The 72,089-nt window shown below is 40.5% G+C and overlaps 1 protein-coding gene across 1 annotated transcript; it reads left to right on the top strand.

Annotated features, from left to right (window-relative positions):
* Positions 1-15,682: 15,682 nt before the first annotated feature.
* Positions 15,683-61,547, top strand: LOC140206085 (regulator of G-protein signaling 5-like). The gene is made up of 5 exons (XM_072274215.1): positions 15,683-15,800; positions 43,322-43,432; positions 54,340-54,401; positions 57,130-57,296; positions 57,800-61,547. The coding sequence occupies exons 1-5, from the start codon at positions 15,757-15,759 to the stop codon at positions 57,959-57,961; spliced, it is 546 nt and encodes a 181-aa protein (XP_072130316.1). The 5' UTR covers positions 15,683-15,756; the 3' UTR covers positions 57,962-61,547.
* Positions 61,548-72,089: the final 10,542 nt, after the last annotated feature.

Below are 72,089 nucleotides of genomic sequence, written 5' to 3'. Positions count from 1 at the left end.
ACAGTTTCTCTGCAGACTTTAGCTGTCTCACCTGCTTCTGTCCAGGTAATCCCAGACAGCCTCGATGATGTTAAGATCAGTGCTCTGTGAAGGCCATACCATCTAAAACCATATAATAGTCATAGTCATACTTTATTGATCCCGGGGGAAAGTGATTAATCATCTGGGGTGCCTAAGACTTTAGCACAGAACTGTAAAGAATAATTCATTCAAAAACAAACATATTTAACTTTTACATAGATTACTCAATATATCCTTGTTTTATTTCCATACTAAACTGGGGCAAGGTCATATCTTTTGATTAAAACATTGTAAAGGCATTTCCTTTTTACCAGACTAATTCATTTGCTTTAAAATAAAACAGCTGTTTCTTTTTCTTTTGGTTTAGGTTATTGCATTTTTCTTACATAAATTGAAAAAAGACAGTATCATATCCCAATAACTTCTCAGAAAAACACTTGGTATCAATTCCAGGAAAAAAAATGACACAAGTAGGCAGTACATACAAAAAATGCTGGTGAATGCAGCAGGCCAGGCAGCATCAACAGGAAGAGGTACAGTCGATGTTTTGGGCCAAGACCCTTTGTCAGGACCTTTCACCAGCATCTTGGCCTGAAATGTCGAATGTTTACTCGATGCTGCCTGGCCTGTTGAATTCCTCAAGCATTTTGTGTGCATGGGGTTGATTTCCAGCATTTGCAGATTTTCTCTGGTCTGGGTTTTGAAACAATAGTTATGGTACAATTTGCTCAAATTGTCCCAAATAGGAATAACCTTAATGTAATTGAAAATTCCAGCCTGTAAAACCTAAAATAAATTCATAAAAATTGTCAATTTATTTCTGCTCGAACGCCATTTTATCTTGATTTATTTTCATTTCTTCTTTTCTTAACCTGCTCCCTTTCCTGTTTTGTGCTGTTTTTAAGAGATGAGCCAGAATTAAAGTCAGGTTTAATATCACTGGCATATGTTGTGAACTATGCTGTTTTACAGCAGGATTACATTCTAAATTAAAAATTATAAATTGCATTAAGAAATATATAAAAATTTTAAATTAAATAGGTACTGCAAAAAGAGAACAAAAAAGAAAAAAAACAGTGAGGTAGTATACATGAATTCATTGTCCATTCTGAAATCTCATGGCGGTGGAGAAGAAACTGTTGCTAAAATGCTGAGTGTGTGTCTTCAGGCTCCTGTACTTCATCCTCGATGGTAGCAGTGAGAAGAGGGCATGTCCTGGGTGATGGGGGTCTTAATGATGTATGCCAACTTTTTGAGGTATCTCCTTTTGATGATTTCTTTGATGCTTGGGAGGCTAGTGTCTGGGATAGAGCTTGTGATGTTTAGATCTATTTCTTTTAGAGTGATGATATCCCCTGCCCCCAGCACTTGGTATAGGCTGTTGTCTACGCATGCACATTGATCTGTTGTCTGGTGCACGTGCATTGTTCTTTCTCTCACTTATTGCAATGTGAATACACCATTTAAAGCCATCTCCTACGTACGTGCCTTTATATAATTGATAAGTGGCTACAAAGTCACAAAGTGGGAATGAGTATGTCAGGGAACATCACCGACTGCGCCAACAGCTATGGGATGACTACAGGATGAAACAGTGACAGGAAAGAGTTAAACAATACAGAGAAAGCCGTCACAGAAACTAATAAAGGGACGCGTGGATAACCGCATAGTACACTGTACACTCAAAAGTGAAAATGGCTTTAGTTGGAGAAGTTGACGAATTCAATACTGCTAATGAAGGCTGGGAGTTGTATATTGAGAAGGTTGAAATGTGTGAGCAACGTGAATGAGGAAAAGAAAGCCACGACAGTTCTTGACTTAATGGGAACTAGAACATACAGTCTCTTGTGTAACTTCACAACCTCTGAAAAGCCAGCAAGCAAGACATCAAACAAAATTATTAATTTTCAAAATCACATGAACCCTAAACTGCTGGTAGTAGCTGAGAGATTTAGATCTGACAAAAGGAGCCAGTCAAAGCATGAAAGCATTTCTGAATACTTAGCAGATCTGCATAAATGTTCCCACTTCTGTGACTTTAGAGATGGACTTCCTGATGCATTAAGGGACAGGCTTGTATGTGGTATATGTGTTCAAAGCAATCAGAAAAGGCTCATGTCAGAAAGTGACCTACCTTAAAACGAGCATTGACGATTGCAATATTATTAGATACTGCAGCAAAGGATGCAACAGAACTAATGAAGAAGGTTTAAGAAAGTGAATTGCACAAAATGTCCCTGAATGGTGCAAAAAGCCAGAAATGTTATCGATGTGGCAAATCCTCCCATGATGCAAATGACTTCTGGTTCAAAGAAAAAGTCTGTAGAAAATCTTACAGACAAGGTCACATAAAGAGAGTGTGCAAGACAGACAAAAAGCACAACCAAGTGAAATGTTTCAAACACAAAACTAAGCAAATGCATAAAGTTACCAAATGTAAAACAGAATCAGACAACACAGTCTGACAAAGATGAGCCGTCATGTCTAGAACTACATAGAATTACTGAAGCAGATCACAAAATCATATGGATCACAATAGATGTATCTGGTGTAAAAATGAAAATGGAACTAGATACATGGTCAACTTTGTCTATAATTTCAGAAGCTGACTAGCTGACTACAACAGACTATTTTCTAAACTACCATTAGAGAAGACCTTAGTGATACTAATCAACTACACAAGTGAATAATTGTCTCCCAAAGGCAAACTGAAAGTGAATGTGATGGAAGCAAAAGAAATGGGGGAGATCTTAAATGGGTTTTTTGCATTTGTATTTACTAAGGAAATTGGCATGGAGTCAATGGAAATAAGGAAAACAAGTAGTGAGGTCATGGAACATATACAGATTGAGGAGGAGGAGATGCTTGCTATCTTGAGGCAAATCAGAGTAGATAAATCCCCAGGACCTGACAGAGTATTCCCTCAGACCTTGAAGGAGACCGGTGTTGAAATTGCAGGGGCCCTGGCAGATATACTTTAAATGTCTGTGTCTACGAGTGAGGTGCCAGAGGATTGGAGGATAACTCATGTTGTTCTGTTTTTTAAAAAAAGCTCTAAAAGTAATCTGGTAAATTATAGGCCAGTAAATTTGACATCAGTAGTAAGTAAATTATTGGAAGGAATACAAAGAGATAGGATCTACAAGTATTTGGATAGACAGGGACTTATTAGGGAGGGTCAACATGGCTTTGTGCGTGGTAGGTCATGTTTAACCAATCTATTAGAGTTTTTTGAGGAGGTTTCCAGGAAAGTGGATGAAGGGAAGGCAGTGGATGTTGTTTACATGGACTTCAGTAAGGCCTTTGACAAGGTCCTGAATGGGAGGTTAGTTAGGAAGAGTCAGTGGCTAGGTATACATACAGAGGTAGTAAATTGGATTAGACATTGGCTCAATGGAAGAAGCCAGAGAGTGGTAGTAGAGGATTGCTTCTCTGAGTGGAGGCCTGTGACTAGTGGTGTGCCACAGGGATCAGTGCTGGGTCCATTGTTATTTGTCATCTATATCAATGATCTGGATGATAATGTGGTAAGTTGGATCAGTGAATTTGCTGATGATACAAAGATTGGAGGTGTAGTGGCCAGTGAGGAAGGTTTTCAAAGCTTGCAGAGGGATTTGGACCAGCTGGAAAAATGGGCTGAAAAATGGCAGATGGAATTTAATACAGACAAGTGTGAGGTATTGCTCTTTGGAAGGACAAACCAAGGTAGAATATACAAGATAAATGGTAAGACACTGAGGAGTGCAGTAAACAGGGATCTGGGAATACAGATACAAAATTCCCTAAAAGTGGCGTCACCGGTAGATAGGGTCATAAAGAGAGCTTTTGGTACATTGGCCTTTATTAATCAAAATATTGAGTATAAGAGCTGGAATGTTATGATGAGGTTGTATAAGGCATTGGTGAGGCCGAATTTGGAGTATTATGTGCAGTTTTGGTCACCAAATTACAGGAAGGATATTAATAAGGTTGAAAGAGTGCAGAGAAGGTTTACGAGGATGTTGCCGGGACTTGAGAAACTCAGTTACAGAGACAGGTTGAATAGGTTAGGACTCTATTCCCTGGAGCGCAGAAGAATGAGGGGAGATTTGATAGAGGTATATAAAATTATGATGGGTATAGATAGAGTAAATGCAAGCAGGCTTTTTCCACTGAGGCTAGGGGAGAAAAAAACCAGAGGACATGGGTTAAGGGTGAAGAGGGAAAAATTTAAAGGGAACATTGAGGGGGGGGCACTCACCAGAGGCTGGCACAGCTGCTTCATGTTAATAAGCTGTTTGAGAAGGGGATTGGTAAACTCAGAGCCATGAATGCCAGAACTGAACTGGATGAAGCAGCAACACCAGGAGTCCATAAAGTGTATCCAGTGTCTTATGCGCTGTTCCAAAGTGGGTGCTGAATTGCAAAGCTTGGAGGTGCCTGGAACTCTCCCCAAGATTGAGTCAATGGTGCTAATTTGGATCTTCAGACGGCCTTCGACAAGGTGTTGCACATGAGACTGCTTAACAAGAGCCCATGACATTACAGTGAAGGTACTAGCATGGATAGAAGTCTGGCTGACTGGCAGTAGGGAAAAGGGGGCCTATTCTGGCTGACTGCCGGTCACTAGTGGTGTGCAGGAATAATGTTGAGACTGCTTCTTTTCACATTGTATGTCAATGATTTGGATGCAGAAATTGATGGCTTTGAGGCTAAGCTTGTGGACAATACGAAAATAGGTGGAAGGGCAGATAGCGTTGCGAAAGGAGCGTGTCTGCAGAAGGACTTCAGATTGGGGGATTAGGCAAGTGGCATATGGAATATAACATAGGGAAGTGCATGGTCATGCATCTTGGCAGGAGGAATAAAGGTGTGGACTATTTTGTAAATTCAAAAATCAGAGGTGCAGATTTCGTCCAGGATTCCCTAAAAGTTAACTTGTAGGTTGAATCAGTCATAAGGAAGGAAAACGTAATGTTTGCATTCATTTTGAGAGGACTTGAGTACAAAAACAAGGATATAATCCTGAGAATTTATAAGGCATTGGTCAGCCCACACTTGGAACATGTAAGCAATTTTGGGCCCCTTATCTAAGAAATGATGTGCTGACTTTGGACGGGGTCCAGAGGAGGTTCAGAAGAAGGATCCCAGGAATAAAAGGGTTAACATATGAGGAATATTTAATGGCTCTGGGCCTGGTGTTTAGAAGAATGAGGAGGAGCATCTCATTGCAACCTATCGATTTTTGAAAGGTCTGGATAACATAGATGTAGAGAGGTTGTTTCCTATAGTGGGGGAGTCTAGAACCAGAGGCAACAGCCTCAGAATTGAGGGACCTCCTTTCAGAGAAGAAATGAAGAAAATTTCTTTAGTCAGAGGGTGATGAATTTGTGGAATTCATTGCCAAAAACAGCAATGCAGTCCAAGTCATTAGGTATATAAAAGGTGGAGTTTGATAGGCTCTTGATAAATCAGGTTACGGGGGGAAGGCAGGAGAATGAGCTTGAGGGGGATAATAAATTAGCCATGATGGAATAGCAAAGATTCTCAAATAGGCAGAATGGCCTAATTCTGCTCCCATGTCTTATGATTTTATGGTCTTATTAGCTGGATCAGCAGGAAGGGACTTTTGTGGTGGAGATATCAGCCTTCATCGCTTATGTCAAAGAATCTCTGCTGTATAGTCCCGGTGGGTGTTAGTTTGGTCAGAGTAAATGATAGAGTTGTAAGAGATAGGTTAGGAGTCACATGGATTATGTCCACTAGCCTGTGAGATACAACCTCTTGTTGGAAGCGAGGTGAACCAAGGTGAAAAAGAACAGGGGGAGCACAGTAGAGAATTCTACCATAGGTGTCGGAGGTAAAGTCCTTCATTGAATGTAGATTTTTGTACCTAAGGATGGTGATAAATCAGTTGTAGTTTTATGGTTTCAGCAATATCAAAGATGATGTTACTGCTAACATGACCAATATATGGATGACAAATAAGAACATCAAATTTTAAAGAGTTGATTTCCTCATATACGAATTTCAGGGGAAATATGATAATTCAATTGTGAAGATAAATCCTTTCAGCAGCATTTATGGTTTGCAGAAATGCCTCATTAATTATAATGAAGAGAGTTTGCTATAACAATAAAATCATTACTCTGTGACATTTGCAAATCAATTGCCCAATATATCTGCCACACGGAGTTCCATTTAGAAATTAATTATGTATTCTTTAAATAATTTCTAATCACAGAGTGGGTTATTAGCAAAAGGGTTTCTCATTTCTGTAACACGTAACTTGACATTGAACTGACCTCTTCTACTTTAGATTGCCTCTGTCCTTCCTTCTATCTTCTCAAGTCTTTATTTCCATTGTTTAAGAGAATGCCTTGCTTGTCCCATGATGCATCAAGGTCACTGATTCTCTGTTATCCTAGTGGTTATTTTATCAGCTTGTACAACACAAGTCTTTGGAGAAAAAAAACTTTAAAGATCTGAGCATACATTCTCTAATTCAACAAATAAGGCTCATACTCCATTCTTACAAAACAAATCTTATACAAAGGCGTGAACCTGAAGTGGTATGAATCGATTTTTATGCAGTGCAGCTATCACTCAGATTTCATGGTGAAGTACAAAGCAATGGCATTAGTTGATGGCCTGAAAGAAAATTGCCCACAATGATTCAGGCCATCCAATTGATTTCCTTTCTTCTGGGAACACACATCAGTCCTCGTCGAGGGATCTGCAGTGGAAAGTGTGAGTAGTTGCAAGTTCATGAGTTTCAACATCTCTGAAGATCTATCCTGGGCCCAACATATCGATGCAGTTACAAAGATGGCATGTCAGTAGCTATCTTTCATTAGGAGTTTGAGGAAACTGGATATGCCACCAAATATTCTCGTAAATATTTACAGATGTACTATGGAGAGCATTCTAACTAGTCACAACACCATCTGGTATGGAGGGCCTACGAAACAAGATCGGAAAAAGCTCCAGAAAGTTACAAACACAACCAGCTCTGTTGTGTCTCTGCAGCTATATATCAATTCAGCAAAGGCATGCACGCGGGAGATGGCTTTAACTGGGGTGAGAGGGAGCAATGTGTGTGCGAAGACGACAGATCAGCACACGTGCATAGACAACAGTCCATATGTCGAGCGAAGAGGAGTCATTGCTCTAAAAGGAATTACACTTCCTCCCCCTTTAGATTCTGAATCAGGTTTATTATCACCAGCACGTGTCATGGAATTTGTTAACTTAGCAGCAGCAGCAGTTCAATGCAATTAAAGGAACATGAAACTGAATATGCATAAAACATTCAATTTCCTTTCACAAACCATATTCCAAATAAACATGCTTTCACAATAACAGTCCATAACTAACTTCACCACACTAAAGATTGAGTTTTTTTTGGGTGGTGCCGTTCCTTTCAGGATAGTGCCTCTGGACCTGTGGAGTGGCATCAGGACTGGTAGGTGTCTTGACTAAGACAATGTTCTCATAGTGCCTCTGGACCTCTATTATTTGGTACTCATGAACATAAAAGCGGACTCCTAGGAACAGTGCCCAACGTTGTAAATGGGTAGCAGATATCACTGGAATTCCCTTCCTGGGATTGAAAATGGACACAAGAGGCTGATGGTCTGTCACTAGAGTAAACTTTTGGCCATAGATGTAGTGGTGGAACTTCCTTATTCCCTATACAAGGTCGATATCTGCTTAGTTGCCTTCTGTGCTCATCAGTGATCTTGCAGCAAGCACAATTGGGTGTTCAGATCCATCTTTCATAGTGCATGACAAACAGCCCCAATGCCGTAAGGCAAATCTCTGAGACTCCAGTCTGATGGGCAGGGATGGGTCATAATGACTGAGCAGTTCTTTGGATGTTATCAGTCTCTGTTTCCCTGAATGCTCTTTCACATCTTTCTAACCATTCCCACTTAGTTCTTGTCTGCAACAGTATGTTCAACGGATGCAGCACTGTAGCAGTGTTTGGGAGAAAGCAGTGGTAGTAGAGTGGATCTTATAGAAACATATAAAATTTTGAAAGGGATAGATAAGATAGAAGTAGGAAAGTTTTTTCCATTGGTAAGTGAGACTAGAACTCGGGGACATTGCCTCAAGATTCAGGGGAGAAGATTTAGGATGGCGATGAGGAGAAACTGTTTTTCCCAGAGAGTGGTGAATCTGTGGAATTCTGTGCCCAGGGAAGCAGTTGAGGCTTCTTCACTAAATATATTTAAGACACAGTTAGATAAATTTTTACATAGTAGGGGAATTAAGGGTTATGTGGAAAAGGCAGGTAGATGGAGCTGAGTTTACGGACAGATCAGCCATGATCTTAATGAATGGCGGGGCAGGCTCGATGGGCCGGAAGGCCTACTCCTGTTCTTATGTAGTAGTCTACAAGACCGAAGTATGACCTAAGTTGTGACTCATTTTCGGATTCAGTCTCCTCTTGTGATTTATACAAGTCATGCTTGTCACTGACACGTTCACAATATGAGATTTCATTCCTGAAAAACTCACATCTCTCTCTTTGCACACAGCCCATACTCTCTCAGCCTGGTAAGCTCCTCCAAGGTTCTGAAGGTGCTCTTCATCATTCTTGCCAGTCAGGATGATGTCATCAAGGTAGCATTGCATTCCTGGGACATCTTCAAGCACTTGGTCCATTGCTTTTTGCCAAATTCCTGGAGTCGAAGCTACGCCAAAGATGAGACGATTACACTGGAACAGTTCCTTGTGAGTGTTGATTGAAAGGACCTTTCTGTTTGACTCCTCAATCTCCATTTGCAGATAGGTTTGTGCAGTCAATCTTTGAAAACCTTTCCCCGCCTGTCTTCTCCTATCATTTTGGATCTCCCCCTCCCCCTCCCACTTTCAAATCTCTTACTAACTCTTCCTTCAGTTAGTCCTGACGAAGGGTCTCAGCCTGAAACGTCGACTGTACCTCTTCCTAGAGATGCTGCCTGGCCTGCTGCGTTCGCCAGCAACCTTGATGGGTGTTGTTTGAATTTCCAGCATCTGCAGAATTCCTGTTGTTTGGATTTAAAGTTAAGACATGTTCTCTGGGTTTCCATAGCAAACATCAATGTAGCCCACAACAAAAATTAGTTGGACAACCCTGAAAAAGATAGAGAAACAAGACATCAAAATGTATTGCTTTGAGGAAAAAAAAATTGCATATAACAGCCCTTGTAATGAAAGGAACAGTTATTTCCTGAGTACTTATTTTCACATTCACTTTTCTTTATTTTGAGAAAAGGTTCTGGCTGTTTTTTTACATGCTTCATCCAACAAAATTAATCCCAGAGTCACAATCAGAATCAAAATCATGTTTATTATCATTGACATATGTTGTGTTCACAGATTAATCCAACTGTGTCAATAGCATGGTAGTTCCAAGCAGTACTTTAATGCTAATTACATATTACATTTGGGGGTAAAATTCATGCTATGCCTACTCCTGGTGCCAAATGGGAAGAACAATCTCCAACAAGAGGATATTAGCCTAAAGCTCAGACAGAGGAGGGCCTCAGATTACAATTAAACTGAAATGGCAAACATCACATTGCTTTAAAAATATTTACAATTTGCTTCTTAAAACTCAGTACAACAGCAAAGTCCTTTTAGAAGAGCTTCCTGTTTCTAGGAACAATTTCTTCTTGAAAAAACAGGATGTTCCTGAACCAGGGCGTTGCTGTATTTAAAAACTCAGAATCCCATCCCCAGTTCAATTACATTTTTCAATACAGATTCAAACTGTTGGGTCCGTTGGCAGACAGATGGACGCCCAACCAGGAGGTCAGGAGTTTAAACCAGACTTGGCTCACGTGTCCTGCTCTCAATCACTTGAAGGTTTAGGCCTTATTCAGTCTTGTGGACCTCTGGGTTATTCAGGAGAATTACAGAGAAGAAGTTGAATTGACATATTGAAACAATGTTATGACTACCTCTGTACTCATATTCCTTCATTCTGGTGCTGCCAGACAGCTGTAACAGGAGCAACAACAATTGGATTTATGTAGAACTTGTAACATCCCAAAACACTTCACTCTCTTGCATATCCAAAATGTCCAACTCTCAATGTGAGCCACATATGGTTTGAATTCAGTGGTGTCCTGACCTCAGACACCTCTGCCAAGGGAAAGATGAGCTTTGCATCTACCCTGTCAAATCCCTTAAGAACTTTAAACATTTTAGTGAAATTAACTTCAGTCTTCTAAAGTCTAGAGAGTAAATCCTCAGTCTATTTAACCTCTCCTCTTTCAATAAACCTGCTATTCTCAGTCTAGTAAATGCTTGCTGCATCCTGGAATATTTATATCTTACCTTAGGTAGGGAGACTGGACCTGTTCACAGCAACCCTGATGCAGTCTCACCAGGGCCCTATATAATTAGCGGAATATATCGCTGTCCTTGTACTTCATTCCTTTCGGTTAAAGGACAATATACCATTTGCCTTCTATAATTGCACATTTACTCTCAGTAATTTATGCACAAGGACTCCAGATTCCTCTTATCACCAACGCAATTCAATCTCTCCCCAATGAATAAGAAAAGAACTCATGCAGTACTGCACTAGTTACTGATTACTAGTCTTATAATGAGCCCATGATCGACAACATTTCTTCTCTGATCTGGCTGATTAAAGCACCGAGGAAGATTGAAATCATCGAAGCGGGGGGGCGGGGGCGGGGGGCGGTTTCAGTGCCATCCTGAAGCTCCCAAAGGTCTCTGCATTTGAATGGTCTCTGTCCCTCGATGCAGTCAGAAGATAGTGCTGGATTTCTGGGTCTTGGGCAAGATTTAGTTGACGTGGTTTGTGGATTGGCCTCCATGGTTCATGTCACGATGTGTTTCTGTTTTCTGGTTCCTCCTTCCTTTGTTGCTATTTTGGGTGATTTTGATCAGGGCGGCTGGCAGATAACAAACTGAGTTGAACTGAATATGCATGGACTCTTTCGATTTTATGTTTTATATTCTGTGTTTTTCATTTTTTTGTTGTTGCTGTTTGCGTGATTTTTTGCGCATTGGGGTAGGGAGAGTGGTGGTGCTTTTGGGGTTTTTGTTGGTTTTTTGTTGCTGTTTGCGTGATTTTTTGTGCATTGGGGTGGGGGGAGTGGTGATGTTTTTCTTTGAACAGGTTCCATGTTTTTTTTTGGTTTTCTTTGTTTCGTGGCTGTCTGTGGGGAAGAAGAATTTCAAGATTATAAACATATATACTTTGATAAATGGACTTTGAATCATTGAATCTTATTGAGTACCTTCTTGAAGTCCCCAGACAACATAACCTAGTGCCTCTTTATCTGCTAAAGAAAGTTGAGAGGACATTTGACAGATTTTTTTCCTGTCCAAGTGGACGTCCTCATATTTTTCCACATTATATTCCATCCATTTCTCTGTCTCAACACAAAGCATCCATGATCCTTTTGATGTCTTTCTACATCCCTCTCATTGTCTACAATGCCACATATTATCTGCAAACTTGGATATAATAAACTTGACCCTCTAATCCAAGTAACTCTTTACAGCTGTGTTACCAATAGCACCAAAATAGGCATAACCTCTCAAACCACAATTTACCCTTACACTTTGTTTATTGTCTATTCAGCAATGACTATTCAATCCTTTTCAATATAATAACTCATACTGTGTGTGCTACCTTTGTTTGTCTTTATTTTTCTACCTTTGATGTCTCTCTTTTCCCTTTTCATGGTGGATGGGGTTCTGTCGAAGACACTTACCTGAGGTTACACTTAGACCTAAGTCCTTTGTGGGGCTTATGGCAGGTCGCTTTTCACTATCCCTAGAAGACTAGAGCCCCTTCAGGGTTCCGAGCTTTGGCGGCCCTGTGGATGGGCTGATTCTAAGCTGATTCGAACATGGGGGAATAGCGGATCAGCTGTCAGAGGCTCTGTACCCAGCGAGTTGTTTTGTTATGTCAAGCCTCTCACTGTGAAAGGGGGACAACTCTTTTTCTCTCTATTAAGGAGAGAGAGAACCTGTGGCATGTCAAATTGTCGGGTGAATGATTAGTTTTTATTGCAATGCAGATCATGGTCATTCTTGGAGGCCTTTACTCTTGCATGCTTGGTGGGTGGAAGGTGCTGATTCTTTTTGTGGGATGGGAGAAAGTCATTGCTTTACTGCTGCTTGTGAGTGGGAGGGGGCAGTGGGGGGGCTTTGGGGTTCTAATGTTTTAACTGTCACTCATTCTGTGGGGCACTCTTCTGTTTTCGTGGATGAATGTGAAGAAAAGGAAATTTGGGGTGTAGATTGTATACATATCTTTGATACTGGATGGAACTATTGAACTATTGTTTAGCACTTTACTGAAAGATTTCTGAAAATCTAAATGCTCCAGATCAACTGGTTTCCTTTTATTCAGTCTGAAAGTGACTAGCTCAAAAATTCCAATGGATTTGTCAAACTTGACTTCTTTTTAATAAGTCTTTGTTGATACTGACCAGATCTATTACTATTTTCCAAACACTTTATTGTTACATTTTTCATCCCAGTATCCAGCATTATCCTCACCACTTAATCTCAACACAACCAGTCCATATATCCTTGTTTAACCTCTCCCTCCTTTATTAAATAGTGGGACTACAGTCGCTAGCTCCAAACCTGTGGCAATTGTTTTAGAAGATGGCGACCAAACAATCTCCTTTTCAAAATCCTAGGGTGTAGATCATCTGGTCCTGACAGTTTATCATCTTCCAGTCACAATATGTTTTTTTTATCAATTTTATCAATTCTGTACCAATGTTACCTTATTTGAGCCCCTTAAATATTCTAGACCGCTAGCCCTCTGCTATTTATGGCAGTTTCCTCTGTCTTCTTCTGTGAGGACATACATGAAATATTTGTTTCTTTCTCCTTATTCTCCAATATAATTTTTCCTTTCTTAGTCTGCTGGTGATCTGCATTCATTTTAGCTCATTTGACTTCTTTGCTGCTCCATAGCAGGTCCTATAACTTGTTTTCATTTTCTAGGGAGCTTACTCTTGTATTCTCCTTTCCATCTCCTCATCAAAGCCTTCTTTGTTGCTTGTTGAATTATGTTGTTTTTTTTTCTCATTTCTCTGGCTTACTGTTTTCTTTGGCAAATGTTGTAAGCCTTTGCCTTTTGATCTAACACAGTCTTCTATTCTCTTGTTATGATAGACACAACTGTATCACTTTTGTTGCTGCTGTTTTTCTGCCTTAAAAGCTACATAGTAGTTGCAAACTGTGTGGTAGATCCTTTAAAACATAGAATTGCTTTTTGTGCTGCCATACCTTTTCTTGTAATTTCCAAACTGACCCTAGTTAGCATTCACTCTGGTGTGACTTCTGTTCCATAGAGACCACTGCCTTAGGATAGTCATGTGCCTGATATCTCATCATCATTATCATATCCACATTGCTGGCAGATAGGTTTATTCACTGGACATGTTGGATAAACCTGCACATTATGCATTTTTTCACATCCTTCTGGGTTTTGGAGTTCAGAATCTTGTTTCGGATCTTGTTTCCTACACTATTCCCCTTCACTACTTTCCATTAGAAGACTTACCCTATGATTCTCTGTCCCTCGGCAGCTTTTCTCACGACCTCTGTCTTCACTGGGCCACTTCAAAGCCTATCCGTACTTACTTAAGCGACTCCATACTGAGCAAACTCCACCAATGATTTTCCATTCTCTGTCTCTTTGAACTGGTCTAGCTTTGCATGTGAGATATTGATCCCGCAGATGCAATGCTGAAGTGCCCAATTCCATTTATAATTCAGGAATTCTGTGATCATCAATAAGCAGAAGGAAGACACATACCTGACCAGCATGTTTGAGTTGGATTTTATTTTAACTCTCATGTTAGGTGGGACCTTATTTTACGCTTGTTTCATGCCCACAGCTAATTCTTCTGTGAACACTCTTGCCCATGATCTTCTCTACCTCCTTTGCATTCCTCCAGTCTGACAGAAATCCCAGAATCTGATCCCTCCCATTCCTGTCTCTCCAACCTAGAAAGGTTCAAAGAAACAGTCCCATCTTTCGTACATGGCAAGATCACTGCTCACCCAATGCTTCCCAAAATAAACTTTCCTCTTGTATATATTAGCATCAAGGGAGTGTGCTTTATTGTTACGGCAAATAGCTTTCAATTGAAGTATGACACATTCATTATTGCAATACTATACCACAGGACTCGGTTTCTTAAGAAAATATCAACTCTTCCCGTCTTAATGTAACAATTGTACTTAAACAGTTAATGTATATGAGTCTACATACAAATACCACAGTGGAGAAAATTAAAGTTAAGGACCAGAGATTTACAACTGACACTGTGCTTAATGAGGAACCACTTCAGGCCTGCACGTAGATGAGTAACTAGTGAACAAGATTTAGTATGGGTTATGACATAGTACAGTTTTGGATTACATTTTTAATAGAGAGTGGAATTCGGGAAGCTGGCTGCAAGTATTGTGGGACAGTCAAGTCTAGAGGCAACAAAAGGAAGAATGAGGAATCAACACAAATGGGAGTATTTCTCCAATGTATCATTTTTCTTAAGCAAAAATATTACACTCAATGGTCCCTCTGTGGAATTTAAACAAGAGTAATTTGATAGTCATTCCAGATTTTAATGATTGAGAGAATAATAGATAACAACAAGCTATTACGGTTGCAGTCAACCAGGGAAACCGATTATTGCATATTTCAGCAAAAACGTGCTGGTATTTTTTCACCAAAGGAATCTGTTCATTGGCATGTTTGACTGATGTATCACTCTGATACTTAAAAATTATTTAATCCAGCAAAGTTGCAGGAAGTGATATTAGAGTGTATTCACAAACCAAAGTGACAGAAAACACCAGATTCTCAGGGAAATAATGGTTAAGGGTTTAAAGTACCAGAATGTTTGTTCACAGGTCTAATTCCACTGTGTCTGCAAAAATAATGACAAGAACCACAATTATTCGTTCACACAGAACACTCAAACACAGATACACTGAAATAAAAATAACTTCCCTTTGTAACTTGATATATAAAACTCTAGATGTTGTATAGTTCTTACGAACGCTCCATTTAATACCGACTTCTACCCTAAATTTTTAATAGCTTGTTACCATTTGTATTTGAATTATTTCTGTTTCCATTCTGCACTTTATCATGTTACTTATCTATCCTAGATCAGCCTCCAGTTCTGGGAAAACTCACAAATGCTTTTCAAGTTACAACTTCCTTCATCATTAGCAAGTTTTGACTACAGCTCACAAGTTGTCTGCTTTTAGCATGCCTACTGTTCACTTGGAAATTCCTTCACCTGTTTTCTTTCGCAAACACGTAACAAGTCTTGAATTTTCAAACATTCTAAGGACATGCGCAGCATGTAGATCACTAAATACAATGAATTCCTCCTGAAGATCATTTTGGATCAAGGAAAATGTGTTTTTTAGAAAACTATAACTAGGTTTAATCTATTAACCATCTGTGGAACTTGTTTAAAAAAAAATTATTTTCTTGCCACTGTAATTGACCTTTCCATTTCTACTGCTGGAGGCTATAGTCTACAGACCCCTCTTCGCAGAGTGACTTTCACGTGCTCCCTGGACTATAATCACTTCTGAAAGATTTAATTGGCTGACCAGCCGGCGTCATTCAAGAGGAGAGTGCCTGTATATAATCTGCAAAGCTCAACAGTGCACTCTAGAAGGAGCTCAAGTTTAGGCAGACATCACTTTGGTGAGAAACAATAAGACCAAGCCAGCAAAATGTGCAAAGGGTTAGCTGCATTACCAGCAACATGCCTCGAAAGGTGAGAAAGTGTATTTCTGCTCTGGTTTAAGCATATGTCCAGCTATTAAATATGTCCTTGTTCGAATGCTTCATGATTTTCAATCAATGTGAATGAGCTGGTGTTATTGCGAGAGATTCACTTTTCTAGTAGTAATTAATATGGGCTCCTATCACTTAAACTGTAGACTTGTTGCACGGAGCAGCATCCAGAGCTAATTTTAATTGTAAGAATATCGCCTGGGATTTAGGTACCTTCTAAATGGGACAAATAATTACATTTAACAATTGTCTTGTTACCTCTCAGGTCTTGGGACTTTCACTGCTTTGGGATATTTAATGGAAAACTCCAGGACTCAGGCAACAATTCATAGTTAACTGTAAATATTTTGAGATATATTATAAACTGTCGCCCTCTTAAAATACTTCACAGCACTAATGAATCGATGGAGCAGAAAAAGTTTATGTTAGTGTTACATGAAAGGTCTGTTGACAATAAGGCAACTTCAATTCAACAGAGATAGATCTGAGAGGAGTCCTGTACTTTTCACTCCAGAAGCAAGTAAATAAATGTGATGAATTAAATATTTAGATTGTTGGAATCATCTTCAATTTGTAGGACTTCAAATTGTTTATTACGTGAAAGAAAATCAATTACATTTTTATCAGAATAGTTGCAAAGCCAATGTTTTTGTTAAGAATGCAGCCCTTTTTATTTTAGTCATTTGGCCTCAAACTGTATTGCAATTGCAATTAATGTATGAGTAATGGTTCATGTCATTATGTTGATACATACCATGATTTTTTAAAAAACATATACTATTATTAGCTTCATTATAATGTTCTCCACAAGAAAGAATGCATCTTTATGATAAAATGCACAAGCCGAAACCACAGAAAATTATTTAGGGAAGATTATAAGATTAAATGATTTGGGGGTATTGGGTAGTGGTTAGCACAACACTTTACAATACCAATGACCCAGGTTCAATTCCCTCTGCTGCCTGTAAGGAATTTGTGAGTTTTTCCCATGACCGTGTGGGTTTCCTCTGGGTCCTCAGGTTTCCTCCCATTAGGTTAATTGGTCATTGTAAATTGTCCTGTGGTTAGGCTGGGGTTGCTGGGTGGAATGGCCCAAAGGGCTAAAAGGGCCTATACTGTGCTGTATCTCAATAAATAATAAAAAAAAAAGTGCTGGAAACACTCAGCACATCAAGCAGCATCTGTGGATAGAGTTAAAGTTAACAGTATAGGTCTGTGACCCTTCATCAGAACCGGTAGAGAGAGAAACAAGTTAGAGTTCAGTCAGAGAGAAGGAGGGGAAGGGATGGTTAAAACAAAGGGAATATCTCTAAGACAGTGAGTCTATATGAGTTAACATGGCTGGTAATATGCACATTAGACTTCTTTGTGTAATGTGTTTAATCTCATTTCAGCAGAATCTGTAATCATAGTTTATCATTGAATTGTAATTTTGCAATTTAGCCAGTCAAGCAGCACAACTATTCAGATAATACAGGGGTTATTTTAACACTGGATATTCATGTCAATGAAGCAATGGAAATTGGGAGACATTTTTAATGTAAAGGTGTATGATCTGATATTACCTATTTTACATATGCCTGAAGTTAATGTTACCTAATCTAATACAATCTTTCACATGAGTATAATGTCCTGCTTTTCCTCTGTTGAACTGCAATAAATGCACATTAATAATGTGCTGTAAGTTGACTTAAATGAAGTGATCTTATTGACCTTCAAAAATAAAATATTGGCCTGATCTGTAAATGTATGATTTACGCAACAGTGACTGTAAGATTCAGCTAATGTATTATTTAACCACTTCAGACAATTCAATTCTTTCTATCTTATTGTTCAGATTTGACTTTGAAATTCTTTTCCATTCCCATTATGCTGTGATATAAATGATGTTCGTTACAGCATGCTCTGTTCAAGTGAGCACAAATTCAGCACAAAATTATGAATTTAATCATGTTTCTCTAGAATGCAATACAAGTTGTACTTCAAGTTTAACAGAGTTGAGGATATCGTTCATTAAAAATGTAAAATTAAGTCTATAGACAGGTGCAATACAAGACAGATGGGCATAATCTCAGGTAATGTGCTAAGATGTAAAAATATAATTAAAAATTGATCATTTTTGTCAATTCCATTTCTCTAATCCAAAATAGCTATTATAATATAAAATAAATGTTTATTTTCCTTTTCGAGTACTAATGCAACTAGCAAGTCTTATAGTCACAACTTGGTTCCTGAGATAGTAACAATATATGAGTACTTTGTTTGCCGTTTCATTTGATGTACAAGAGAAAATGGTATCATTAAAGTTACGGATTGCTAACAAGTGGACAGCTTTGCAAATTTCCAATACACTGGCAGCTGAGGTCGGGGTGTGACAAAGCAGGAATAGTCCACAAACCAGCATTATCTGTCAGTGGCTTTAATCCCTTGTAATATTATATACTGTTTGAGTTTTGCAAGCAATTCATGGACATATGCTATTGATGACACAGGTAAGCCAATTTGTACAATGACTGTCCTTCAAATCTGAAATTTGATGGATTCCGAAGATGAGAATAGAAAGTACCTGCATGTTCAGAACCCTTGCCTCAGTTTGGTGACTCTTCCCTGGATAAAACTATTGATTGTTATGCGTTTCAAGGGCAAAACTCTTGCCCAATAATAGAGGAAGGAGCTTGCTAGTGCAACAAGTCTATGGGCACAGGTTGCCCAAGAGCTAACCAGTCATTCTGGATCTGTCACCATTCTGGATTTAATAGTTAAACCATTTTAATGACCGATCCAGGTAAGGTGGCATTGTACTGAGATACACCCAGTGGGCACTTTATTAGGTACCTCCTGTCACCTTCCTGCCAGTTTCAACCAGTCTGCCCATTCTCCTCGGACTTCTCTCAATAACAAAGCATTTTTGCTCTCAGAACAGCTGCTCACTGGATTTTATGATTTCTGAACCATTCTCTGTAAAGTCCAGAGACTGTTGTACGTGAAAATCTCAGATCAGATTACTCAAACAATCCCGTCTGGCACAAACAATCATTCCGGGTCAAAGTCGCTTGTATCACATTTATTCCCCATTCTGTTGTTTGGTCTGAGCAACAACTAAAGCTCTTGATGATATCTGCTTTTATGCATTGAGTTGCTGCCACATGATTGGCTGATTAAAGAGCATTAAGAGCTTCAATTTGCATTAAAGAGCAGGTGTACCTAATAAAGTAGCCACTGAGGGTATATTCACTTGCACCCTGATGTGTGCATCATTCTAATCTGCTCACTCGGAACTCTCCAACCTGCTGCCAAACATTACTGTGTGCACTTTTCTACAATACACAAATTTCTTCACACATGCCTCCCCGTCCAGCCATCGGTGACACTTCCCTTCAGCTTTATGCAGCAGTGTGCATTTCCTTCATATTTACCCCCAACAAGCATTCATCCAGTCTATGTATTCCGCTACTCTTGCTCATGGATCTCTTGCTTCCCTCCTCTCGGGTGAAGATAGCACAGAGCATGACAAGAAGGCAGAGTTCCGAAAGTGGCCCTTTGGCCAACTCTCAGCTGCATGGGGAGGGGTCGGATCCTAGTGCTGGACATTAGGGGACAAGAGTATGGGAGTCTCGTGGTGATGGAATTAAATATTTGGTTATTTTGGCTTTGATGTCCACAGTAAGTGAACTACGATCATGTGCAAAATTCATTTTGTGACCTTGATAGTTCTATTGTAGAGCATTAATCTCACTAGGGATATCCAAACAATCTTCTGAAGTTGTAGCAAAGGACAGTTAATATCCCCTCCAGAGAAGTCATTCCCTGTGAGGGTGTTCCATCAGATCAGAACCCAGGACCCTCTGTCTCTATTGAGGTTGATAAAGCAGAGACTGGGTTCCACCTGACAACTCGCAGATCCCCGAGATGTAAGATCAGATGGCCAATGAAGGGGCAGTCTTGAAACGTTCGGGTCAGAGCCCAGAAGATTGTTTAAGCTCAGCTGGATACAGATGCTGCACTTGAGGATCTGTCGATGTACTATGTAGTTATAAGGCAGTACAGAACGCAAACCATTTCTGCAATGAACACACTAACGGGAAGAAGAGATTGTCCATCTCAGCCCTTTGCTGTGGAAAGGGTGCCACACAACAGGGATCCCAGCATGGATCTGAAGCGGTAGTGTCTAGCTAGTATAATCAATTATATGGCATAGGAGTATACTATTTTATTATTTAATTAATTCAGGTACTGTAGAGAAAGGACCCTTCCAACCCTTTGGGCCACATCGCCCAGCAACCCCTGATTTAACACTAGCCTAATTACAACAACTTACAATAATGAGGTGGCCTACAGGGAAGAAGTCAAGAAGTTACAGTGGTGTCAAGAAAACAACCTCTCCCTCAATATTGCAAAAGCAAAGGAGCTGGTTGTGGACTACAGGAGGAATGGAGACGGGCTAACCCCTATTGACATCAATGGATCTGGGGCTGAGAGGGTAAACAGCTTTTAAGTTCCTCGGCATCCACATCACTGAGGACCTCGCATGATCTGTACACACAGCTTTGTGGTAAAAAAAGGCACAACGATGCCTCTTTCACCTCAGATCGTTGAAGAAGTTTGGTATGGGCCCCCAAATCCTAAAAACTTTCTACGGGGGCACAACTGAGAGCATCCTGACTGGCTGTATCACTGCCTGGTATGGGAAATGTACCTCTCTTAGTCACAGGATTCTGTAGAGAGTGGTGCAGACAGCCCAGCGCATCTGTAGTTGTGAACTTCCCATGATTCAGGACATGTACAAAGACAGGTGGGAAGAAAGGATTATTAGGGGCCCACATCACCCCAACCATAATCTATTCCAGATGCTACCATCCAGGAAGCGGTGCCATAGCATAAAAGCCAGGGCCAATAGGCTCTGGGACAGCTTCTTCCACCAGGCCATCAGACTGATTAGCTCACGCTGATTAGGGTGCATTTCTATTGGTTACATTGTCTGTTCTATTTATTATAAGTTATTATAAATGACTATGATTGCACATTGCACATTCAGATGGAGCTGGATTTTTACTCCTCATGTATGTGAAGGATGTAAGAAATAAAGTCAATTCAATTCAATTACCAATTAACCTTCCTCCAAGAATCTTTGGACCCTTGGAGGAAAGCAGAGCACCCAGAGGAGACCCAGGCTGTCGTGGGGAGAACATACAGACAGTGGCGGGAATTGAACCTAGCTTGCTTATATTGTAAAGGATTGTGCTATTCACTACGCTACCAAGCCACCCATCCTTTGCATAATTCTGTTTCATCACCCTTACAGATAGTGAAGTCCTCTTATTACATAAATCTGTTTCTCCTCGTACCTACCCTTGTTTAGTAACCATCACTTTAAATTATATACCCTCAGATCTATGAAAACACAGCAATGGGAATAAATTCTCTCTCCTGCCCCTACATAACTGTTCATGATATTGCACACCTCTAACAGTTCTTTTGAAAGCACAGGCATTACATCACATATAACTCCGTAGGAGAGGAAGGATTTGCATCTGGTGAGTTAGATACTGTTTTATTGATACGACTGTTCTACGATTATCCCATGTGAAAGGATTTTTTTTTCATATCTTGCCTCTTCTTGTGCTGAATGGAAAGACATGAATTGGTCATGGACAATAAAGAGACTGGAGAAGAGGTGCTTACCTGGAATCAGGATTGCTTTGTGTGGGAGAAGATGGGGACACAAGGGGAGGAGTCACTGTTGCACATCAATGTGAGATGGATGAACTGCTGATGCCCAGGAGAATCAAGCAATAAAAAGAGCACCTCAAAGATTTCTGCTGCTGTGTTAGCCTCATTGTACTCTCCTTCATTCTTAGAATTAACTGGATCCTTAACTTCCTGATACTGATCTTCTGAGACCACAGTCTATGTGGATCGGAAATGATATCTCCTCCTCGCTGACACAACCCAAGGATGCAGGCATAGCCCACTGCTCTACTCTCTCTACACCCATGACAATGTGGCTATAAATTTGTTGGCAGAATTTCAGATGGTGCCGAGGAGACTTACAGGAATAAGACAGATCAGCTGGTTGAGTGGGGTCACAGCAATAACCTTGCACTCAACATCAGTAAGACCAAGGAGTTGATTATGGACTTCAGAAAGGGTAAGTCCAGGAAACGCACACCAGTCTTCATCATGGGATCAGAAGTGGAACTGGTGAGCAGTTTTAAGTTCCTGTGTGTCAATATCTCTGAGGATCTACCTTTGCCCGAAAATATTGATGCAATTAAAAAAAAGGCATGACAGCAGCAGTATTTCATTAGGAATTTGAGCAGAAATGGTATGTCACCAAAGGCACTTGCAGAGTTTTACAGATGCACCTTGGAGAGCATTCTAACTGGCTGCATCACCATCTGGTATAGCGGGGCCACTGCACAGGATCGGGGAAAAGCTGCAGTAAGTTGTAAACTCAGCCAGCTCCATCATGGGCACTAGACTCCCAGCATCCAGAAAACCTTCGAAAGGTGATGCCTCAAAAATGCAGCATTCATTATTAAGAACCCCCATCATCCAGGACGTGCGCTCTTCTCATTGCTACCATCAAGCAGGTGGTACGGGAACCTCGAGACATACACTCAGCATTTCAGGAACAGCTTCTTCCCCTCCGCCATCAGATTCTGAATGGACGTTGAACCAATGAACATTCCTCAGATTTTTTTTTCCTTTCGTTTTACACTACTCCTTTAATTTTTTTTTATAAACACTTATTGTAGGTTATGGATTTTATTATGATGAATTGCAACAAACTGCTGCTGCAAAACAAAAAGATTTCACAATATATGCCCATGATATTAAACCTGCTTTTGATTCTATAAGACCACAGGAGCAGTATTAAACCATTTGACCTATTGAGTTTGCTCTGCAATCCATCATGGCTGATTTATTATCCCTCTCAAAGCTATTCTCCTGCCTTCTCCTTGTAACCTTTGACACCTTGATTAATCAAGAACATGTGAACCTCCACCTTAAATATTCCCAATGTTTAGGTGTGTATAGTCATCTATGGCAAAGAATTCCACAGATTCACTACCCCCTGGCTAAAGAAATTCCTCCTCAAGTCTGTTGTAAATGAACATCCCTCAATTCTGACACTGTCCTAGACTCCCCCACAATAGGAAACATTCCTTCCACATCCACTTAATCCACACCTTTCAATATTCAATAGGTTGCAATGAGATCCCCTCTCATTCTTCTAAACTCCAGCGAGCACAAGCCCAGAGCCATCAAATTCTCCTCACTTGTTAAACCTTTAATTCCTGACATCATTCTTGTGAACCTCCTCTGGACCCTCTCCAATGCCAGCACATCTTTTCTTAGATGAGGGGCCCAAAACTGCTCACAATACTCCAAGTGCAGTCTAATCAGAGCCTTATGAAGACTCAACATTACATCCTTGCTTTTGTATTCTTGTCTTCTCAAAATTAATGCTAACATTGCATTTGCCTCCCTTACTGCTGACTCAACCTGAAAGTTAACATTTAGGGAATTCTGCACGAGGGCTCCCAAGTCCCTCTGGGCCTGTGATTTATGAATTTACTCCCCATTTAGAAAATAGTCCACACCTTTATTCCTTCTGTCAAAGTGTATGACCATACACATCCCTACACTATATTCCCTCTCCCACTTTTTTGCCCATTTCCCCAATCTGCCTAAGTCCTTCTGCAGACACCTTGCTTCCTCAGCACAACCTGCCTCTCCCCTTATCTTCGTATTAACTGCAAACTTGGCCACAAAGCTATCAATTTCTTCATCCAAATCACTGACATACAGAGTGAAACAAAGCAATCCCGACATCGACCCCTGCAGCATATCACTGGTCTCCGACAGTCAACCAGAAAAGGAACTCTTTTTTTCCCATTATTTGCCTCCTGCCAGTCAGTCAATCTTCTATCCATGCTAATACCTTTCCTGTAATACCATGGGCTATTTCCTTGTTAAGCAGCTTTATGTGTGGCACCTTGTCAAAGGATTTCTGAAAATCCAATTCAACAACATCTACTAACTCTCCTTTGTCTATGCCTGCTGATTGTTTCCTCAAAGAATTCCAACAGATTCTTCAGGCAAGATTTTCATTTTAGAAAACCATGCTGACTTTGGCCTATTTTATCATGTGCCTCCAAGTACCCCAAAACCTTATCCCCAATAAGACTCCAACATCTTTCCAACCAATGAAGTCAGGCAAACTGGCGTATAGTTTCCTTTCTTTTGCTTTTGTCCTTTTCAGAGTGGAGTAAAATTTGCAGTTTTACAGACCTCCTGAACCATTCTTGAATCTAGTGGATCTTGAAAGGTCATTACTAATGCCTCCACAACGTCTGTAGTTACCTCTTTCAGAACTCTGGGGTGTAGTCCATCTGGTTCAGGTGACTTATCGACCTTTAGGCTTTTCAGCTTCAGAGCACCTTCACCTTGGTAATAGCAATGGCACTCGCTTCTATTCTGCTAGTATGTTCCACAGTGAAGATTGACACAAAAAGACTTAATAATTCCCACTGCCATTTCTTTGTCCCCCAACAATACCTCTCCAGTATCATTTGCAGCAGTCTGATCTTCACTTTCATCTCTCTTTCACTCTTTATTTATCTGAAATTTTTTTTGTATCTTCACTGTGGGCTCAAACACAAGTTTCTCTAAAAAGCCATCTTGTAGGCTTTTCTACAAATTCTCCCTCTTGGAATCCAGCACCAATCTAATTTTCCTAATCTACCTGTGTATTGAAATCCCCAATGATCATCGCAACATTGTCCTTTTCACATGCCTTTTCTAACTCTCATTGTAATTTATAATCCACATCCTTGCTACTATTCAAAGGCCAGTATATGATTCGCATCAGGGTCCTTTTACCCCTGCCATTTCTTAACTCTACCCACAATGATTCCAGTTCTTCCATCCTATCTCACCAATTTCCAAGGATTTGATTTCATTTTTTTTACCAACAAAGCCTCTCCACCCTCTCTGCCCACCTGCCTGTCCTTTCGATACAATGCGTATCCTTAGATGTTAAGTTCCCAACTATGATCTTCTTTCAGCCATGACTCAAATGCCCACAACATCATACTCGTCAATCTCTAACTGCACCACAAGATCATCTATCTTATTCTGAATACTGTGTGCATTCAAAAACAAAACTTTCAGTCTTGTATTCAGCACCGTTTTTTGATTTTTGCCTCCACATTACTCTTTAACACATCCCACCAACAGCAATTCTGCCCTGTCATCTGCCTGTCCTTCCTCACAGCCTCGCTACATACTACATCTAGTTGTACATCAACTGCCCCATCCTTGGCCCTAACACTCCGATTCCTATCGCTCTGCCAAATTAGATTAAACCCACCCCAAACCTGCCTGCAAGGACATTGGTCCCACTCGGGTTCAGGTGTAACCTGTCCTTTTGTACAGGTCATTTCTTCCCCAGAAGAGACCCCAATGATCCAAAAATCTGAAACCCCGCCCCCTGCATTAATTCCTCAGCCAAGTATTCATCTGCCAACTCATCCTATTCTTGCCTTCATTGGCAAGTGGCATAGGCAGCAATCCAGACATTACCACCCTGGATGTCCTGTTTTACAGCTTTCGACCTATCTTCCTATATTCTCTCTTCAGGACCTCCTCCCTCTTCCTATCTGTCTTTTGACCAAAATGTACCATGACTTCCAGCTGCTCACCTTCCTCCTTTAGAATGCTGTGGACTCAATCCAAGATGTCCCTGACTCTGGCAACATACCATCCGGGTGCCTCTTTCAGCTTTCTGCTCCTCTAGTTATGGGGTCTAGTTCTAGTTGTGTAGCGCGTGGCCAAGTGGTTAAGGCATTGGTCTAGTAATCTGAAGGTCGTTAGTTCGAGCCTCAGCTGAGGCAGCGTGTTGTGTCCTTGAGCAAGGCACTTAACCACACATTGCTCTGCGATGACACTGGTGCCAAGCTGTATGGGCCCTAGTGCCCTTCCCTTGGACAACATCAGTGGCGTGGAGAGGGAAGACTTGCAGCATAGGCAACTGCCAGACTTCCATACAACCTTGCCCAGGCCTCGGTCAACATCGAAAATCGATGGACAGCCGAAGAAGTAGTTATGGAAATCCCTATCACCACTGCATTTCTCTTCTCCCCCCAACTTCTCTTCTGAGCTGCAGAGTCAGACTCAGTTCCAGAGACCTGGTCACTGCTGCTTCCCCCAGTAAGTCATCTCCCACAACGATATTCAAAGCTCAATGTTTATTATTGAGCGAAATGACGACAGGTATACGCTGCACTGGCTGCTTATTCCGTTTCCCTCTCCTGACAGTCACCCAACTACCTGTATCCTGGAATTTAGCAGTGGCTATCTCTCTGTAGCTTCTTTCTATCACTTCCTCGGTTTCTTATAGGAACCAAAGGTCATCGAACAGCAGTTCCAGTTCCTTAACATTGTCTCTAAGGAGCTGTAGCGTGATGCATTTCATGCAGATGTAGTTATCAGGGAGTCTTCAGGTCTCCCAGATTTCCCACATCTCACACAAAGAAAATACCACCACCTCCAGATCCATTCTCAGTGCACTGGCTATATGCTAACAGAAAAAAAAAATTACTAGAAACTTTCTTACTTACTTACTTAGAAACTCTGCCTGTGCTTGCCCAAGCCTGTTGTGCCAACACCAGACTACTCTAACACCGGCCGACTCCAACAATGGCTGCTCTACTTACATCTTCTTTCCTTTTATTGGTCCCTCGCTGAAAGAAAGCTGAAAGTCCCAAAGCTCTTTTGAAACTTCACGCTGTGTCACCAACCAATGCTCTCTTGCTCTGATTTCAGCCTGCTGAAAATTCTGATTATGAATTATATCAGGCTCTGTACTCAGTGCCTTATACCTTCCGTGGGTCAAACCTTGCATGCAATATTCACTAGAGTACAATCTGGTGTTGTGCAGTGAAGATAATATTCACTGTAGGAGGAGGTGGATGAGGAGAACCATTTGGTAGAGAACGGGGAAATCCCTGCTTTTTTTCCAGGTTGCATTAAAAGGTCTCTTTGGCCAGATCTACAGCTTTCTGGGATAAGACGTGCGTGCTAGTAGCGTGTCAGTTCCATGGTAGAGTCAAGGAGATCTGCCGCTGCTTGGAAGTGAAAATTGCCTTTGTGACATTTTTTTCATGTGGAGTGCCATTACACAGAGTGACACTTCAGGCTTGTTCTCAACGGAGCCCCTGTGAACAAACTCTTTCTCACAAGCAAGCAAGGAAACAGCTAGGCCATTTCGCTCTCTCTTGTATATTTCCGTGCTCTGTCTTCAGTCCCCTCCAATCACTGTTACATAATTTCCTTACTTCCATGAGAAGTCTGAGAAATGTTTAGACTACAGGTAAATTGCAAGAGTCATGATGATATCACTGTAATTATACAACTATCATATTGAAATTGGTACGTGTCTCTTCAGAGGCATTCGCTCCCATGTGACTCAAAGAGTTCTTAATGAGACCTGAGGAAATGGTCCTACTTATTGACTCCCACCATGAATCCTCACAAAAAACTAAGGCAAACTTATTTGCCCCAGCCTGGCTATGAATTAATAGGGTTTTACCCAGCCAATGACTTCCATTGGCTTTGATGAAAATATCAGGCGGGTTCAATCTGACCACCAAGGCTACCCAACAAAATACTCCTGGTTTCAAAAAAAAGGGATAAGCAATCAGGATGTGGTAGGAATTAATCAAAATGTCTGTCCACTCCATCTGTCGCAGGTGCAGAGTGGCCTTAATATAGCAACAATTGCTTGATATGTTATTTAACACTGCAAGTCAGAGATTTGAGCCGCACAACTAACATCATGATTTACTTTTCTTTTAATTTTCTTTATAACATACAGTGCTGTGTACATACATATAGCTAGAGCGCCTACGACCTGTACAGCACTGTAGTGATTTTATATATTGCACCGTACTGCTGCCACAAAAAAAAGGCAATTGCCATGACATGTATGGGTGAGGGTAAAGCTGATTTTGACATGGGTCTCTGTTGTGGACTGAGAACGGGAAGAGGGCAGCGAGAGGGGAATCATAGTTGGGAAAAGGGGAAGGGAAAGAGGAGTGAGCGGGAAGCAGCAGAGGTACATTCTGTAATGATGAATAATCCAATTGTGTGGAATCAAATGACCTTGCCTGGTGCTTCAGGGCTGGGCGTGCCTGTACCCATGCCACCCCCTACCCCGACATTCCTTCTCTGCTACCTGTCTCACACCCCTCCTGTGGCACTCCATGCTCGCCATTCCCAACATCCTTTGTTCCTGCCAGATTTACAAACTCGTTCTCCACTCCACGTCGACAAATAGAATGCTATGCAAAGGTCTTGGGCATCCTGCCTATAAATAAGTGCCTAAAACTTTAGCACGTCCTGTAGAAGGGAGCCATTATGTCAATTCTCTGAATAGTCCATTCATTCCATTCTCTGATCTATTTCCTCATGGCCCACTCTCTCACGCATACATAAAATCATCTCAAGGATTCTCCTTCCTCCTTCATTACCACAAGGAACAATACACAGGAGCCAATTAATCTGACAACCCATGTGTGTTTTTGGTCTGTGAGAAGAAATTGGACCACCTAAGGGAAGTCCATGCATTCACAGGGGATTGAGCGAAGTCCACACTGATGGCACCCAAGATCAGAATCAAAACCATGGTTCTACCTTCAGCACCATTATTTCACCCCTTAAATTGCTCTGGAAAATAAATTCAAATACTCAGTTACAATGTAACTGCAGTTTCACTTGTACATTATGATTGTACTTATATCTATGTGTTCTTAACAGCAAGAGAATAAAAATCTCCAAATTGCCACCTTGCCGAGTTAGCCTTCACACTTAATGCATATTTAAGCCACTAAAGAATTCTGTTATTTATAGCATCTCTCAGCTACAATGTAGACAATAGGAATTGTTGTGCAGAAATGGCTGACTGTGCTGATGAAGGGTCTCAGCCCGAGACGTCGACTGTACGCTTTTCCATTGTTGCTGCCAGGCCTGCTGAGTTCCTCCAGCATTTTGTGGGCGTTGCTCAGATTTCCAGCATCTGCAGATTTTCTCTTCTTGGTGAATGTACTGGGGGAGGGGGGGGGGTCACTTTGTGCCCAAGTTCCGAATGGTTCCCATATTAAAAAGGCGCCACAGTACCGTCGCTGCTGGGGCGATGCTATAATAGCTCAGGGTGTTTCAGCTTTCAAAGCTCAATTCTGGAGCCATTCTGTACATCCTCTCCGTGGAATTCATGGGTTACTCCGGGTCCTCCAGCTTCCTCCCACAGCCAAAGACAGCCTGGGTAGGTTAATTGGTTATTGTAAGTTGTCCCGTGATTAGTTTAGCGTGAATCGGGTTTGTCGGAGGTTACTAGGCTGGCGAGGCTTGATGTGCTGGAAGGGCCTTCTCCGCATTGTGCTGCGAAATAAATACTGAAGCTGCAAATTTGCCATAAACTTCGCTGCACTCATTACCATAGTTCTGCAATGGGCAAGGGAATTGTGATGTAATGAATCTCATCCCTTAGACCTATTGTTCATGACCGGATGTGAATTGTCTACTTAAAAATTCTTTCTATATTACAAGTATCATAATACCTCTGATCAATCTGTAGGGTGTGCAGGTAATGTAAAAAGCCATAGGCAGCCCTGTCTTTCAAGATCACCTACAAAATGTTGAAAGGAGCCTTCAAGAAGTAAATTGCCACAAAGGCAAGCCTTGTATGGAAGATGGAAGGGATTATAAGATATAAGAGAAAAGCTCTTCAAACCCATTCCCCCATAGTTAGGTCATTCCTGAATTGTACCACACTTCCATGTTCAAGTTTTAATCTGTAATACTCAAAACAAACTTCTGTTAAACTGATAACTAAAGTCTTGCAGGCATTTTGATTACCATAACTATCTAGAAAGGGAGTAAATTAAAGCCATACTTTATGTTGGCACTCTATAAAATAAATCTGATAGATAAGTATCATAGTCATCCTTTGACAACATTCAGGAGAGTTACTTTAGGACAGGATCGTAATGCTATACTGCCAAAATAAATCACAGTTTATTGAATTGGCTGGAATAGAAGTTTTCTCATTTTGTAATATTATCACTGTAGTTCAGATGTATTTGTCTTTAAAAGAACAGAAAAGTAGTTTTTAATGGGGGAGGGAGGAAATCAGAAATGATTAATTAATCCCATGCTTCACGTTGCCATGGATTAGAGGAAAATAAGTTTTAGTAGATTATGTTATAGCTTTGTCTAGGACTTAATAGTTACTGTTCTGGATGTAAAAAATATCTCAAGTTGTTGGTGAGGCCAAATTTAAGGAACTATAATTTCATGTTTGCACAGTGTCCCATGTGTCTAATTTGTTCAAAAAATTCTCATAAAAGAAATCTCAAGGAAAAGAATGTTCTTCTCTTGTAGATTTTGGTCTAGAGGACACTAATGAATTTACAGTGTGTGTCTGTCTTTGAAGCTTTACTTATGTAAATGCTTAAGTAGCTGAAATTCTTTAATTCTTTAAGAGTTACTGCATTATTATAAAATTGTTTGCAACTAGTACAATGTACAGATCCTTTTTGTTAAATCCCATTACTGTTGGTAAGTTAAAACCCGTAAAACTGATATTATATTTTACTGAGTAAGTTGTGTTCAATAAAGTGCACTTCCTTTGAAGTTCAGACAGCTTAGTTTCATTCTCTGTTAGGAGATGTGTGATGAGGTTTGAGTCTCATTGGAATGACAACAAAATATATCCTTTAACTTTGGTTTCCCATCTCCCACCCACGTTCTAAACAAAACATTTCCCAATTCCCTCGGTGCTCTATCTGTGGTTTCCTAATTCTCAACTCATAATGAGGCAGCTCATTTCGATCTTGAATGCAGTTTCTTCCATAAAACTTTAGTTGAAGTGGAGGTCAGATTATCAATGAAAGGGATATTTAGGCAAGATGTCAAATAGGGTGTTAATTTGATCTTCTGTCCATTTATTTGCATAGAAATTAGATTATATTGTGTAAATTATAGCAACACTTTGCAATTAAAAATTTGTGTTATTCAGAGGAATTTACCGTACCAATCACTTTAGTGAGAATACATCTGTTGTACAGTACAATTGAAACAGACACTTCCTCTTGGAATTCTACCTACATATCTGAAATCAGGCATGCACCCAGTGGCATCAGTTTTCCCACATGTCATGTCTAAAGGTATCTGATATACAGTGGCATGCAGAAGTTTGGGCACCCCTGGTCAAAATTTCTGTTGCTGCGAATAGTTAAGTAAGTAGAAGATGAACTGATCTTCAAAAGTCATGCAGTGGAAGATGAAAATTTCTTTTCAACATTTTAAGCAAGATTAGTGTGTTATTTTTGTTTTGTACAATTTTAGAGTGAAAACAAGGAAAGGAGCACCATGCAAAAGTTCGGGCACCCCAAAAGATTTGAGCTCTCAGATAACTTTTACCAAGGTCTCAGACCTTAATTAGCTTGTGATGGTTATGGCTTGTTCACAGTCATCATTAGAAAAGGCCAGTTGATGCAAATTTCAAGGCTTTATAAATACCCTGACTCCTCAAACCTTGTTGCAGCAATCAGCAGCCATGGTCTCCTCTAAGCAGCTGCCTAGCACACTGAAAATTAAAATAAATGATGTCCACAAAGCAGGAGAAGGCTATAAGAAGATAGCAAAGCGTTTTCAGGTAGCCATTTCATCAGTTGGTAATTAAGAAATGGTAGTTAACAGGAACGGTGGAGGTCAAGTTGAGGTCTGGAAGACCAAGAAAGCTTTCCGAGAGAACTGTTCGTAGGATTGCTAGAAAGGCAAATCAAACCCCTATTTCACTGCAAAAGACCTTCAGGCTTAGAAGACTCTGGAGTGGTGGTGCACTGTTCTACTGTGCAGCGACACCTGCACAAATATGACCTTCATGGAAGAGTCATCAGAAGAAAACCTTTCCCGTGACCTCACGACAAAATTCACCGTCAGAAGTTTGCAAAGGAACATCTAAACAAGCCTGATGCATTTTGGAAACAAGTCCTGTGGACTGATGAAGTTAAAATAGAACTTTTTAGCCGCAATGAGCAAATATATGTTTGGAGAAAAAAGGATGCAGAATTTCACGAAAAGAACACCTCTCCAACTGTTAAGCACGGCGGGGGGGGGGGGGGGGGTGGATCAATCATGCTTTGGGCTTGTGTTGCAGCCAGTGGCATGAGGAATATTTCACTGGTAGAGGCAAGAATGAATTCAATTAAATACCAGCAAATTCTGGAAGCAGACATCACACTGTCTGTAAGAAAGCCGAAGATGAAAAGAGGATGGCTTCTACAACAGGATAACGATCCTAAACACACCTCAAAATCCACAATGGACTACCTCAAGAGGCGCAAGCGGAAGGTTTTTCCATGGCCCTCACAGTCCCCTGACCTAAACATCATCGAGAATCTGTAGACAGACCTCAAAAGAGCAGTGCATGCAAGACGGCCCAAGAATCTCACAGAACTAGAGGCCTTTTGCAAGGAAGAATGGGTGAAAATTCGCTAAACAAGAATTGAAAGACTCTTAGCTGGCTACAGAAAGCATTTACAAGCTGTGATACTTGCCAAAAGGAGTGTTACTAAGTACTGACCATGCAGGGTACCCAAACTTTTGCTTGGGGCCCTTTTCCTTTTTTGTTATTTTGAAACTGTAAAAGATGGAAATAAAAAAGTAACCTTGCTTAAAATATTAAAGAAATGTATCATCTTTAACTTTATGCCTTTTGGAAATCAGGTCATCTTTTACTTGCTTAGCTATTCACACTAACAGAAATTTTGACCAGGGGTGCCCAAACTTCTACATGCCAATGTAAATTTGATCTCCTGGGTCTAGAAAACAACCACTATGTGGTGCACAAAAAAAAAATAAATTTATAAAGCCAAATGAGTTCTGGACTTTGACAGTATTTCAAAGGCCTTTGAGCAAATGGTGGGACTAGCACACGGCAATCTAAAACTGGACACTGGTCACATACCTTGCAAAGCACTCGGACTGTTCAAATTCGCATTTAACAAATTAAGATTTAAGTACTGTGGAATTCATTTAACAGGAGCCTCTGGGGTCCCTCCGCTCATCAAGGGCAGGCCCTCTCCTCCACTGTGGTGAGCCCTGTGTTTTTAAGTACCCTAACCACCCTTTCACAACCACACACAAACACCCCTACATGCCTACAGGCTGGATGGCTTTCTTCACAAGCTTGCCAGTTTCTACCTCAGTGAAGAAAATGAAGCAAATGTCTTTTTGTTTTACAGAAATGCACTGGTTCAACTTATGTACAGGGGATGTATGAGTGGTTATGAGAGGCAAGGAATGTGCATGTGTATAAAAGAGATGCTGCCAAAAAGATGATGTGATTTTTTTTGATGTTTTTCCATTGCTTGTGTTATACTTTATTCATCCACACTTCAGTGCGTTTTTCAGACAATCTTGGTCCTGCCCAATACTTGCTCCAGCTTGTCTAGCTAGAAGCAACAGATGCCTGGTGCTTCTAGCTAGTTGCCATGGGGAGTGTGCATTTAAGGGTCTATTAGCCTCCTCTAATTACTGTTATGTGTTGGTAGCGGTGATAAATTGAGTGCATTCCTGCTCAAATTTACACTGTGGAATCATTGCTAACACAGTCACAATGAAACGATAAAATGCTGAAGATACTCAGGAGATCAGATGGCATACATGGGGAGAGAAGCAGAGTTCACATTGCACGTCAAAGACCATTCCAACTTTGCTGCCCTCTTGCTTGCAGCTAGTCTTGTGAACTCTTGGATGGGCATCCAATTTGCATTTGCACGAACTGCAGTAACATTTGAGCTCAACAAAGGCATTTCCCTGCGAAGTGACTTTAACCCAGAATGAAGATTAAAATGCTGGAGATTCAGGGCAGAGAGCAAGCAAATTGTTTATGCATAAAGTTAGTGATTAAATCAGAAGTTGTGTCAATATTTAAAGACAGATTAAGTTGGCTGTAAGAAACAAAATTAAGAGGATATGGCAAGATGATATATTTGCGAAAATGGAACAACTGCTTGTCCGTAATGCAGACAGCGTTGGAGACAGGCTGAGCCAAACAAAAATATTTTGAGATGATAGTTTATTATAAGCAGTCAACAGAATCATCAGGGAAATTGTGTATTTAACTTTTGGCAAGCTTGCTCTGCACTTATTGAAATTTAGTTACATACAAATGTTGTTGCTTTCCCAGTGCATTTATCATGTTCTATTCTGCTAATGGCATTTCTTTGCTACTTTAAGCAGGACAATTTGAAATTGTGAGCCATAATCTGTGTTTTCACCCAATTCCCACCAAAGCTGGTAACATACATGTGAGATCTACAGTACTGTTCAAAAGTCTTAGGTATATGTGTGTGTGTGTGTGTGTGTGTGTGTGTGTATATATAAATAAAAAATATATACTTCCCACTCCCTTCCCTCCCCCTCTCTCTGCTCCCTTCCCTTACTCAATCCACAATAGAGAATCAGGCTTATCATCACACACATGTCATGAAACTTGTTTTTTTCTTTCATGGCAGCAGTGCAGTGCAATACGTAAAATTCCTACCGTACTGTGCAAAGGTCTTAGGCAACCTCACTCTCTCTCTCTCTCTCTATATATATATATATATATATATATAATCATGCCTAAGACTTTTGCAAAGTACTGTATCAACAACTTTTCAGTAGAACAGACAGTTTTGTTGTCCCATGCAATTTCACAAAATGATCAATAAATGGACTTTGAGATTGTTGCTGCTAACTCTTTAATACCTCTCAAGTTGAGCCAGCAACTCCAGACCTAACTTTAACATCTCAGATGCAGTAAGTATTTCTGGGAATGCAGAACTCCTGTACTATTATCCTTGAATTCTAGACTAGAGTTTGTATTAGCTGGTAGATGTTGGACTTGAATCCAAAACCCTATAACTCCTAGGCAATGAGCTACTAATTGAGCCTCCTCTATGACGCGGCTATTAACTTAGATGGTGCCGGAAAATTACAAGCAGCCACAACTAGCCCCTGTCGAAGAAGCCTGTGAAACATCAGTGGGGACATAAGAAACTGCAGATGTTGAAATTTGGAGCAACAGACAATCTGTTAGGGGAACTCAGCGGATTGGGTTGTATCTGTGGGAGGAAAGAACTTGTGAGTGTTTCAGGTCAAAGCCCTGTGTAGGACTGAGAGTGGAGAGGCAAGGTAGTCACCATAGAGAGAAAGAGTGTGCCGAAAAGGAATTCCCCAGGTGAATGGTGTAAGGTGACAGGTAGGTAGTGCCTCTGTCTATCAATCACCTGTCACAGTCTTCCAACTCTGCCTCCGCTCACCTCCTCTACCTGACTCTGCCTGTCTGTCATCCTCTTTTCCTGTTTGTTGCTGTGAAATATCAATCTGCTGTACTGGAGTCTGAAATTTGATGACTGAAGAAGATTTGATGGGTTTCTTTTGCATGCGTGTGTTTCAAGTGAGTTCATTCTTTCCAGTATTCCTGTGGGCAATGCCTCTGTTCTGCTATCAGGAGTGCCCTGGCACTATTTAACATGAAGTGCAGCTTCTTTTGAGCTTAGGAGGAAAGTTGCTGCATTAGTTAAGCCAGGAGAGGGGAAGGAAGGGATTGCATTTTTGTCTTTCTGGTTCTGAAGCTGTGGGGTTATCCATTTTACATCCAGATGGGAGGAGGATCAACAACATATCATGGAAACTTTCGTGGGGAATTATAACATTCAATATACATCTGTCACAAGGAATTGCCCCATATGATGGGAAATAATCTAGAGATGTTCAAACTATGAAACATTTTAACATAATTCATACAAATATCTGATCTAAAGCTTTTTTAATACCAAATCAAAATGAAGCACAGAGTACCAAAATGGAACAAGGAACTTCATTTTAATAAAGAGAGGCATTAAAAAAAAAGTACATTTAACACACAAATCTTGCAGAATTAGTGTTCAATAGAAATATATAAGTTCCTTTCAGGATCTGGATAAGAATAAATTGTTGGGACTCTGGTACAACATATTTTTCCTTTTCTACTTTGAAATATTATCCTCACTTCACATAAAGTTTCAGCCTGCCTGTTATTGGTTAGATATTGATACTTAATCATTGAAGGAGAATTGTCACATTCCTCGTATAGCCAAACTGATGTGTTATGGAATCAATTGGTTATTTTTGGTATACACAGAAGCAGAATTATTATTGGTTAATATTATCTATCATGAAGAACACTTGTCTGTATTTGCTGCTGTAGAATGAGAATATCTTCATTGTGTTCAGGAGACAGAACAATGATATCTCAGTATATATATCAATATTACAAAGGAGAAAGTGTTGGTGTTCTTGAACTGTATCAAAGTGGATAAATCCCTAGGGCCTGACAAGGTGTATTCAATGAGGTTATGAGAGATAAGAGGAGATTTCTGGTGTTTTCACTGAGATTCTTGTATCTTCATTAGCCTCAGGTGAGCTAATGGAAGACTGGAGGACCAATAATGCTGTGCCTTTGTTTAAGAAGGGTAGCAGGGATAAGTCAGAGACATCAGGCTGGTGAGCTGGAACATGGATTGATGAAACTAAATGGCATGCTTGCCTTCTTGGCGAAGAAGAGTTGGGGTGTCTTGTTACATCCATACAATGTGTTGGTTAGGCCATGCCTGGAATGTTGTGTGAAGTTCTGGTCACCACACAATAGGAAAGGTGTGATTAAGCTAGTGAAGGAGCAGAAAAGACTCATAAGGATGTTTCTTGAGTTGAAGTGCTTGTGTTACAAGGAGATGATGGATAAGCTAAGTCCTTTTTCCCTAGAGTGAAGGAGGTTGAGGTGTGACATAATATACGTATATAGAATTGAGTCATGGGTGGGGCAAATAACCATGGTGGTGGCAAATAATGCTGTGGGGGATCAACTTTATGGTACAAATGAGGAAGCTTAAAAGGGATCCGTGGGCTTAATGTTTCACAAAGTGTTATTGGTAGTTGAATCAAGTGGACAGAGTGGAGGCAGGAAGAGTAACACCATTTGACAGACATCTTGAGAGGTATTTGAATAAACAAACCATAGATAGATATGGAATTAACACAGCCAAGTGTGGTAGTACCAATAGGCATGATGGTCAGTTGAGACACAATACCCTGAAGGTCTTGTTTCTATGTTTTATAACTGTGTGACTAATGCAATGAGATAAATTATCTTTTGTTGTAGTACTATCCATTTGGAGTTCAATGATTTTTATTTCATATGTAAAAGAAGGAAGTGTATCTCCGCTATTCTTCACTTAACCCTCAGAGAAAAGAGCATTGTAAACATGATAATTGTAAATCAGAGATTTAATAGAGATGAAATGAATGGTCACATTTCAATCTGTTGCTTTATAAAATGTGAATAAGCAAGCAGAGCTTTTAATCCTTTCATTAAACATATAAAAACTCTGCAGGATTAGATGGCCTCTGCATTTAGTTAATATGTGCACAGGTTATGCTTGGTTTCATATGTGTCTGTCAATTCTAAGAGATTAGGGCATACACCAATATTAAACCTATTAAGGGGAATGCAGTGATATTGGATTGATGCAGAAGAGTGATGGTTGGGTAAAAGATCAGCCATGGAGGGAGCAGGTGTGAGAGGCTGAATTGCAGTTGTTTGCTTCTGCTCTTGTGCTTTTCCCTTTCACCTGAATTTGCAATGCAAAGCCGAGCTGGAAATTTTCATTCACTGCCTCAAACTATGTATGTTTTTCTTTGAGTCACCAAAAGCAAATAGACATTAGAGAGTGAAGTAAAAGCAGGGAATGCAGCAAAACATCCAATAAGCTCATTAGTTATTAATCACAGATCTATATGGCACAAAAACAGGCCCTTCAGCCCGACTCGTCCATGGTGACCATCTTAGCCCAAGTCAACCATTCTAGTTAGCCAACCCCTTCTATCTATTACTCAGCCACTGCACTGCACGTAAACACTTACAACCGCTTTTTATAATTCTGTTTACATTGTGCGTGCATTTTATTCCATATCCATAATTCTAACTTTATTTTTTATTATTCTTTATTCTCTGCAATTGTAGAATGTTGTTATTGTCATTTTTGGTTCATGGCATTTCCAACGCAGCACAGCAAATTCCCTAATACATGTAAATGTATATGGTGAATAAAGCTGATCCTTGTGAATTTGAGCCAATCTATTTCTCTGAGCTTAGCCATATCTCTCTAAACCAGGAGTTTCCAACCTGCGGTGAACGGACCCCTTGCTTACTGGCATTGGTACCTGGTATAAAAAAGGTTGGGAACCCCTGCTCTAGACCTGTTCTAGACCTGTTCTACCTATGTACTTATCCAAATGTGTTTTAAACAATGTCTGTTATGGGGATAGAAACCAGGTTAGTATCAGGTATGGATGACCATTCAGATCAAAGATAATTGACCTGAGTTGTTTGCTCTGTTTCTTTCTTCACTTAATATTTTGAATCATAAATTTACTTGCAAGCTTGACATTGTGGGTATCATACGGATGTTTCCTTGGCTGAAACCAAGGCTTTGTGTCGTAGTAGACAAACAATTTATCTGCCCTTAAATTCCTCCCAACTTGTAGCATTAAATGGGTTAAAATTAGCATCTTGAAACACTTTAATTTTACAAAAGAAGCCAGAATCCCCTTCTTTTGTAAAGGTATTCATTGCATTTTACTTTGGCACCTCGCCTTCTATCACAGTGTCCACATTCTTTATCAGTTACAGACTCCCTAACATGGGAGATGCTGGCCAGCTTCATCTGATTAGCTGATGTTCCATTATCCCATTTTATATCCAGATTCATATATTGTTTTCAAGGCAAAAATGTGGTTTTGGTATTTTGACAGCATTCTCTGATTTCTTGGTTGTACTCTGAGTTCCAGCCTTTGACTTACATCATGCTGATTTCCTTGACAGAACCTGGAACTAAGATCTTAGGAGACAAGTTCTTTGGCCAACAATTTTGTATTTTTGTTTCTGTGCCATACTTGCCTACTGCTGTTCTACTTTGCAATAGATGACCTGCTTTTTCTCCGAACAAATTGTACCTCTGTGTTCTTAGCTCGATGACGTTCATTTGCCATTTCCATATATAGTTCACAAGTTTATTGGCGTCTTCATGTATTTGATGTGCAATATCATAAAAATATAGGAACAAGAGTAGGCCACCTGGTCCATCAAATTTGCCAAAGAAGTGGTGGCTGATCACCCCAGGCCTCTATTCCCTTTTCGCAAGAGTTCTCTATTGATGTCAATTACATCTCTAGCTCCCCTTTAAATATCTACAGTGATCTAGATTGTATAACCAAATGGGATAGGGAATTCCACAGCCCTCTGCAAGATGAACTACCTTCACACACCAGTTTTTCTTTACCTTTAGAAGACCAAAGGGCTATATGATACAGGAATAGAATTGGGCCATTTGGCCAATTGAGTCTGCTCTGCCATTCAATCATGGTTAATTGTTTTTTCAAATCCATTCTCATGCCTTCTCCTTATAACTCTTAACCTCTTTACTACTCAAGAACTTATCAATCTCTGCCCCGCTGGTAAGGAATTCCAGATTCACCATCCAATGGCTGAAGAATTCCTTCCTCATCTCGATCTTAAAAGGACATTCCTTTTATTCTGAGGCTGTGCCCTTAGATAGCATACTCTCCCCGTCCACCGTCTCCAGGGTTTTCAGTATTCAGTAGCTTTCAATGAGATCCCACATCATCCTTCTGAATTCTATTTTCTATGTTCCCTTGTTTGACACTCTCCTGCACATGAAAGTGTCTTAAGGTTTCAAAATGATTACCCCTTATTTTTCAAAACACTAAAGCACACAGATCCAACTTCCTCAGTGATTCATGACAGGATTACCTTCTCATCCCAAGAATTATCCTGAGGACTTCATCTGGACTGTGTCCTAAGCTAGTATATCCTTTTCTCAATAAGGGGACCAAATCTGTACAGTTAACCAAGGATGGCTTCACCAACTGTAACAATGTAACTTCGCTATTTTGTAGCAAACTAATCGTATATGGTGTATTGTCTGTTATTTGGGCGGGGTGGGGTACATCACACGGCATCCACACAAACTTAGTTACCCGGTTTGGCGGGGCCAAAAGCTGCTCCCTCTAGACGAAAGCGAGCTGAGCGAGCCTGAGGCTTACCAAGTGGGCTACATTTGGTCAGCCACATTTTGAAATTGGACTTCCAGCTTTTTCTGAGCAATAATGTTTAAACATTTCATTTTTTTATATATCTGTTGCTATGTTTTAAGTCTGTGCATTTGTAAACAGTGCTTGATAGCAAACAAAAGTAGTTGTTCAAATAGTACTTAAACCACTAATGTTAATGTGTTTATTATTCAAACAACTGTTTTAAGGAATCTTAAATCTGAGATAAACATTAAAATAGTTGAAATTTCAACATGCGAGGAGGCAGCTGTCCAAAACGTTGTTTGTAAACCTCATGATTGTTAAACACGCAGATCTTGAAAGTGAATTAGACTCATCAGTCTCTATTTTTGAGCACTGCAGGAAGATGTAGAAGTCCATAATGGTGCCTCATGTGCACTTCGTAACACATGCTAGATGTTACATTGGTGAGGGTAATAGCAAGTGAAGACTAAACACCTGCTGGAATCAACACACATCAAAGTTGCTGGTGAACGCAACAGGCCAGGCAGCATCTCTAGGAAGAGGTACAGTCGACGTTTCAGGCCGAGACCCTTCGTCGGGACTAACTGAAGGAAGAGTGAGTAAGGGATTTGAAAGTTGGAGGGGGAGGGGGAGATCCAAAATGATAGGAGAAGACAGGATCCTTTCGTATCCCCTTTTGCCTATTACCTGTCCAGCTCTTGGCTCTATCCCTCCCCCTCCTGTCTCCTCCTATCATTTTGGATCTCCCCCCCCCCCTCCAACTTTCAAATTCCTTACTCAATCTTCCTTCAGTTAGTCCTGACGAAGGGTCTCGGCCTGAAACGTCAACTGCACCTCTTCCTACAGATGCTGCCTGGCCTGCTGCGTTCACCAGCAACTTTGATGTGTGTTGCTTGAATTTCCAGCATCTGCAGAATTCCTGTTGTTACCTGCTGGAATCATGTGAGTGGGAAGAGCATCATGGTGGTCCAAAATCGCTGACCAACTTTTATCGAGGTGCAAGAGAGAACATACTGACTTATGGAGTGACAGTGTGGTACCTCAGTTTAAGCAGGACAGATTACAAAGCACTCCAACAGTGATTCAGACAGCTCAGCACGTCACTGGGACTCAACTGCCAGACCTGGAGACAATCGACAGCTCTCAATGCCTATGGTGCACTCATAACATCACTAAAGATCCACAGCCTAAGGTTCCATGGCAGCTTGGAATTTGAATTAAATTAATAGCCTAGTTTTAAAATGACCATTTATAAGTAATAAGAAATGCAAAACCACAAGTATTCATTAAAAAAAATCTACTTAGTTCACTAAAGCCCTTCAGAGAAGGGATTCTTGACTAGAATCCAGGGCACTGGTTTGGTTGACTCTGACACGGCCCAGCAAGGAATTCAGCTGGAACTGGGTAAATCCTCTAATATGCCCTGGGCACCATGTCAAAGTTCCCAGCATGGTTTGCATGGCCCTCTACACAACCGCTTCTGGACTACTCTCTATACTGGCAGAGTGTTCCACAGATCTGCCTGCCTTGCTGTGCCCATCGACAATGTGTGAGACTCCTCCATGAAATTCTCAACTAGTCCAGCTACAGGTGGGATGAACTAGCTTTGGGACTCCTCAGCATTGACTCAGTATCTCACGGTGTCTATTAGCATCAGTTAAACACTTGCATGTTCGAACACCTGACAAATTACTGTCCATTGGTGCACCATAGCAGTCACTGAGTCTATGTTTAACGAGAGCTTTCTATTTAGAGACCAAAAGAAAAAGAGAATTTCGTTTGGATTGCATCTTTTCTTATGTGTCTAGCGTGCACATTGTATAATGGGAATGGCGCATCAGCTCTGGCCGCGACTGGAGGCAGAAAGACTTCATTTCTCCCAATGTACAGCCAAGTGTGTAGCTGGAAAGAGCAAATGGGTGAATGCAGAGTATCCTAATGATGTCCAAATTCAATCACATCACAGGCATTTCCTTTGTTTTCTGTGCACCCCAATGCCACAACTTGAAATAAACTTGTTTTTCCAGTTTTGTTGAAAGGGCGTAGACATGAAGGATTAACTGCATTCCTCCCTCCCTCTCCACTCTTGCTGCACTTTGAATGAATGAGAGGTGTGATGTAATGTTTTCTGCTTCAGGGGTATAAATTGGCTGGAAGGTCATGGCATTGTAGCAGCTTTTACTGACCTCATTTGCTCTTGAGAAGGAACGTAATATTTTGGGATGGCACAAAGGTTAGCATGGATGTTTTACAAACATGAGAAACTCCGAAGATTTTGGATGTGTTAGGCTAAAGGGACAGGTCCTTTGTGATGCGATTCTTGTGGAATATTCACTCGATGAACTGAGCAATTTGTGGTCAGAATGTATGATATCTATTAGGTAGCATGAAATGTGATGGATTACACGCTAGGTATATGTAATCCATCACACTTTGCTCCTTCTGTCCCCTTTTTTTGTGACATTTTATTAAATAGATATCCATTCAGAAACCAATATATTTTAGATTATGGGGACACTCAGTCTGCATTTATTTTCATTTAGAAATGCATGCATTAAAAAATGATACAACATTCTTCCAGTATGATATCACAGAAACACAAGACAGACCAAGACTAAAACTGACAAAAACCACATAATTATAACATATAGTTACAACAGTGCAATGCAATACTGTAATTTGATAAGAGCAGACCATGGGCATGGTAAAAAAAAAAGTCTCAAAGTCCGAATAGCCCCAATATCTCACGCAGACGGTAGAAGAGAGAAACTCTCCCTGCCATGAGCCTCCAGCACCGCAAACTTGCCGATGCAGCAACCTGGAAGCACCTGACCACAGCCGACTCTGAGTGCGTCCGCAGACTTCGAGCCTCTGACCAGCCCTCCGACACCGAGCATCAAGCTCCATCTCTGCCAAGCACTTCGACCTCAGCCCTGGCCGCCGAGCAACAAGCAAAGCCGGGGATCCGGGGCCTTCCCCTCCAGAGATTTCAGATCACACAGTAGCGGCAGCAGCAAAACAGGCATGATATTTAAGATATCATAGAAGCAAAACTTGTACCAGAAGCCATATCAACTTGTCTCAATAAAAAAAAATTTCTCCAGAAAATTTTACTGAGTGGAGGATAGTACCTTGGAAATCACACACAAAATATCTGTTGTTTGCTTCTATTTGATTGCCAGGAGAATTACCCAATTGTCTCCACAATGGCTGGGAAGAGTATTGCAAGTGCATAAATTTTATCGAATGAACTGCAGCGATGATAACTTTTCTGTATTATCTTCCTAGGGCCAAAGGAATAAAAACAAAGTTAGGAATCCTGCTGCAGAAGCCGGAAATCATCAGTGACTACATCATCCCATATTCTGATAAAGTGGAGAAGCCAGCTAAGCCTCTGAGGTAATGAATATTTGTTCTATTTGAATGAAGGAATTGGACAGTAAAGAAAGGGAGTGGGATGGAGTTCGGTTGTTAGAAGTACGGAAGTAAAGCAACGAGGCACATGATGACCAAGAAGGCACAAAGATACAGTACGTTAGAGGCTTTCCTTCTTCCAGCGTTCCTCCTAAATACTCACCATCTCCTAACCTCAGCACCAACATCTGCCATACATAACACATACAAGGTAAAAATAATTTTGGTCATCCTAAGTTTTTTTTACCATTTTAATGGAAATCATCAAAAATATTACTGTTTACTTCTGGTGGAGTGAGTAAATTGGAAGGAACGCACCTTTGAGGGTAAGTGGAAAGGGCTTCTCATTTCATCATTTTTGGTCCCACAATTAAATCTGGATTTTGAGTGCAAACAGGGCAGTATTATGGCAGAAGTGATCCCTTCTGTAGTTCTGACAAAATATCATGGAATGGTTACAGCAGGCAAGGTGGCAATTCAGTCCGTTGTGTCCTTGCCGATTCCTTACCAGAGCAGCTCTGAGTATTTCCATGTTCGGGCTCCTTCTCTGGTGCCATACGAGTTTTCCCTCACTAAATATTTACCCATTTCTCTCCTGAGGGTGACAGTAGATTTCATGTTATAAATGTTGAAAAAGAAGGTTACTTAATTCAATTTGAGTCAGCCATGTTCCTCTCTCGCTGTCTTCTACGCACTGGTCCTTTCACAATGACATGAAAAAAAAATGTGCCACGTGGAAATGTTTGACCCAAACTCACAAACCACCATGGGTGTTCAAGCTCCATGTCACCCTTGGGATTTAACATAAACAATTCAACTAGCTGATAAATGTTACAGTACAAGGAATATACCATTGATCATAGGTAGGATGATGGATTTCACATTTGAAAGGATGGGTTCATTTGGATGGTGAGATCGGAATCTGGTTACAGACAGGAAGTGATCAATTGTCCCTTTACCTTTTCATCACAGATGAACTATGCTGAAAATTTCCATAAATTGGAAGGATTGGCTTGGGCACCTCTGGATGCATTAAGAGAACATAGAATAGTACAGCACAGTACAGGCCCTTTGGCCCATAATGATGTGCAGACCCTTAAACTCTGCCTCCCATATAACCCCCCCACCATCACCTTAAATTCCTCCATATACCTGTCTAGTAGTCTCTTAAATTTCACTAGTGTATCTGCCTCCACCACTGACTCAGGCAGTGCATTCCAGGCACCAACCACTCTCTGAGTTAAAAATCTTCCTCTAATGTCCCCCTTGAACTTCCCACCCCTTACCTTAAAGCTATGTCCTCTTGTATTGAGCAGTGGTGCCCTGGGGCAGAGGTGCTGGCTGTCCTCTCTATCTAATCCTCTTAATATCTTGTATACCCCTATCATGTCTCCTCTCATCCTTCTTCTCTCCAAAGAGTAAAGCCCTAGCTCCCTTAATCTCTGATCATAATGCATACTCTCTAAACCAGGCAGCATCCTGCTAAATCTCCTCTGTATCCTTTCCAATGCTTCCACATCCTTTCTATAGTAAGATGACCAGAACTGGACACAGTACTCCAAGTATGGCCTAACCAGAGTTTTATAGAGCTGCATCATTACCTGGCGACTCTTAAACTCTATCCCTCGACTTATGAAGGCTAACACCCCATAGGCTTTCTTAACTACCCTATCTACCTGTGAGGCAACTTTCAAGGATCTGTGGACATGTACCCCCAGATCCCTCTGCTCCTCCACACTACCAAGTATCCTGCCATTTACTTTGTACTCTGCCTTGGAGTATGTCCTTCCAAATTGTACCACCTCACACTTCTCTGGGTTGAACTCCATCTGCCACTTCTCAGCCCACTTCTGCATCCTATCAATGTCTCTCTGCAATCTTTGACAATCCTCCATACTATCCACAACACCACCAACCCTTGTGTCATCTGCAAACTTGCCAACCTACCCTTCTACCCCCACATCCAGGTCGTTAATAAAAATCATGAGAAGTAGAGGTCCCAGAACTGATCCTTGTGGGACACCACTAGTTACAACCCTCCAATCCAAACGTACTACCTCCGCCACGACCCTCTGCTTTCAGCAGGCAAGCCAATTCTGACTCCACCTGGCCAAATTTCCCTGGATCCCATGCCTTCTGACTTTCTGAATAAGCCTACCATGTGGAACCTTATCAAATGCCTTACTAAAATCCATGTAGATCACATATACTACAGTACCCTCATCTATATGCCTGGTCACCTCCTCAAAGAACTCTATCAGGCTTGTTAGACACGATCTGCCCTTCACAAAGCCATGCTGACTGTCCCTGATCAGACCATGATCCTCTAAATGCCCACAGATCCTGTCTCTAAGAATCTTTTCCAACAGATTTCCTACCACAGACGTAAGGCTCACTGGTCTATAATTACCCGGACTATCCCTACTACCTTTTTTGAACAAGGGAACAACATTCGCCTCCCTCCAATCCTCCGGTACCATTCCCGAGGACAACAAGGACATAAAGATCCTAGCCAGAGGCTCAGCAATCTTTTCCCTCACCTCGTGGAGCAGCCTGGGGAATATTCCATCAGACCCCGGGGACTTATCTGTCCTAATGTATTTTAACAACTCCAACACCTCCTCTCCCTTAATATCAACATGCTCCAGAACATCAACCTCACTCATATTGTCCTCACCATCATCAAGTTTCCTCTCATTGGTGAATACCGAAGGGAAGTATTCATTGAGGACCTTGCTCACTTCCACAGCCTCCAGACACATCTTCCCACCTTTATCTCTAATCGGTCCTACCTTCACTCCTGTCATCCTTTTGTTCTTCACATAATTGAAGAATGCCTTGAGGTTTTCCTTTACCCTACTTGCCAAGGCCTTCTCATGCCCCCTTCTTGCTCTCCTCAGCCCCTTCTTAAGCTCCTTTCTTGCTACCCTATATTCCTCAATAGACACATCTGATCCTTGTTTCCTAAACCTCACGTATGCTGCCTTCTTCCACCTGACTAGATTCTCCACCTCACTTGTCACCCATGGTTCATTCACCCTACCATTCTTTATCCTCCTCACCGGAACAAATTTATCCCTAACATCCTGCAAGAGATCCCTAAACATCGACCACATATCCATAGTACATTTCCCTGCAAAAACATCATCCCAAATCACACCCGCAAGTTCTAGCCTTATAGCCTCATAATTTGCCCTTCCCCAATTAAAAAATTTTCCTGTCTTCTCTGATTCTATCCTTTTCCATGATAATGCTAAAGGCCAGGGAGCAGTGGTCACTGTCCCCCAGATGCTCACCCACTGAGAGATCTGTGACCTGACCCAGTTCATTACCTAATACTAGATCTAGTATGGTATTCCCTCCCATCGGCCTGTCAACATACTGTGACAGGAATCTGTCCTGGACACACTGAACAAGCTCTGCCCCGTCTAAACCATTGGAACTATTGAGATGCCAACCAATATCAGGGAAGTTAAAGTCACCCATGATAACAACCCTATTATTTTTGCACCTTTCCAAAATCTGCCTCCTAATCTGCTCCTTGGTAACTCTGCTGCTACCAGGGGACCTATAGAATACTCCCAATAAAGTAACTGCTCCCTTCCTGTTCCTGACTTCCACCCATACTGACTCAAAAGAGGATCCTGCTACATTACCCACCCTTTCTGTAGCTGTAATTGTATCCCTGACCAGTAATGCCACGCTTCCTCCCCTTTTCCCCCCTCTCTATCCCTTTTAAAGCACTGAAATCCAGGAATATTGAAAATCCATTCCTGCCCTGGTGCCAACCAAGTCTCTGTAATGGCCACTACATCATAATTCCATGTATGTATCCAAGCTCTCAGTTCATCACCTTTGTTCATGATGCTTCTTGCATTGAAGTACACGCACTTTAGCCCTTCTACCTTACTACCTTTGCACCCTTTGTTCTGTTTCTTTTTCCTCAAAGCCTCTTTATATGTTAGATCCGGCTTTCCTCCATGCACTATACTTGCAGTTCTCTCATGACATTTATCCTCCTCCACCTCACTAACTGCTCTAACATTCTGGTTCCTCTCCCCCTGCAAATCTAGTTTAAACCCCCCGGAGCAGCACTAGTAAACCTTCCCGCAAGGATGTTAGTCCCGCTCCGGTTCAGGTGCAACCCGTCCCATCGGAACAGGTCCCACCTTACCTGGATCAAGGCCCAATTGTCCAGAAACATGAAGCCCTCCCTCCTGCACCAACTCCTTAGCCATGTATTTAGCTGCATTATCTTCCTATTTCTAGCCTCACTAGCACGTGGCACGGGTAGCAATCCTGAGATTGCAACTCTAGAGGACCTGTCCTTCAACTTTGCACCTAACTCCCTAAACTCTCTTTGCAGGACCTCCTCCTTCTTCTTATCCACATCATTGGTCCCTACATGGACCACAACATCTGGCTGCTCACCCTCCCTCTTGAGAATACTGAGAACTCAATCTGAGATATCATGGACCCTGGCACCAGGGAGGCAACAGACCATCCGGGATTCTCAATCTCTCCCACAGAACCTCTCATCTGTCCCCCTAACTATCGAATTCCCTATCACTACTGCTGTCCTCTTTTCCCTCCTTCCCTTCTGAGCTGAGGGTCCAGTCTCGGTGCCAGAGACACGACCAGTGCAACTTGTCCCTGGTAGGTCATCCAACAGTATCCAAAACGGTGTACTTATTATTGAGGGGATTGTTACTCTGCCATTATTTCAGCAAAATAGCTCAATTTATTCAAATTCATCATGGAATTAACCTTAAACTAACCTTTTCACTTTGCAAAATTAAGATCTCAAGATCAGTAACATTAGATTAATCATTTTTACAATAAGGCTACATATATGACTTATTAAGGTCATACTTCAGTTTCCTCTTGTATAATCCACAGAACAGAAGAATTCTGTAGATGATGGGAAACAAAATCATAAAATGGGAAAGCTTAGACCAGAATCTTACAAAAGCAGTTGTTGGCCTCATTGTGATTAACGCTTAAGTGCCAAATGTACTCACCATGGGTGGTTTGAACACTGAAAAGCACTGCACATAAAGAAAAAAGGCAGACTGGAATGGTAATAATTAGGTCTCCTTATTTCAAAATGCATTGGAACATTTTGTCAAAGAATGAAACAAAAATTAACATTCAGTGCGACTTACATATGTGAATTACTGCAAAACTGCCACTCCTGTTTTCTTCCAGTGGTTAGACGTCACTATTAATATTTGTTCAACACATAAAATATTCGAAGAAAACAAATTAGCATAAATGCTCTTCCATATAAGACGTTTAAAAATAATAAAGGTATCAGAAAAAATGCATACAAACATTTAGAAATTTTTTAAATAATTTCTTAAAATGCGGAGTGCTTCAGCTCTTCCCCTCCTAAGCTGCAGACATAGAATTCCCATTGAAATTCACGGGGCTTCCAGTCCTGCTGGCTCTGACAGGCACAGGATTCATATGTAGTGCTGCTTAGAGCATCATCTGACATTCAGCAAGCTCCAGAATCCAGAAGCCTCTTCAGCATCACAGCCTCCAAGACCTTACTCATTGCAAAAGTCAAACTAATGTGTACAATGAACTGGTAAGAATATTCAACAAGGCAGGCAATATCTGTAGGGAGTGAGATAGGACTGACTTTGCAGGTCGGCAATCTTCATCAGAAGTGGAAACTGCTGAAATTTTGAGTACGGGACCAAGGAATGATGAGAAGGGAGAAATACGTAGAAATTAAAGTTGGGGAAGCCCAGTGATGGGTTAGAAACTAGGCAAAATTGAATGGGAAGTCAAAGGACAGTGCAAATGTTAACATGGTGAGAAAATGTTAATGGCGTGTCCAGAGTTGTAAATAGTAGGGCAATTTCCCACACCTGGTGACTAAAAGAGCGGGTGAAATGGAATCTCCAACCATTGAACTCAGTGTTGATTCTGAATTTGGAGAATTCTCCCATGAAACTTCTTGAACAAACAGCCTGATTTAAGTCATCTCCTTCTGCATTCCTGTGTATTACACTGAATCACTAGTCTAAACAAAATGCTTTGATTTTGGAGTAGGACTTGGATCTTTAATTTGGAACTGAGAGTGCTATCATGGAACAAAGACAACATCAAAAGTACATGGATTGAAATGCAATGGAACAGATTCAGTTAATGATTGTTGTTACTTACAGCTAATGCTTGCTGCCCGAAGGAAAATCATTGTGTTTTTAAAGACAAGCAAATAAAACCCAAATCATTTTACAGCAATCGCCTAAAGGGACTTGCATAAGTGAATTACTGCAAAACTGCCTCTCTTGGTTTCCTAAGTGGTCATGCATCATTGTTAAGGGCTATTCTGTACATAAAATAACAGAAGAAAACAAATTGCAATGATTAAAAATGATCTGTTAGTTGTTGTCGATAGCTGGAGGTCATGGTGATATAATGCTGCAAATTACAAATGTACCTTTTTAAACATCATGTGGAGCTTACATAAGCCCATGTGCCTTCTAGGAAACGGTGAATGGACACTTATTGGAAGTTCAATCAAACAGAGTTCCTACAGCACAATAATAAGAATATAATGGCGCTAACCACTGCATTTGCCTCCTGTTTCTTATATCTAAACCAGTGTTTTCCGGTTTACAGAGACCATCCTTGTACCATTTAGCAAAATTATAATTTCTCAATAAACTATTTCCTTTCCTCTAACAGTGACATGTAGAAAAGTAATAATGAACATATTAGCAAAGATAATCGGGGACAACCATCTAGCTATTATTTGGAATTATCACGTTTCAAAGGCATAGCCTCATCACAAGTGCACTTTGAGCTTGGGAATGAACAAAGAAGCACAAAATTAGGAATAGGAGTAGACCACTTGGTCCCTTAAATCTTTTAATAAGATCATTGCTGATCTGACTGCAAACTCAATTCTGAACATTTGTCTATCTATAGCAAATCTTCCTCCTTGGTTATCAATTATCTACTTACTGTCCTTCATAAGTATTCAAAGGATGTTTCCATCATTTCTCTTTCAGGACAAGTGTTCCAAACATAACGAATCACATACAGAAACTAAGGCTGTAGATAGGCCTTTAAACCAAATAGTAGGGGGTGCATTCAACAGCTTGGAAAAGTATGGATAAAGTAAAAAGGAAGGCGAATGCAATATAATTTGTAATGTCTCCAGAATAAAGAAAATGATAAGAATATAATTTTAGGTGACATAGAGAGAAAATGGAGAACAGTAGTGAATCGAGGACTGAAGGTGTTATATTTGAATGCACACAATATGTGAAGTAAGGTAGGTAAGCTTATAGTAATGCTAGAAATTGGCAAGTATGACATTGTCAGCATCACTGGAGAAAATTCATTTCTGGCTTTCGTGTAGTGATATTGGAGAGGGAGCTTAAGGTAAAAGAACTCTTAGGAGAAAGTGATCATAATATGATAGAATTCACCCTGTAGCTTGAGATGGAAAAGCTAAAATCAAATTGATATCACAATTGAGTAAAGGTAACTACAGAGGTATGAATGAGAGAGGAGCAGGCCAAAGTTGATTTGAACAGGACACTAGCAGGGATGATGGTAGAACAGCTATAGTTGGAGTTTTTGAAAGTAATTCGGATGATACAGGATCAGTTCATCCCGATTAAAAAGAAAAAGCATTTTGAAAGGAGGACGAGGCAACTATAGCTGATGAGGGAAGGCAAAGACAGCATAAAAGCAAAATACAAGCCATACAACATAGTAAACATAAGTGGAAAGCTAGAGGATTGGGAAGCTTTTACAAACCAACACAAGTCAATTAAAAAAAGAAAGAGAGAAAAGATGAAATGTGAAGGTAAGTTGGCCAATAATATAAAAGAGGATACCAAAGGTATTTTCAGGCTTATAAAGGTTAAAAGAGAGTCAAGAATGAATATCAGGCTGTTGGAAAATGATGTTGGAGAGGTAGTAATGGAAAACAAAGAAATGGCAGATGAACTGAATAAGAACACTGTGGAAGAATATTTGCCATGATTTTCCTGCAGAACACTGGAGAAAATGAAATTCTGTAAAGCCCTGTAGGTAGGTTTCTTTTTGGAGGCCAGCATTTGTTTACAGTGGTTCAGAAAATCCAAGTTATTTTAATCCTTTCTTGAGAAAGTTCATATTTTTTAAATGTAATAATGCCCCAAAGGAAAAAATATCATGCAATCACCCTTGCGTGATGTTGCATGGCTTGCTTACATTACTTGACTTTGAGTTACATAACGTAATTGGCTCTAGTCCATTAATGCTGTGCTGTTCTTTATATCTGTTCTCTTCTTTCCCCCTCTACCTCAGGGCAAACGTTAAACTTGGTGTTGGTAGCTGGCAATAGCTGTTAACATTTTAAAAGAAATAGAAGGCAATAACATTGATCTTTGTTTTTGATGACTGAAAGCTCATTAATATGGTTTGCTTTACTCATTCCCAGATTTTGTACAATCCCAAGGTAGATTGATTTGATTGCAAAATATTTGGAGCATTTTAGAAATTTAAATTGACCCCACAATTTACTCAATTTAGATCAAAAATGGTACAGTATTGGTGCAGTCCTTCCTTTAGAAATACTAGACATATATAGTTATATATAAGGCTTTATTTGTATAGTCTCAGTTCTTATTCCCATCTCCCATAGAATCCTGAGCAAAAGAAAAAAAATTAGATTATTTGGATTTCCCACAGAAATTCATACCTGCATGTTATTGGCTTCCAAGTTTGTAAATATTTTTTATTTATTAAGATACAGCACGGAATAGACCCTCTCGGCCTTTCAAGCCACACCACCTAGTAATCCCTGATTTAACATTAGCCTGATCATGGGGCAATTTACAATGAGCAATTAACCGACACTGGTACTACTTTGGACTGTGTGGTGGGGGGGGAACAGAAGCACCTGGAGGAAACCCATGCAGTCTTGGGGAGACGGTACAAACTCCTTAAAGACAGCAGCAGGAATGGTATGTTTAATACTGAACAAGACTCAAAACTTTTCAGTGATTTTCTGGTATGGTGGCATAGCAATTGGCTCTCCTTCCACACAGCTCCAGTGATTCAAATATGATTCTGTGTGGAGTTTGCACATTATCCCTGTGATTGTGATGCTTTTAGCTGAATTCTCCCACATTGCAAAGATATGCTGATTAATAGATTAAATAGTTACAATCATTTGCTGGTGGTGTAAGTGATTGACACGAGACAGAAGAGGTCGCAGTGAATATAAAAGGAGGAGTGGGAATACTCTGAGAGCCTGTACTACGGATAGGCTGAATCTAAATTTGAAATAATCCTTTGAATTTCATGTGTTTTGCATTATTTTCCTGGTCATGCAGATTGGGGAACATACTTGAGGAATGAAAAATTAGAGGAGTGTTGTAAGCAGCAGTGGAAGCTGACGGATTGGAAATGAGCAACAAAGTGAAATAGGAGAAATACAAGTTGTAGGAGTCATAAACTGGGAAATCATCACTCACATATGTCATGAAATTTGTTCTTTTTTGCAGCAGTAGTGCAATGCATAGAATTGCTACAGTACTGTGTAAAAGTCTTAGGCACCCTAGCTATATATATGTGCATATGACATTTGTACATTACTGTACTTCACCAACACTTCCGTAAAAAAATAAATTACTTTATAGAAACATAGAAACACAGAAAATAGGTGCAGGAGTAGGCCATTCGGCCCTTCGAGCCTGCACCGCCATTTATTATGATCATGGCTGATCATCCAACTCAGAACCCTGCACCAGCCCTCCCTCCATACCCCCTGATCCCCGTAGCCACAAGGGCCATATCCAACTCCCTCTTAAATATAGCCAATGAACTGTTTCCTGTGGCAGAGAATTCCACAGATTCACCACTCTCTGTGTGAAGAAGTTTTTCCTAATCTCAGTCCTAAAAGGCTTCCCCCTTATCCTCAAACTTCGTTCTGGACTTCCCCAACATTGGGAACAATTCCCCTGCATCTAGCCTGTCCAATCCCTTTAGGATTTTATACGTTTCAATCAGATCCCCCTTCAATCTTCTAAATTCCAACGAGTACAAGCCTAGTTCATCCAGTCTTTCTTCATATGAAAGTCCTGCCATCCCAGGAATCAATCTGGTGAACCTTCTTTGTACTCCCTCTATGGCAAGGATGTCTTTCCTCAGATTAGGGGACCAAAACTGCACACAATACTCCAGGTGTGGTCTCACCAAGGCCTTGTACAACTACAGTAGTACCTCCCTGCTCCTGTACTCGAATCCTCTCACTATAAATGCCAGCATACCATTCTCCTTTTTCACCGCCTGCTGTACCTGCATGCCCACTTTCAATGACTGGTGTATAATGACACCCAGGTCTCGTTGCACCTCCCTTTTTCCTAATCGGCCACCATTCAGATAATAATCTGTTTTCCTATTTTTTGCCACCAAAGTGGATAACTTCACATTTATCCACATTAAGCATGAAGTGCCAATTAAACTGAACTAGTGCATAGAAAGTAACACATGACTTTGAGAAGCCAAACAAAGCAACTTCAGGTACAGTGCATCTGCTGTAATATACAAAATCAAGGCAAGCCAATGAAAAGTGCCCTCCAAGTATTACTTTGGCAATTTGCCCATTTCAACATTGTGTCTTTGTGAAGCACCTTAGAACTTTTTTTTCTACCATGAAGGCTCAAGATAGGCAGAAGCTGTTCTACAAGAAGTCTTCTTTCAGAGTTCTTAAATATTAGATATGACAAAATTCAACTAGGGACATCCCATGGAAGCAGTATTGTGTGACTGGTCATTGGTGAAATGCAATCACACTATTCAGAGGTGGTGTGATATGGTACCAGCTTCATTGAGATCTGGTGATTTTCTGAAAACATACGTTGTTTCTGTTGCAGACCATCTCAAGCTGAAGTACTGCAGTGGCGTGAATCTCTGGAGAAGCTTCTGATGAACAGCTGTGAGTTTCATTGTCTTCAAATGATTCAAAATTTCAATATAATGGTCTTCCTAGACATAAAGGAGATAGTACAATTGAGTTATATAACCACTAATTAATGAATAGGCAGGGAACAGAAGCAGAAACACCATGTGCAGTCAGATGAGTTGAGCTGGCACTCACAGTGGATTGAAGGATGCATTCTTGTGCTGTACTTTTCTAAGTGAAACATGCCTTTATATGGTGCTTTGATAGCTCTTTCACAATTCAACAGTTCAAAGCCATTTTTTAAAAAAAAGATCAAAGGGAATAAAATCACAAACATAATATTCTTTTACAGAGTATTAGAATTGAGGAGCAAAGAACTTTATTGTAGACGCCAGGGCTTGAAGAGACCCAAGAAGACAAGAATGAGCAGCCTTCCCTACCCATTTTAAGATTAGCCAAAAACATCTCCCATTATGTACTTAAGTGCCAGGGACCGATTGTTATGTTCTCTCCAACAACCTATCTCTACATTCTAGTGCTCTTTGCCTATTAGCATCCATTTTTCACACCTCCTGCTCACCTAGATCCACTTATTGTTTACTGGATCATACCCTACCTCTCCCCCAACCCTTCTCACTGGTCATTTCCCCTCCATTCTTTCATTCCAGATGAAGGGTCTTGACCCCAAAACAACAACTGTCCATTTCCCTCTGCAGATGCTGTTTGACCTGCTGAGTTCCTCCAGCACTCTGCTTCTTTGCAGTGGTTTTCTGTTTGGTAGGGACGAGCAACCGACTGAGAAACACCTCTTTCCCTTTATTCTCTGGACCTCCACAAACAAAGGTAGCCATTTGTTGATTCATGTATCTTGTCCTCAACTCTCGAATTTTATTGATCAGGGTACATGAATCCTCAAAATTTAATCTGACCCTCCATTTTCAACACTTTGCCATTTAAACAGCACTCATGCTGTTTGCTGATAGTATAAAATGGATGCCTCAGAAGTTCAGTTGTATTAAGATATTCCTTGTACATTAAATGTCCATTTGCAAGAGAAGCAACACTGTCCAATTTGTAGATAGTCATGTTACCCGGCTGATGCTGACTTTAGTTGAGGCATAGGCCAGCTGCTACTCTTCTAATGCTTTTCCTCCTTCACTGATTTGATACTGGCAATTATATTTTAAACCTCAAACTTCTTTTACACTCCAGAATAAAAATAACAGTCTTGAAATAGATTGTGAGTGACCCTACATCTCAGAGGGGCATGTGCGAAGAATCAACATTTAAGATTTTTTTGCTCATTGACAAGAGACAGCCTTTGTATATTTTTAATCTGACAAGCTAAAAAACATATCAACTTTTAACTTATTTCTTTGCCGATATTTTCAGAGCAGTCCACTGCTGGAAGTACACTTGCAGGACGGGAATATGATTGCTTACCTCAGAAAACATTTCTCTTTACATGATTCCTTCCAAGTTACATTAAATACAAATGGTAAAGTAAATCTATAGTAAACACAAGTGACTGTAGAACCTGGAATCTGAAGCAAGGAACAAAATGCTAGAGGAACCCAGCATTCTGGACCAGGATCTTGACCCAAAATATCAACAATTCCTTTCCTCCCACACATGCTATATAACCCATTGAGTTTATCCAGCAGATTGATTGTTACTGTAAAAAAAAAGGATCATTCAAGTTCGTATGTTTCTAAAATGTATTGATATATCCATGCCTGTAATGACTTCACAACATCCTTGTGTCCTAAGTCACTAACATTAAGAATGACCCGATTTATGGGGATCATGACAATGTTGATCCACTACAATGGTGTCATCCGCAAACTTATAAATAGAGTTGGAGCACAAATTGGTCACTCAGTCGTGAGTGTATAGGGAGGATACTAAGGGGCTGAGGATGCAGCCTTATGCAGAACTGAAGGTAATCATGGAAGAGGTTTGCATAATTGCAGACGTCTGTACAGTTTACACAGCTGACTGAAGACAGAGCAAAGAAGAAACACAAGGAACTGTAAACAAATCTGCAAAAGAGGATTACACCACACTTACACATAAATGATTGCAGTTATAACATTTGGATATTGTTCATTCAGCATTCTTTTGCTAATCCAAAGATGTTAATGTAATAGGAATTCACAATCTATATCAACTACAATATTGTTCTTGAGAAAACAATTCTATGGGTCTGCTGTAGCTATTCATGACCTTTCTGTTAATGAACATCTATAGGATGAAACTCTAAGATTTGATCAGTGATAGAAGGCATGTTCAATCATTGGCATTTGATGCCAGGTCTGTTTGCGGGTACTTTATGATGCTCTCTTATCTCAGGATGTCATAAAAGAGGGGCAAACTTTTGCTAGTGCTGCTTTGAGACTGAAGGTGGCACTTTCTGAGATTGACAGAGACCTGGCCTAATCTTTGGAATGTACTTAATTGACAAAGGTTGAATGCCTGCAGAAACGTTAGGCTGGTGGTCTCTTGGGTTGTTTATCATTTACTAACACCTGAACAGTTAAACCTTCATAACCTTCATCTAAACAGTTATCAAACATCCTCACATATTGAAAGCAAATGCGTGTAGCTAAGAATGTCAAGACCTGTAGCCAGATTTGTATTGCACCACTATGAAAATGGTTGTGATTAAATCTTGAAAAATGTTTGATTAATTTATCCCAGATGATGGCAGTGGTGAAATATGATAAGTTTAGAAAGAAATTTTCCATATGTTTCCTTCCAGATGGTCTGGCTGCCTTCAAAGCCTTCCTCCAATCAGAGCACAGTGAGGAGAACATTGAGTTCTGGATGGCCTGTGAAGACTACAAGACAACCAAGTCACCTATCAAGATGGCCTTGAAAGCAAAGAAGATCTTTGAAGACTTCATGGAGAAGGAAGCTCCTCAAGAGGTTTGGCAGTGATTGCAAGGGCAAACATTTTATTTTAAAATATGAAATATGTCGTAAAGAACATTTGTTGAAAGGTATACCCTTACATGGTAAAGTCCCGAGTGCAACCACTGTAAATTTCTCAACAAACATTTTCATTTTCAAAAAAAAAACTTTTGCAAGCAAGATTGATTAATGTTTCAGAGAACAGAAAGAATATTGTTATTTGTGGAAAAGACACTTCAAAACATTGACCTCATTTCATAACAAGCGTCTATCTTGAAAATTGTGCATGGATTGCACAATGTTCTCCATTTGACTTTTCTTTGAGCGAATAAAGGCTTTTCAAAAAATGTTCTGAACTCAGGCTTGTAGAGAACATTCATTTTTAACCTTTAATTTACTATTGATTTTGCAAACAATTTCCAGCTCAATGAAATCTAACCAGCCTTTAAGGTGCTGTTAAAATGAGGCTTTGCAATGCAATGAGAGATGATCTTGAGATTTTGTCCTCTCTTCTACAGATCAATGTTGACCACTACACTAAAGAAGTCACCATAAAGAACCTTGCCGAACCTTCCACATCAACCTTTGAGTTGGCACAGAAGAAAGTTCTCTCTTTGATGGAGAAGGATTCATTCAGCAGGTTTCTGAAATCTGAAATTTATCTGGAGTTGGTAAAGTAGCTGTGCACCTGGGCTGTGCAAAGCGTGGGTGGAGAGGGACTTTAGATGTCCTCACAAATTCACCCAGTAAAGGAATAAGCCCTCACCGCTGGTAGCTAAATGGAGCTATCATTCCCGGCATTACTTTTCTTCAAAACTCTGGGCACTAAAATGACATCACGTATATCTTGCACCTGTCTTTGCGTAGCCCCAAAATAAACACACACCAAATATGGCCAAGTGTTTGTACCTTCAATGCTGTACTCGTCTTTCGTGTCTGTGTGTGTTTTTTTTTCCGTCCTTCCTTATTTCTGCTATGAGATTATACCAAGTGATAAATAATCATGTGGCTTCAAATGAATTCTTGAGCAAATCAAATCATTCCTTATGATTTCTTATCTCAATTATTTCAAGGATCCAGCAAAATGCTTTGAAAATGAGATTACAGACATCAGAGACCTACAGAGTAAGCAGCCTCTTATCCTTTCTATATCAGAAAAGTGTAACCCTGCTTTCACAGTCGCAGAGCATCATTCATTGGAGCCATCCAAGTCACCAAACAATTCTATATTTACTAATGAAGCATGCTAGAAAAATTATATGAACTCCTCAAACATCAAATACAACAAGGATACTGATGGCTTGTAATAAGCATTATGTAGTGGGCATCCTATGTAAACAGGTAACAGACTTGTGCTTACCTGGAATTAGCTGGACTCAAGTTGTCCCTAACCATCTCATTAGTAATGTATTGAGGGCTATAGGTGCGGATGCTCCATCTAAACTGTACGCCACATCATAAAGTGAGACAGCATGTCCACAAGTTCACACAATCACACGTTCAGTCTCACCATATTATCTTATTGCTATTTACATGATTAACTTAGTCTCCCAATTTACCGGAGAAGTAAACCCCCATAAGCTATGGGGTATATTTCTAAAATTCCGCAATGATGTACTTCAGAGGCGACAGGGTTGTGTATCACTGGTGTGAGGAAGTGATGAAAAGGCTTTAATTACTTAGGGGGTTTGAGTTAGATTTTTTTAAAGGAAAAGCAATGGTAAAAGAACACTGATTATTTCAACCAATTAATTTAATTAATCACAAGGCTCCAATAAATGCTTTACACTTAAAAAAGAATGAAATAAGCAAATTAAGGTGCCAAAGTGTACAATTAGTACCCAGCAGTAGATATCACATACAAAACAATGCAACAAGTGATCCAAACACAAACTATCTTGTATGTCTATCTCAATCAGGCCTCAATGTATAATTGATACATTCAATCTATACATAAAATACACATGAACATATTAAATCTTCAAGAACTTGTATATTAATTTTAGTTTTCTTTGGCTCCAAAATATAATTTACTTCCTAACATGGAAATTATTTTTATCATTTATGAACATCAACAAACATTGACATAGAATACTACCTCTGAAAAATTTGAAGTTGCAATTATTTTCCTTTACATGTGTGTGCACCTGGGAGAATTTCTGTTTAAGTTGGGTTAACTAAGATAGAACCAACTCTGTCACAGAACAACCGGAGTGTATTGGTTAACCTGAAGGGAAACAGAAGGATGGAAGTAGAAAGTAACACTTGTTAACTTCAGGTGAACTGCATTGTGCCCCAAATCAGTAAAGCAATTGAAGAAAAAAAATGCCTGAGGGAATCCAGATTGTCCAAAATTAATCAGGTAATGAAAATCACCAAATGAACCTTAAAGCATATATTCAACTTTATAATAAGCAAATACCCAAATGAACATCAAGTCATCTGAATAGACATTTAAATTTTAAAAGGAGGTCCCGTATTTTATATGATAGTAGAAAGGTGCAATTTAATCTTAATGCAGGGTTCTGTAATTTCTTGTGTGACTTAGGCTTTCTTTCTACAAATAAAGATGGTTGACACACATAATTATCAAAGTTCCATACTGTTTCTATGAAATCCTTACAAAGAGGGTGTTGTGGACATTAAAATAATATATTAATGCACAATAATAAAATTGCTCCTCCCTCCATCAGTACTTATATATACTCAAACAAAGAATGGAATGGTTTGTCTGTATTGTATTCCTTCTCCTAAAGATAAAGCATATCTAGAATGCTATCCAAACTATTTAGAGAGTGCTTAGAATTGATCTGTACTGTAAATTGTGTAGCCAATGCATGCTCCTCATTAAAAAATACTCCATTTATTGCATGTGTTATTATTATTACAGCACCCACACTCTTCAATGAAGAATAATCTCATTAAAGAGTCTCAGTAAATGCTTCATTTTATTTTGGTGGCAGGCTAGTGAGAAACCTTGGTGAAGGGTTAAAGCCCATAAGTGCAGGACACAGCCAAGGCTAAAGAGGGGACGGTCAATAAGGAAGCAGTGATCCAGTAATGCCAAGCCAAAGGTGCAGTATCAGAACATTATTTTATCATTTCTCCTTTAAAACAGAATCCATTTCTATACAAAATTGGAATACTTTTGTTTAAGGAAACAGAAGCTGAGAGTTAAGTCCTGTTTCACTTAGCGTAGTAGTATAAACAAGGTTTTTGTCCTTCCGTTTTTCTTGGTCGTTTTAAGTTACAATTTTCCAGCTGACTCAGTAAGATTCTACCCTAGTGAGAGTTGGTTTGACTGATAATTGTGGAAGTTGAACATTTTCTAGCTGTAGGCTTAATGCTGGGTGGTGCCAATCCTCTTGTGTTTGGCAGCATTAGATGGAGTTGAAACACACCACCTTAAAGCCTGAAAATTTGTCAAGTTGGCACAATTATCTTGACAATCATCACCCAAAATGAGTACATTATATTTCAATTAGTGGAAGTCTGTAAAGCTAAAATCATAAAGCACTCATATCTAATGAAAATGGTTCTGGAATGTAAGTGCGAGCTACCATAATGAAGCTAATATTAAAATCTAAAGCATTATTCATTATTAAAAAGTTAATCTTCTTGTGATTATTCTGCTTTGTGTGCAATATGTATCTGCTCCAATGGTTTGAACTCCTCATGATCTGACAGGTTCTAGGGGTCATAAAATGACATGAATGGTTTACAAAAAGAGACAGATTTCTATGTAATACAGGCATGACCATATGCAAATCCCGATTACTGTTATCCTTGTTACTTCACACACTGATAAAGACTTTCTTCTGCAAAGTTGAGGATCTTTTTTTTTAATCTGGGCAAGAGAATCATTCATGTTGCTCAGAGACAGTGAGTGCATTAGTCAGAAAATGAAGATTCCCATCTCAAGCATAATGTTCAAGGCATTATATCAGCATAGAAGTCAATTTAATAAGCCTCATGTAGGAATAATTATAGATGCATGAACAGCATTAAAAACAATACTTTATTTTGGACTCATTCAAACTCAGAAATTGGTATTTAACCTCCAGATTCCCATACTTTCATGTTAACTTTATGAAGTATTCAGCTCTTTATCTGACATAGTTGAAACAAATGGGTGTAATCATGTACCATTTATTGTTATCTGTACTATACTGTACTGTTATTAGTGACTGCAGAGGCCTTTTCCAGCATTCTGTCTTATCTTGGAAGAGTTCAAAACCTTATGAAGTAAATGTATTTCTATACCAACACATGCCTACTTTATTCTATATAACTTAACAGATTTTCTTATAAAAATCTCCTGGTGATCTCCGAGCATTAGAAGGAATGAATGAGAGCTCACTGGTGATTGCAATGTTCTTTATTATTCACAACAATTAAATGTTATTCACAGTCAAATAAAAACCTACTAGGCTCCAACCACCACTTAGCGTATCTAGAAATGACTCTTCAATTATTTTTTCAGGTTATTTATTCAAGTCAAGCACCCAGTCAATTCTTGGTCAGTTCTGAGTTAGGTCACCTTACATGGAACTGGTGTAGAAGTTGCAATTAGGCTCAAAAGTAGAGAGTTAAGTTTACAGGGGAAGATAATTCAAACGTGATTCCCAATGCTGTAATTGTTTTATGCTGAGAAGATACCTTTCACTCATACACAAGTTGAAGTTCATGCATAAAGTACTGTAGCTACATGATTAAAGAGAGCTGAAGGCTGCCAAACCTCAAAACAGATGCTGTGAGGAATCTGGAAAGGTCATAATTTGCTCTCAGGCATGCAGCGAAAACACTAAGGTCCAACTATAATGGTTTGCTTTCAACAGAAGGCAAAGGTATGAGTTGGAAATTAGACCTATAGGAGTGTATTTTAATACAAGGTCTTCATGAAGACCTGACTGCTTCCAGTCTGTTCTGAGCAAAAAGCAAAAAGATATCATACAGGTTTTCTGGAGCCAATTAACAATTGTCAATGATGAGCACCTTAAGATATGCACTGAGGAGGAGGAAGGAGAGTTGAAAGGTAAGTCGGAATTTATTGGCTTCCCAAAAAAAGTTAAAAATCCCAGCAGTTGCTTCAGAAAACATCCACTCAATTCTGCAAACATGATACCTGTCAGAGCAACAGACTGAAATCAATAACCATCAACTCTTGAGACCTCAAGAGCAGACATGTTAGTTAAACAGGCATGTTTTACCCGTTCTCTGCTTTGGTATTTGAAGGGTGAACTAAGACAGTTTGACATGTTTATACTGGGGCTGCCCAGCAGCACCTCATGATTGAACAATCACTGGTGAAGAGTTACCAGAAAGTTTGGGCCACCTCTGGTGCACCTATGGGAATGTTGAATTTGCTGGAAAGTAGAAAGGAAAAGATTGCTGAGTCTGCGTAAAAGTGCAAACATATCAGTATCAGGATTGTATTTATTACCATTGACACATGACAGGAAATTTATTGTTTTGTGGCAGCAGTATTTGCAAAAGCATGAAAAAGTATTAATTACAAAAATAAATAATTAGTGCATAAGCAAAGGAATAATGAGGTAGTCTTCATTAGTACATGGATTGTTCAGAAATCTGATGGAGAAGGGGAAGAATTTGTTCTTAAATCACTGAGTGTAGGTCTTCAGGCTTCTGTGTCTCCTCCATGATGGTAGCACCAGCTGGGAAGGTCTTTAGTGATAGATGCCACCATCTTGACATACCAAATCTCCTCAAGCTCTTAACAAGAGCTAATGTGCCACCTTTGTGTCTGTGTCAATGTGTTGGGCTGCATAATAGATCCTTTGAGATGTTGACACCCAGGAACCTGAAGCTGCTCACCCTTTCCACCACTGACCCCTCAATGAGGAGTTGTGTGTGTTCTCCCAACAAAATCCAAAAATATCTATTAAGGATTACATGTCATCAGTATCTTTAACATATTATAGCAAACACACCAATCCCAGGTGACAGACTGTAATTGAAGGGAAATCTAGGCCCATGGCATCTAGAGTACCTTCAATTACATGTCAAAAGGGCAAGTTACAATAGTCATGACGGATTTCAATACACAAATAGATTGGGAAAATCAAGTTGTGCTTGATCCTAAGAGGGGGATTTTCTAGAGATGGCTTTTTAGAGCAGCTCTTAGTTGAGCCCACTAGGGGATCACTTATGCTGGTTTGAGTGTTGTGCAATGAACTGAAATTGATTAGAGAGCTCAAGATGTAGGGACCCTTAGGAGAAAGTGATCATAATATGATCAAATTCACCCTGCAGTTTGAGAAGGAGAAACTAAACTCAGATGTATCAGTATTACAGTGGAGTAAGGGGAATTATAGAGGCATGAGTAAGGAGCTGGCCAAAATTGATTGCAAGGGAACACTAGCAGAGATGATGGCAGAGCAGCAATGGCTGGAGTTTCTGGGAGCAATTGAGAAGGTGCAGGATAGATACATCTCAAAAAAGAAGAAACATTCTAAAGATAGATGACACAACTGTGGTTGACAAGAGAAGTTAAAGCCAACAGAAAAGCCAAAGAGAGGGCATATTATAGAGCAAAAATTAGTGGAAAATTAGAGAATTGGGTGGCTTTTAAAAACCAATAGAAGGCAACCAGAAAAGTTATAAAGAAGGAAAAGATAGAATACGAAGTTAAACTAGCCAATAATATTAAAGAGACCATCAAAAGTTTCTTCAGATATATAAAGAGTAAAAGAGAGGTAAGAGTAGATACCAGAGCACTGGAAAATGATGCTTCAGTGGTAATAATGGGGGATGTGAAAAAGGCAGAACGATTGAATAAGTATTTTGCATTAGTCTTCATTATGGAAGATACTAGCGGTATGCCGGAAGTTGGAGAGTGTCAAGGGGCAAAAGTGAGAGAGGTTGCCATTACTAGGGAGAAGGTGTTGGGAAACTGAAAAATCTGAAGGTAGATAAATCATCTGGATTATCACCAAATCATGTGATGGTCTATGCCCCAGGGTTCTGAAAGAGGTGGCGGAAGAGATTGTGGAGGCATTTTTAAAGATCTTTCAAGAATCATTTGATTCTGGCATGGTTCTAGAGGACTGGAAAATTACAATTGTCACACCACTCTTTCAGAAGGGAGAGAGGGTTTCCTTAAGCAAAAATCTTGCCTTATAAATCTGTTGGAACTCTTTGAAGGAATAACAAGCGGAATAGACAAAGGAGAATGGTCATTGTTGTTTAGTTGGATTTTCAGATACTTTTGATGAGATGCCACACATGAGGCTGCTTAACAAGTTAAGAGCCTGCTGTATTACAGGAAAGGTACTTGCATGGTTAAAGCTGAAATCAGAATAATGGTCGGGGGTGAATGATGAGATTTCATTGAAACCTATCGACTATTGAAAGGACTCAATAGAGTGGATGTGGAGAGGATGTTTCCTATGGTGGGGAAGTTGAAGATCAGAGGACGTCCATTTAGAATGAAGATCTGGAAGAATTACTTTTTCTAGAGAGTAGTGAATCTATGGAATTTGTTGGCACACGCAGCTGTAGAGGCCAAGTCATTGGGTATTTTTAAGGCAGAAGGTGATAGATTTGTGATTACTCAGGGCATGACGGGTTATAAGGAGAAGGTAGGGGATTGGGACTGTGAGAGAAAATGGATCTGCCATCATGAAATAGTGGAGCAGACTCGATGGACCAAATTGCCAAATGCTACTCCTATATCTTATGGTCTTAAATTAGAGTTAAATCAAATGAAAGGCTGCTGTTGTCAGAAGGCAAGACAAGCTTATGGAGGAATCGTTGAGAACAAGAGTAATTTTACTTGTCATTTATACTCAAGTCAGCTGAGTGAGATAATGAAGAATTCCTATGTGTAAACAGAAAGAGTCCTGTGTTAAATCTAAATCAGGGGATAAACAGTTACAGGAATTGTTTCAAGGCTTGACTCAAGCTCACAATCATTGCCCAACAGGCGCTTTTACCTCTTCAGATAAAAGACAGTCATGGGAAAAGTAATGCAATATGAAAATGAATTAAAGAATTAGAGGCATGCACAGTTTTAGTAATGGAAACTATTTTCAAAATTATCTGTTTTTGTTTCCTGTATTACTCAGATAGTAACTCAGTGTTGACTCAATATAGTTAATTTGAATTGGAATGAGAATTAGTTTATTATTGTGTGATGTACCAAGATAGAGTGAAAAGCTTGCCTTGCATACTCTTCATATAGATCACAGTACAATGGGATGGAACAATGTAGAATACAATGTAACAGCTACAGTAAAAATGATAAACATTAAAATGCAAGATCATAACAATGTAGATTGTGCGGTCAAGTGCCCCTCTGATCATGTAAGGTGTATGAGAGATTGTGGATGCATTAGTAATGACCTTTCAAGAATTAATAGATTCTGGAATGGTTCTGGAGGACTTGAATATTGCAAATGTCACTCCACTCCTTAAGAAGGGAGGGAGGCAGAAGAAAATAAATTATAGGTCAATTAGCCAGACCTCAGCATCTAAGAAAGGATATGGCGATATTAGAGAGGGCCCAGAGGAGGTTCACAAGAATGATTCAGGGAGTGAAAGGATTTGTACATGAGGATTTTGATGGATCTAGGACTGTACTCACAGAATATTGAAAAGCCTAGATAGAATCAATGTGGAGAGGATGTTTCTTATAGTGGAAGAGTCTAGGACCAGAGGGCACAGCATCAGAATAGAGGGTCATCCAAAGTACAGAGATGAAGAGGAATATCATTAGCCAGAGGGTGGAGAAACTGTGGAATTCATTGTCACAGATGGCTATTGAAGTGCTTGATTAGTCAGGACGTCAAAGGTATAGGGGAGAAGGCAGGAGGTTGGGGTTGCAAGGGATAATAAATCAACCATGATGAAAGGTTTTATAAACAAATAAACATTTATTAAACTCTGCTCAAAATTAGTAAAAAGATAAACAAACGAAAACCTTAACCAGAAGTAAACTGCTATGCGGCCATTTAACAAGCCACCAAACTCAGTACTAGTTCTTAAAGCGGTAAATACGAACACAGTCTTACAGTGGTAAATTGGAACACAGTTCTTAGAATGGTAAATTTGAAAGTCCAAGATATTTATACAGTCAATTAGGAGAGACTTCCCTGAAGTAAAGAATTCCTCGAAGACTCGACGTTACTGCCGATCCCAGCCGGAACCTGCCTTGTCTGCAGGATTCACGACGACGGAAATAAAACAGTTTAAAGGCACTGACTTTTTTCCTCTGTAGAATAGACTAGCTACTGCACAACCTTTTCTGCTGCTTTTAGCAGAGGTTATCTCATGCAGATCACTCTTACTTGAACGAATTCAATAATGGTCGATCCTCCCTAAAACCACTGAACGACTCCTTCAGGTTCCCGTCTTCACTCTCCAATACTACTGAAAAGGTACATCAACAAATCTGGCAGCTATTGGTGAAACTGCCGGCCCAACACTTCTGTACTTTACAATAGAAAGTAAAACTCTGTTTTAAAGCTATACTGCGTCATGAGACTAACACGCAGCTTAGCGGAGTATCTGACTGACGATCTAACTGAAAACTCAACTGGGAAAAACTAGCTGCGTCACCAGGGGTCTACACTCATATACCTGGTGAGAACAGGTCATCACGCGACCTCACATCGGCGGGAAAATTACATTATGTGACCTCCGCAAGACCATTACATCATCCTTACAAGACAGTCACAAGACATCCATGAGGTATGTAACAATTCCCACTCTCTGTTTCCTGCCAATCAGCCAACGCTCTATCCGCGTAAGTAACTTTCCCGTAATTCCATGGGCTCTTATCTTGTTAAGCAGCCTCATGTGTGGCACCTTGTCAAAGGCCTTCTGAAAATCCAAATATACAACATCCACTGCATCTCCCTTGTTTAGCCTACCTGTAATTTCCTCAAAAAATTGTAATAGGTTTGTCAGGCAGGATTTTCCTTTAAGGAAACCATGCTGAGTTCTGCCTATCTTATCATACCTCCAGGTACTCCGTAACCTCATCCTTGACAATCGACTCCAACAACTTCCCAACCACCGATGTCAAGCTAACAGGTCTATAATTTCCTTTTTGCTTCCTTGCCCCCTTCTTAAATAGCGGTGTGACATTTGCAGTCTTCCACTCCCCCGGAACCATGCCAGGATCTATCGACTTTTGAAAGATCATTGCTAATGCCTCCGCAATCTCCACAACTACTTCCTTCAGAACACGAGGGTGCATTTCATCTGGTCCAGGAGATTTATCTACCCTTAGACTATTCAGCTTCCTGAGTAGTTTCTCTGTCATAATTGTGACTGCGCACACTTCTTTTCCCTGCCACCCTTGAGTGTCTGGTATACTGCTGATGTCTTCCTCAGTGAAGACTGATGCAAAATACTCATTCATTTCCTCCGCCATCTCCTTTTTTTTGTTAAGTGTGTCCAGGATGGATTCCTGTCACAGTATGTGGACAGGCCGACCAGGGGGAATGCCATACTAGATCTAGTACTAGGTGATGAACCGGGTCAGGTCACAGACCTCTCAGTGGGTGAGCATCTGGGGGACAGTGACCACCGCTCCCTGGCCTTTATAATTATCATGGAAAAGGATAGAATCAAGGAGGACAGGAAAATTTTTAATTGGGTAAGGGCTATAAGGCTAGAACTTGCGGGTGTGAATTGGGATGATATCTTTGCAGGGAAATGTACTATGGACATGTGGTCGATGTTTAGAGATCTCTTGCAGGATGTAAGGGATAAATTTGTCCCGGTGAGGAAGATAAAGAATGGTATGGTGAATGGTATGGGTGACAAGTGAGGTGGAAAATCTAGTCAGGTGGAAGAAGGCAGCATACATGAGGTTTAAGAAGCAAGGATCAAATGGGTCTATTGAGGAATATAGGGAAGCAAGAAAGGAGCTTAAGAAGGGGCTGAGAAGAGCAAGTAGGGAGCATGAGAAGGCCTTGGCAAGTAGGGTAAAGGAAAACCTCAAGGCATTCTTCAATTACGTGAAGAAAAAAAGGATGACAGGAGTGAAGGTAGGACCGATTAGAGATAAAGGTGGGAAGATGTGCCTGGAGGCTGTGGGAATGAGTGAGGTCTTCAATGAATACTTCTCTTCGGTATTCACCAATGAGAGGGAACTTGATGATGGTGAGGACAATATGAGTGAGGTTGATGTCCTGGAGCATGTTGATATTAAGGGAGAGGAGGTGTTGGAGTTGTTAAAATACATTAAGACAGATAAGCCCCCGGGACCTGACGGAATATTCCCCAGGCTGCTCCACGAGGCGAGAGAGGAGATTGCTGAGTCTCTGGCTAGGACCTTTATGTCCTCGTTGTCCACGGGAATGGTACTGGAGGATTGGAGGGAGGCGAATGTTGTTCCCTTGTTCAAAAAAAGTAGTAGGGATAGTCCGGGTAATTATAGACCAGTGAGCCTTACGTCTGTGGTGGGAAAGCTGTTGGAAAAGATTCTTAGAGATAGGATCTATAGGCATTTAGAGAATCATGGTCTGATCAGGGACAGTCAGCATGGCTTTGTGAAGGGCAGATCATGTCTAACAAGCCTGATAGAGTTCTTTGAGGAGGTGACCAGGCATATAGATGAGGGTAGTGCAGTGGATGTGAGCTTTATGGATTTTAGTAAGGCATTTGATAAGGTTCCACACGGTAGGCTTATTCAGAAAGTTAGAAGGCATGGGATCCAGGGAAGTTTGGCCGGGTGGAATCAGAATTGGCTTGCCTGCAGAAGGCAGAGGGTGGTGGTGGAGGGAGTACATTCGGATTGGAGGATTGTGACTAGTGGTGTCTCACAAGGATCTGTTCTGGGTCCTCTACTTTTCGTGATTTTTATTAACGACCTGGATGTGGGGGTAGAAGGGTGGGTTGGCAAGTTTGCAGACGACACAAAGGTTGATGATGTTGTGGATAGTGTGGAGGATTGTCGAAGATTGCAGAGAGACATTGATAGGATGCAGAAGTGAGCTGAGAAGTGGCAGATGGAGTTCAACCCGGAGAAGTGTGAGGTGGTACACTTTGGAAGGACAAACTCCAAGGCAGAGTACAAAGTAAGTAGCAGGATACTTGGTAGTGTGGAGGAGCAGAGGGATCTGGGGGTACATGTCCACAGATCCCTGAAAGTTGCTTCACAGGTGGATAGGGTAGTTAAGAAAGCTTATGGGGTGTTAGCTTTCATAAGTCGAGGGATAAAGTTTAAGAGTCGCAATGTAATGATGCAGCTCTATAAAACTCTGGTTAGGCCACACTTGAAGTACTGGGTCCAGTTCTGGTCACCTCACTATAGGAAGGATGTGGAAGCATTGGAAAGGGTACAGAGGAGATTTACCAGGATGCTGCCTGGTTTAGAAAGTATGCATTATGATCAGAGATTACGGGAGCTAGGACTTTACTCTTTGGAGAGAAGGAGGATGAGAGGAGACATGATAGAGGTGTACAAGATAATGAGGAATAGGTAGAGTGGATAGCCAGCACTCTTCCCCAGGGCACTACTGCTCAATACAAGAGGACATGGCTTTAAGGTAAGGGGTGGGAAGTTCAAGGGGGATATTAGAGGAAGGTTTTTTACTCAGAGAGTGGTTGGTGCGTGGAATGCACTGCCTGAGTCAGTGGTGGTGGCAGATACACTAGTGAAGTTTAAGAGACTACTAGACAGGTATATGGAGGAATCTAAGGTGGGGACTTATATGGGAGGCAGGGTTTGCGGGTCGGCACAACATTGTGGGCTGAAGGGCCTGTACTGTGCTGTACTATTCTATGTTCTATGTTCTATGTTCATGTCACTCTACCTTAGTAAGTTACATTTTTCAGTAAAACTACCTCTCATTTTCCATTCTCTTTTGTGACTCCAGCTAACTTGGATTTTCTCAAGTACCAACCAGCTTATGATGGGAATCAGTCCAATGAACCTTTTCTGCACTGCTTCTGACATCAGCAAACAAAACCCCATACAATAGCAAATAGACAAAGTTCAACACATGGCCCATCAAGTCTTCCCTGTCATTCAATATGATCCTGACTGATGTATCCTTGGCCTCTATTCCTCTTCTGTGTCCGATTCCCAATAATCCTGAATTACTCAATATTTCAAAAATATATCTATTCTGACTTGAAGTACATCAAATGGTCCAGCCTCCAAAATCATGTAGGGTTGCGATTTCTAAAGATTTGTCACCCTTTACACAAAGAAATTCCCATGCACCTCAGTTTTAAGTGATTAGCCTCTAATCTTGTAACAATGTGCCATTGATGTCATAGGGGGGCGTTGGGAGTGGATCCAAATGCAAGACACAGGCACTGAAGTACTAGGAACAGGACAAAGTTTATCAAGAAAGCAAGGGGTCAGGAAGAAACGACGCTGGACATGGACACAGGCCCTGGACGAGACAAGGACACCGGGACTGGGCTAGGACTAAGACTAGGAAAGCAGGACTAGGACGAGGAACTTGGAACTAGGAGCCTGGGCTAGGACTCCGAGCCAGAGACTGGACAGAGACCCAGAGCCTGGGTCTTGACTCGGATTTGGACCCCGGATCTAGGCAAGGACAAGATGTGGCTACAGGACTGGACGTGGAACTCCTGCACAGGATGAGGCACATGGGCAGGACGAGAACACAAAGCCTTGATTTGGACAGGACGAAGTTCTTGGATGTGGCTTGGACTAGACGAGGTTCTTGGACGTGGCTTGGACTAGACGAGGTTCTTAGATGTGGCTTGGACAAGACGAGGTTCTAGGACGTGGCTTGGACTAGACGAGAGAACTCCAGCACCGGGCTGGGCGAGAGACTCCAGCACAGGATGAGGGAACTCCAGCACAGGACGTGGCTCTTGGACTAGGTTTGGCTCGGGTCTTGGACATGGCTTGGTTAGGCTCTTGGGTACAGAGTCGGGACTCCTTTTTGGGCTCGGATCCGCCGGAATCCTTCTAGGACACATGGCCGGGACACTTTCTAGGACGCAGGGCCAGGATGACTGCTGAGGATACCTGCAGGTTTCACGGACGGGACCATGATATTTGAGGACTGCTACTGGTGGAAAGATCTCAATATCTACCTTTTCATGCCTTATATGGATCTTTACGATGTCAAAAGATCCTTCCCAATTCTTCTAAACTCCATAACTACAGAACAAACGTACCTAACCTTATGCAATAAGACATTCCACTTATAATACAAATTAACATGGTGAACCTCATGGCGATTGCTCCTGATGCTATTCCATTTATTCATAAGTAATTGAACCAAAAGTGTACATGGTTACTTAGGTGTACCCTCGTTAATATTCTGTGCAATTCTTTTCTATTTTTAAATTTCAAACTCTTTCCAATAAATGAGAACATGTAGTTTGCCTTCTTGTAATTCATGCACAAGTACACCTAGGCTGCACTGTACTTCACTCATTTACAATGCAACACCGTTGAGATTGTTGTATCTCTACAACTACATACCAATTAAACAAGAGCATGAGTACAGGATGGCTTTAACTGGTGCATTCACATTGCAGCAAGAAAGAGAGAGAGAGAGAGAGAGAAAGAGAGATGCATGCATAGTTATTCATAAGACAAAGGAGCAGAAGTCAGCCATTCGGTCCATCGAGTCTGCTCCGCCATTTTATTAGGAGCTGATCCATTCTCCCATTTAGTCCCACTCCCCTGCCTTCTCACCATAACCTTTGATGCCCTGGCTACTCAGATACCTATCAATCGCTGCCTTCAAAGTACACCCAATGACTTGGCCTCCACTGCCGCCCGTGTCAACAAATTCCACAGATTCACCACCCTCTGGCTAAAAAAATTTCTTCGCATCTCTG

This window comes from Mobula birostris, chromosome 12 (assembly GCF_030028105.1).
Source record: "Mobula birostris isolate sMobBir1 chromosome 12, sMobBir1.hap1, whole genome shotgun sequence".
NCBI classification, from domain to species: Eukaryota; Metazoa; Chordata; class Chondrichthyes; order Myliobatiformes; family Myliobatidae; genus Mobula; species Mobula birostris.
The sequence above is the reverse complement of the archived record's forward strand: the minus strand, read 5'-3'. Positions and strand labels throughout refer to the sequence as shown.

Coding starts and splice junctions, on each gene's coding strand:
- LOC140206085 (XM_072274215.1), top strand. CDS start 15,757: ATGTGCAAAGGGTTAGCTGCATTACCAGCAACATGCCTCGAAAG. Junction 43,433..54,339: donor AAGCCAGCTAAGCCTCTGAG/GTAATGAATATT, acceptor TTTCTGTTGCAG/ACCATCTCAAGCTGAAGTAC. Junction 54,402..57,129: donor GAAGCTTCTGATGAACAGCT/GTGAGTTTCATT, acceptor GTTTCCTTCCAG/ATGGTCTGGCTGCCTTCAAA.